We start from the raw sequence: 51,973 nt of genomic DNA, 5'->3' as shown, positions 1-51,973 counted from the left end.
GCAGAGTGCACTGTTTAACTTTCCACTGAGCACAGGAAGAACCCTGGCTTTCAGCTGGACCTTAACTGAGAGGCTACTCACTCACTGACGCTTATTATTATTAGTGGTGCTTTTTTATTTATTTATTCACTCGTTTTTGTTTTTTTTACTTCATGTGTTCAATTTCAAGTTGAGTTTTAATTAGGCTAGTTTTTAAAGCGTGCAAGCTTCCTTGTTTAATTTATTTTTTTGTGTGTGAAAATGCTCGGTAATAGTTTAGTTTTAGTTTTTAGTTTCTTTAGTTTTCCTTTTTTTGAAAGGTGCTAACCACTCCATTACGTGACTCTGTCTGTCTGTCTGTCTGTCTGTCTGTCTGTCTGTCTGTCTGTCTGTCTGTCTGTCTGTCTGTCTGTCTGTCTGTGTATTGCCCGAGGCACGCGGTGCAGCGCAGTGGTATATTAGTATCGCAACGTGAGGCTAGAGCAGAATGCCCTGCCCCTAATTCTCACATTTTTCGTTTTTGGCATTTTTGCCAGGAGCCCACCCAGAGCATGAAGCAACTTCCGCATTATTGGTGCCCAATTTGGGCGCACAGAGCAGGCGGCCGGGCAAGCACAATATAGGGTTTCAGAAGGATAGAAGCATGCGCACTCTCGCAGGATCGGTTTAAATGCAGAAGTCTTGCAATACCAGATTTGACCAGCAGGACACGGCAACTTCAATAATCCTCCGTGATCCAGCATAGCTCACTGTCCACCAGCACCTCAACATAATCTTAATGATGATGTTTTTTCTTGATGGGTTTGTTGTTGTTGAGAATGGTAACCAGAGAAATATGGCTCTGAAGATGATCTGTTTTGAGGGTATTGACTTACTTACTCACTTACTCACTCACTCACTCACTCATCTCTTCACCAAGTCCCTCCTCAACCTGTCCTTGTCCAATAGGCACGTTAGCAACAGTTACGAGAGGAGACGCGGCAAGCTGTGTTAAATGACAAGATTTCTCCATATAAATAACCGATCATTTCAGCAATGTCTTCTAAATCTAGTCAACCAGGCCTGCAGTGAGTATAGGCTGCAGTGAGTATAGCCCAGTTTAAACACTCTATTTCCGGCGGGCGCCGTGAAGAGCCCTTCACAATAAAGCGTCTCCCTTTACCTCCCAATGAACTACATTTTACACTGTTTATTGACAGGAAATGTAGTCTTAGTCGCGGTAACTTAACAGCGTGTGTTTGTGGGAGAGAGAGAGAGCGTTTACAATTTACTACCATGGTAGGAACGGCCACGGAAATGGAGTGGCATAATCCCTCGCGGCAGCTGCCTGATGCCGTTGCCGGAGAATGCACTCACTTCTTCTGCGTTTTGGACATATGAGGACATGAGGTTTCCACTCGTCGACAGAGACGATACAAGGTCACACAAACCTGTTGAACTGTGTTGTTGACACTGTCCAGGTGAGAGGTCAAGGGTCAACATCACCACTACACTGTCCAGGTGAAAGGTCAGCAAGCATCACCCCTGCAGCAGTAACAGCTCTACGTAGCAACCTGAGGTGAAAAAAAAGTACTCACATAGTCTTTTTACTTAAGTACCTGTAAAAGCACAATATGATACTTGAAAGGAGGTTTGGTGCTCGTCCAGCTATAGTCTACTAAGTGGTTAAACTGATAAAGTGATATGGATACATTCCAAATATTATCAAGGTATTCTGCAGCACGCCTGGACTGGCATTAGGGCCTCCTCTTTGAGAAACCCCCTTGTAGATCTGCTAGTTTGGAAAAAATTTCTCCCTCTACAGGCACGTCCAGAATTGCCGATATATATATATGATCTCTTCATTGATATTTCCATCCACTGCTGCTGGTCTCACTGGACTCGGAGATCCTTGGTGGCTGCTGCTATGGACTCGGAGAGCCTGTGGCTACTGCTATCGACTCGGAGAGCATTGGTGGCTACTGCTATCGACTCGGAGAGACTTGGTGGCTGCTGCTATCGACTCGGAGAGCCTGTGGCTGCTGCTATTGGTTTGGAGATCCTTGGTGGCTGCTGCTATTGGTTTGGAGATCCTTGGTGGCTGCTGCTATTGGTTTGGAGATCCTTGGTGGCTGCTGCTATATCGACTTGGAGAGCTATGGTGGCTGCTGCTATCGGCTCGGAGAGCCTTGGTGGCTGCTGCTATCGGCTCGGCCCGTTCTGTTTCTCATGTGGCATCGCAGACCAGTGACACGCCTAGTGTCATTATAGTGTAATTTGGCCGGCGGGCCGAAGCCAATTAAGTCTTGTCCAGTGTCACAGCGAGCTACTTGAAACTGTTTAGAAGCCATTTGGTTATTGATGAGAATGGGGCTTGAGGTTGGACCAATTATCATTAGGCCAAGGTGGTTATAGTTACATGTGTATAGTGTATAGTGATGATCATACAATCCCAAATCCACTTTATTCACTCCAGTGATCTGGGCAATGGCATATTTTATAGACCAGATCGATCTGTAGGTAGTGCACTTGAGAAAATGTATTCATCATGGGTAGTTTTCTGGCAAAAAAGTTGATTTCCCACAACAGGTGGGGGTCTGATAGTTTCCCCCATTAACGAATAGGGATCAATTGACTTCTAAATATCCACCATCTTTGCTACTGTATACCTCTCCTCTCTCATCAGGCCGACACACCTGCAGCTTGTTCCTCATTGCAGCTGTAAATGGTAAATGGTGCATTTATATAGCGGCGCTTTACATAGATTGTGCATTACATTCACCCATTCACATGTGCATTACATTCACCCATTCACACACACATTCATACACCGATGGCGGCAGAAACCATGCAAGGCACCAACCAGCACATCAGGAGCAATTTGGGGTTCAGTGTCTTGCTCAAGGACACTTCAACACTAACTCTGGGGGAGCACAGGTTCGAACTGGCAACCTTGCGGTTACCATCCAGCTACTCTACCCCTGAGCCACCGCTGTAGCCCCAACCTGCACCTATAACGCAGCTTTAAAAGCTAGCCTGCTGCAAATAAAATACAGAGACACACAGACCCAGTCAGTACTACAGCACATGATTGTTTAGGTTAAGATTAACACTCATTTCTTCTTTTTGCTTGTTCCATTTGACTTCGTTGTTTTCGTTCGGCCTGGAGATGACCGGTATAGAGTGTCGCAGTCCCGCCCCCTTTCATGACGAGCGGCCCGGAAGAGAATGTCCCTTTAATTTTTCCCTTAGACATTTCAGAAAGTATTTATTTAAAGACCTGTAAGCCTCGGACAAAGCCAACTCGGATGGTGACAAATCATGACAATAAACAAAAGAATTTGGGCTGAACAAATTAGAAAGAAGAAAAAATAAATAAATAAAAGTGTAATAGGCGTGGCTAGCGATTCGGGGCTGGAGCCAGGCTAGCAACCCGGTGCTGTGGGGTCCAATGTTTTGAGGTGATCTCCACTTCTGTAAATGGCACCGGCCAGCTGAAAATGTCCCCTCCCAAAACAGAGCGATGTCCATGAATTTCCTCTGTCTCTCCCAAGTCCTGCTCCTCTGACTCTGATTGCCCTGAGTTCCATCACCTGTGGAGACCAGCTGAGCCAGGTTGGGTGATGAGCTGCAGTGACTATTTAAACTCTGCCTTGTGTTTGTTCAGTGCTGATCTTAAGTTAGTGTCAGGTTTTATGTTCAGTGTATCATGTGTATGTACTTCTGTTATCCTATGTCATTAGTCAAGTTTATGTGATCTTCTTGTCCTGCCTTTGTTTGAGTTTCCTGCACTTGGGTCCTAAGACCTGCAAACCGTGACAAGCGCAGCAGGGAAGAGGATCTGTTTCAATGAGTCATTCGCTCAAATATTTCACAAGAGGAGTTAGATTGTGCGAGAATCAAGTTTCTCATAGCCTACCTGACGCTGACACCTGCAGTCATGGGTTCGTTGCAGGTTTGCATGTTAGTAGCCTAGTGATGCTGAAAATGACACTTGAAATCCTTTAACTGTATTATTTATTTCCTTTCAAATTATATTTTGTTTATGTGTCCATGCAGGTCAGTTCCAATTGTCCCACCGGTGGTCTTGTGGTTAGAGTCTCCGCCCTCCCGTCTGTATGCAAGGGCTGGTGAAAACTTCTATAGGAACTCAGATTAGGGAGGTTCGACCCCCAGCTGGGTCATACCAGAGACTCAGATGGGACCCAAGTGCCTCCCTGCTTGGCATTCAGCATCAAGGGCTGGATTGGGGTAAGTCCCTGTGTCCCTACTAGCGGCAGAATCCAGGTCAGCTCGCCATCGAACCAGAGGATCCAGCAAAAAAAAAAGGCCAGGTGAAATAAATTCAGTCTGTTGTACAACATAATTCAATTATCAAACAATAATCAATGGGCTCTATGCATGCGCCAATTTGTAAAGAACCAGTACCTACTTCCTTCACAGGTGTTACCGATGATACTAATGAAGGCTTGATCTGAATATTCTCAATTCATAACATGCATGCATTTAGGAAAATGAAATACAAAAATATCATAAATATGTCAGTACATTAATCATGTACCTCCTTATTCAGACTAAATTAAACCAAAAGCTTCATTAATTCAAAACATAAATCAAAAGTCATAAATGTAATACTTTCTTCAAACTCAAAATAGTATAAATAAATAATACTAATATTATTATACTAATCAACTCGAGGCAATTCCAGCATTGTAGATGTGCCCATTTTGTTATAGCTCCACTAGCATTTAATACAGCATGTTAGCATTGTCATGGCATGGCAGATGCATTTCAAACCATTGACAATAAATAAATCATTCTGTCTTTAACTCAGCGCTGAGTATGGTATAGAGCGCCGCAGTCCCTCCCCCTTTCAGAAAAACGAGTGGCCCAGGAAATGAAACCCCAATGCATTCTCCCATCGGCACTTCTTATTTAATTTATTTAAAGACTGTTACGCCGCGGACAAAGCCAACTCGGATCGTGACAAATCATGACAATGAACACAATGTTTTGGGCCGATCAAATAATTTATAAGACGAAAAACAAAACAAATAGTGTTGTCTCCTGACTTTCTTTTCTTCTTTCCAATGATTTGATCGGCCCAAAACATTGTGTTCATTGTCATGATTTGTCACGATCCGAGTTGGCTTTGTCCGCGGCGTAACCGTCTTTAAATAAATTAAATAAGAAGTGCCGATGGGAGAATGCATTGGGGTTTCATTTCCTGGGCCACTCGTTTTTCTGAAAGGGGGAGAGACTGCGGCGCTCTATTGAGCTGCTTAAGATGATCAGCAAACACAGAACACGCTGCTAGAGGAAGTGGATCAAGTCCAGGAAGTGACATCACTTTTTATAGTGATCTGATTCATGATTGACAGATGTTGGCAACCTCCTCTTCCTCCTCCTGATTTCACTTGCTTATGAAATCAGGGGTCACGAACATGTCTGTACAGGGGTCAGAGGTCACCAACATGTCTGTACTCTGACAAATGTGTCTGTGGCAAGACTTTGGCTCGTCCATGGCCATAGAGTTTGTTTTTACAGACCATGATCATTCAGTTCTTATTGATCATTCAGTTCTTATTGATCATTCAGTTCTAATTATTGATCATAAGACCCAATTACCGATTGTCTCCAGGTTTTCTTTTCCGGGTTTTCTTCACAATAATATTTATCAACAACCACCATAACTCGGAACCAAATGCACAATTAGCCAGTACTTGACCTCTCAGTATAGCCTACCTGCATATTTATTATGATATGTGTGTACTATGATATATTTTTGAGTTTCTTTTCTTTGACACGTTTCTAACCCTAACCTTTTATTCAATTTGTTCTCCCCCCTCTGCTCCCCCCCCCCCCCCCCCCTCTTTATTTCTGGAAACAACAAATAATGGAACTTGTACCAAAAAATGAAAAATAAATAAATACATAAATAAATAAATAAATAAATCACCCCCCCACCCCTGTGATGTCACGTCAGGGGTTTCATGTCGCCTCTGTCAGGTGGAAACCTCATATGTCCAAAACTGTTACTTTTCAGGACAATTCCAATAAAAAAAAGGTAGAAGATCTGATGTGCTACTGCTGTTACCAGAAAAACTCAAAAAGTTAACATTATGGATATAAGAGGTTTCTTTCTGAATGAGGGCTTTCCAGAAACAACCTGGGCAGAGGGAGAGAGAGCGGGGAGAAGCAGGCAGGGGAGGGGGTGGAGTGGAGAGACGGCTTGGGTTGGGGTGGGAGGTGTCGTTTGTCAGCGGTGGCAACAGGTATAACCCCCGCTGGAGGTGCACCTAAACTAGGACAAACGGCTCAGTCAGTCAGTACTGCCACTGTCACTTTGTGTGTCACAAACTCAGACCTGAAGGCAAGCACACAAACACACACAACAGGACTATCATCATCACACCAAAGGCCAAGGAGAGGAACATCTCTGAACGACACTGAACACATGCCGACAGTAAGTACATTTTGTTTTACATTTCCTTGCAGCTGTGGGCAGACACCTTGTATCTTTTTTGTTTATTTAAATATATATATATTGTATTTTTTTGTAAATGTAATGTCTTACTTACTTGACATACCGTGGTGTCACACAACAGTAGCAAAGTAGAGCAATCTTCTTTATTTTTGCTTTTTCTATATTACATTCAAGTGAAAGTGCTTTTTATTTCCCCCTTTTGTGCCAATTAAGGAAACAAATACATTGGTAGGCTGCAGATAACCAACACACCAACATAGAATATAGAGCTGGGTAGGCTGCAGATATAACAACACACCAACATGGAATATAGAGCTGGGTAGGCTGCAGATATAACAACACACCAACATAGAATATAGAGCTGGGTAGGCTGCAGATAACCAATACACCAACATAGAATATACAGCTGGGTAGGCTGCAGATAACCAACACACCAACATGGAATCTACAGCTTGGCTGCAGATATAACAATACACCAACATAGAATATAGAGCTGGGTAGGCTGCAGATATAACAACACACCAACATAGAATATAGAGCTGGGTAGGCTGCAGATATAACAATACACCAACATAGAATATACAACTGGGTAGGCTGCAGATATAACAACACACCAACATGGAATCTACAGCTGGGTAGGCTGCAGATATAACAATACACCAACATAGAATATACAGCTGGGTAGGCTGCAGATATAACAACACACCAACATAGAATATACAGCTGGGTAGGCTGCAGATATAACAATACACCAACATAGAATATACAACTGGGTAGGCTGCAGATATAACAACACACCAACATGGAATCTACAACTGGGTAGGCTGCAGATATAACAACACACCAACATAGAATATACAGCTGGGTAGGCTGCAGATATAACAACACACCAACATAGAATATACAGCTGGGTAGGCTGCAGATATAACAATACACCAACATAGAATATAGAGCTGGGTAGGCTGCAGATATAACAACACACCAACAGGGAATCTACAGCTTGGCTGCAGATAACCAATACACCAACATAGCCAGCTCAAAATGTATGCTTTTATATCAACAATAGATAAATATCCATCAGTTAATGTCAGTTCACCGATACCGATATGTGGCCGATACCTCGGTGCATCCCTGCTTGTGACTAATAACTACATTGGATCCTATACTTATTATTGCATAGCAGTTTCTACCCGACAACCACGATTTGACTCATTTATACACAGTGGTGGAAAGTAACCACATACATTTACTCAAGTAGACTACTACTGTACTTAAATACAACTTTGAGGTACTTACTGAGTTGGTACTTTTGCTTGAGTCAGTCTGTCAGTCTGTCTGTCTGTCTGTCTGTCTGTCTGTCTGTCTGTCTGTCTGTCTGTCTGTCTGTCTGTCTGTCTGTCTGTCTGTCTGTCTGTCTGTCTGTCTGTCTGTCTGTCTGTCTGTCTGTCTGTCTGTCTGTCTGTCTGTCTGTCTGTCTGTCTGTCTGTCTGTCGGTCGGTCGGTCGGTCGGTCGGTCATTCTTTAGTTGGTCAGGTAGTCAGTGAACCTTCCATCATCGAGCAACATCATCATCATCATCATCATTTTTCTTCATTGCCATCCCCAGTTCCTGCTTACTGATGCCTGATGTCATTGTCAGCTCTGTAGCAGTGGCCGGCAAACTGCATGTGTTCTTCTGAAACACAGGGTAGGTTGCCGTATATTAGATTAGTCGATGGGTGGCTCTTCCAAGACAGATTTTGCGCTCTCATTAGAAGGCGGGTGTAAGTGCCATCCAACCGTTTCTCTAGTTTCTTTGAAAGTGTCCATGTCTCGGAGCCATGGAGTAGAATCGGCTCAACGGTCGTCCTAAATATGTTTACTTTTAACATCTTACTAAGCTGGGATGACCAGATCGTATGCATGTCATTGCAGGCTGACCAGGCCATACCCTTCCTAGTTTGAAAGTCCTTTTGGGAAGAAGATATATGAACCCAAATACTTGTAGTCATCAACCTGTTTCAGAGGAGTGTTGTTAAGTGTTTTTATAATGTGGTTATTGTTGGATTTGCATAATATGTACGTATTCAGTTTTCGTCTCGTTGAGATAAAGACCAACACAGTTGGAGGCCTGCTCAAGAGACTAAAGGAGAGCCTGAGCGTATTCCAATCATTGACTGATAAGCGCGATGTCATCAGCGAAGTCAGTGTCGGTTACAGTCTTGATTGATGGATGGATGTGATTGTTTGATTGTTTGATTGATTGCATTTGACAATTTCATCATATCAGCACCATACATACATTCAGAACTAAACTAAACAGTCTGGATAAAACAAACAATACAGCCCAATAACGTTTTAGCCCAGTGGCTTTCATCCGTTTTCACATGACACCACATTATACATTATTTGCCAAAACTAAAGAATATTTTGTTGTTGTTGGATAATATTTTGTTCACAATTCCGTGCTGTATGTATTGATGTTGGTACCATTAGGAGAGATAAGGCAGATGTTGATCTGAAAAAAATAATAAGAATTATTTTACATGCTCTAATTGTGTAGACTTCTTGTAAATTTACTTAGTAATGCAGGTGTCTAACCAGGTTTTTAGATCGCTTTTAGCCCAAGGAGTGTTTTCTGTGCAAAACTAATGCTTGGAATGGATTCAGAATCATGAAAACCCCCTAGTTTTACATGTCACATGCTACTTAAAGCATAATGAAATTTAGAACATTTTGCCTTATATTGGGTGTTGATGGTACCTTAACTTTCAGCAGCTGTCAAAAATTCCCCTAGGGTGGTTGAATAGAAACCAATGCGGGATATGTTAGTAGACACCTTTACGAACACATTGGTGAAGAACATTCTTGGTAAGAAATGTATTCCCAGATATGACATTATTCGGATTATATTCCCTGACTAAGTGGTTCTGAAACTTTTTGAAACCTTCGTAAAAGAATTGTCAATCTACAAGTTCGTAGATCTGCTATTTTTGGCGAAGAAATTTGGTTTGGATAAAAAAGAATCGTAATGGCGTTGGCAAATAAACGTTGTTTCATGCTGAAATCTACAAGCTCACAAACGAACGTTTTTCGTCATAGTTTTAGCCGACGAAATGGACACCGTGCGGAAACCCCTGGACGCGCGTCACGGCACCCACTTTGCGAAGGCCATTGATTAGACACTTGACTGTCGTTACTCTATTCTTAGACACTCAGGACAGCGTTGTCTCCTCGACCTGCTGGCCTTCTACCAGGCAGCAGATCAGATGTCAGCCCTGTCCTCACTGGTCCATGACCAGGAAGATCGTTAGACATTAAGGAGTGTCCTTCTTAATGGTCTGTCGCCATGCAGAGAGCGACGAGAGTTCAAAACGTTTTAATCGCGCTGTGTGTAGGTCTGTCTGTCTGTTTGGAGACACACACACACACACACACACACACTGACACACACACACACACCACACCGCTCAGTTCACAAGTTGGTGAGAGTGAATTTATTGTTAAACATCTGCATTACTTAATGTACAAGAATTCTACTCAATTGAGAATGTAGAAGAATTGTTATTTTGACCAACATTTGCCTGTTATTTCTCGTATGGTACGGTACCACATCAATACAGCATGGCATTCGTTGTGGACACAATCTTATCCAACAATGACAAAATATATGCAATGCAATATACAGTATATCAAATGGTGGTCTGTGGCTTAAATGTTGAATCAATAATGGACCTTTATAATGAAAATCACTGCTGTAAATCGCTCTGGGTTAAGAGTGTCTGCATGCTAAATTAGAACCTGCGATATGTAAAATGTAAATTCTATCTGGTCAGGTGAGATGTCGAAAGTTTTGTGACGCCAGGATCACACAATCCAGACACATTTCGTCCTGGGATTTCAGGATATAATGATCACCCTGATTCAGACTTTCCAAGACGACCAGATCCTGAATATCAGTGCTGCTGTAATCCTACCGATGTCCACACAGTGTGACGAACAGCATAGAGACAGACTTTTGAGCTGTTCCATAACCATTTAAGCATTCTCAGGTTGGAACTGCTAGTGCTTGCTATGGAAGATGGGCTGATTTTCTTTTCCCCTGGTGCCCTGCATTGGGAGGTTAGGTTTCGTGTGGTTATGGATGATTCATGTTTCCCAAGTACACTCGCACTCGAGATGTGCAAATGGAATAATAATAATGATCATCATCATCATTTGTTTTTACATCTGGAGACTCCCGTCCAGCACTAAAATAATACATGGAATTTAAAAGGCTCAGCGTTATTTCGCATGCCATTTGAGTGGTCGTGCAATGTGAGATACTGGACTCATTAACCTTCACTGTCTTGTGTGGACAGTGAAAAACGGGTCGGATCAGCGCGAGGAGGTCCGCCATCCGTCTTCTAAGACAACATAGAATGGTAGTGAACGGTGGAGGTCGCAACTAACTATCGCAACTGCCCCCTGGCGGTGGTTGAGTTAAGCACTCACACTTGTTTACAACAGGGTCCACCATTTTAAATTCATCTGAACATTTCGAGACGTACAAATATACACTTATATAAATATAAATATACACACAAACAGGAAATCATAAAGAAAGTCACACACGTGTGAACCGAGTGGTGCAACTCCCCTCCCCCCCCCCCCCCCCTCCTCTCTCTCTCTCTCATTAGCAGGCAGCAGGCACAGCATACCCCTCTCTCTGTTTCTGGCGCCCCCTACTGGTATTAATCATTCTATATCACATCACATCAGATGCAGTACCTGACTGAGGAGATCCAGAGCTTCCCACGGACTCGCCTGAGGAAGCAGTGCACCAGAGTGACATCACTGAGTGGCCGGCGAATCATAGAGACCTGGAAGGGCGCCATGGTGACGGTGGTGGAAGACCCCGCCTCCTCGGAGGGACCCCTGGGTCCCGGGTACGTCCCCGACACCTCCTGGGACCTCCAAGTTGGACTCGTAAAGCCTTATTTATTAATAGGTAAGTGACCCAAAACTCTTATTTATCACTAGGTAAGTGATTATTTATTTACCATATATTTACTTTTGGAACATTTTGCCCCAAAGTTCTTAAATGTAGTTTACAAAATGAGAACATACAGTGCAATTTCAATTGACAAACTTTGCTAAATTGTTTATATTGAAACGTCTTTGTGAAATGTCCCTTGGAACGTTTAAACATGGGGGGGCAGAAGAGAGAGAGAGAGAGAGAGAGAGAGACCTCAGTGTCAGTGTTAATGTGTACCAGCGCAGTGGGGCATAATGAGGGTAAGGCGGTGATGGAGTGGGTTTGTGATGTCCCCTTCTATTGAGATGGAGCAATTTGTGTGATGGCTTTATTGTGGTCTTGTGAGAGAGGCTGGGTCGGTTGGGACAGATCCATTTTCCTGACTGGCAGCCGTGAGTGTCTGTTTATGGAGGTGAGTTTGCTTGGCCCGGGTCAGTAGGTGCAGGCGTGTGCAGAGGGGGTGACTTTTGGGTCTTGGGCCCTCGCCCTTTTGCCTCAAAGTGTTTGTCTATTGATGAGAAGAGGGAGGGGTTTGTTTGTTTATTGATGAGAAGAGGGAGGGGCTGCTGGGTTGAGGTCAGACCACTTATCATTTCCTTTGACTCGCTGACATGGAGGTGAAGATGGTTGACCTTACACCTGACAGTCTGACACAGATGACCTCGCACCTGACTGTCTGACACAGGTGACCTCACACCTGACAGTCTGACACAGATGACCTCACACCTGACAGTCTGACACAGATGACCTCACACCTGACAGTCTGACACAGATGACCTCACACCTGACAGTCTGACACAGATGACCTCACACCTGACAGTCTGACACAGATGACCTCACACCTGACAGTCTGACACAGATGACCTCACACCTGACAGTCTGACACAGGTGACCTCACACCTGACAGTCTGACACAGGTGACCTCATACCTGACAGTCTGACACAGATGACCTCACACCTACAGTCTGACACAGGTGACCTCACACCTGACAGTCTGACACAGGTGACCTCATACCTGACAGTCTGACACAGATGACCTCACACCTGACAGTCGGACACAGATGACCTCATACCTGACAGTCTTGACACAGGTGACCTCATACCTGACAGTCTGACACAGATGACCTCACACCTACAGTCTGACACAGGTGACCTCACACCTGACAGTCTGACACAGGTGACCTCATACCTGACAGTCTGACACAGATGACCTCACACCTGACAGTCGGACACAGGTGACCTCATACCTGACAGTCTGACACAGATGACCTCACACCTGACAGTCTGACACCGGTGTGTCCAGAACTAACTAACTGACTGACTGACTGACTGAATGACTGACTGACACACGGACTACTAGTGTGTGTGTGTGTGTGTGCGTGTGTGTGTGTGTGTGTGTGTGTGTGCGTGTGTGCAGGTTCCCAGGATGCTGCTCATGACTTTGCAACTCTTAGTAAAAACAAGGTAACACGCACACACACACACACACACACACACACACACACACACACACACACACACACACACACACACACACACACACACACACACACACACACACACACACACACACACACACACACACACACACACACACACACACAGATAATGTGTTACGTGAATCATATTTCAACTTTTTTTCATAAATATACTCTATGCATGACTAGTCTGTATGTTCATGTTCGGGGTCAGTTTCTCATAGCCATTTGAACAGGAAACAGACTTGACTACACCTTCTGAATTCCAATACCCAAAATCTCAGCCACTTCAATCTCACACTCGATCACTCCAGCATGGCGGTGTTACGATGAAATTAATGACCTTACGAAATATGTGACAATAAAATATACCAGTGTCTGTAAATCATTGCAGTGTGTTTATTAGCAGAGTTCAACCTAACGGTATTAGGGCACGTATTTAAAGACCTCCATGTAAGTTACTGTATGTGAAGTTATGTCATCGTAGCTTCGTCATAGTTTTAGTCGACTAAATCAACAATGGTGAGGTATAATGTTGTTTAATGATAACCGTTTCTGTCCTTGTCCGTCCAGGTGTCACATGTTCTGAACGTTGCGTACGGAGTAGAGAACGCCTTTCCGGAGCTATTCGTCTACAGAAGCCTCAGCATTCTGGATCAACCGGACATCGACATCACCTCCTACATGAACGACTGCAACGCCTTCATAAAGCAGGCTTACAACGAGGTACAACACAGTCCCATGCTGTTGGTTTATTGTTTCTGTGCTGTGAACTATAACCACAAGCTACTGTTGACCACTATGAGCTGACCAGTACAACCACAGTCTGGTACTGTTGTACTGGGAGTTGACCAGTACAACCACAGTCTGATACTGTTGTACTGGGAGTTGACCAGTACAACCACAGTCTGATACTGTTGTACTGGGAGTTGACCAGTAAAACCACAGTCTGATACTGTTGTATAGGATCTGACCAGTACAACCACAGTCTGATACTGTTGTACTGGGAGTTGACCAGTACAACCACAGTCTGATACTGTTGTACTGGGAGCTGACCAGTACAACCACAGTCTGGTACTGTTGTACTGGGAGCTGACCAGTACAACCACAGTCTGATACTGTTGTACTGGGAGCTGACCAGTACATCCACAGTCTGATACTGTTGTACTGGGAGCTGACCAGTACAACCACAGTCTGATACTGTTGTACTGGGAGCTGACCAGTACAACCACAGTCTGATACTGTTGTACTGGGAGCTGACCAGTACAACCACAGTCTGATACTGTTGTACTGGGAGCTGACCAGTACAACCACAGTCTGATACTGTTGTACTGGGAGCTGACCAGTACAACCACAGTCTGATACTGTTGTACTGGGAGCTGACCAGTACAACCACAGTCTGATACTTTTGTACTGGGAGCTGACCAGTACAACCACAGTCTGATACTGTTGTACTGGGAGCTGACCAGTACAACCACAGTCTGATACTGTTGTACTGGGAGCTGACCAGTACAACCACAGTCTGATACTGTTGTACTGGGAGCTGACCAACCACAGTCTGATACTGTTGTACTGGGAGCTGACCAGTACAACCACAGTCTGATACTGTTGTACTGGGAGCTGACCAGTACAACCACAGTCTGATACTGTTGTACTGGGAGCTGACCAGTACAACCACAGTCTGATACTGTTGTACTGGGAGCTGACCAGTACAACCACAGTCTGATACTGTTGTACTGGGAGCTGACCAGTACAACCACAGTCTGATACTGTTGTACTGGGATCTGACCAGTACAACCACAGTCTGATACTGTTTGTCACTGAAGGCATTTTGGGAATGTTTTGGTTATTTGTTTTCCTGTGTGTCTTGTCTCCTCTCTCCTCTCCTATCTTATCTATCTGTTTAATAAAACATGCAGAGTTTTGTTCATCTATAATTTATGTGTATGCGGAGATCAGATCTCACTGCCATACAACCTTTTAGTAGGCAGGCTAACATGACACCACACATGCACATGCACATGCACATGCACATGCACATGCACATGCACATGCACATGCACATGCACATGCACACACACACACACACACACACACACACACACTGCACACACACACACACACACACACACACACACACACACACACACACACACACACACACACACACACACACACACACACACACACACACACACACATTATGCATGCGCACATAAATACACATGTACGCTATATTATATGCAGCCTTGCAGGCTTTAGGGTCTATGATTACAGTGCTACACTGTGTGTGTGTGTGTGTGTGTGTGTGTGTGTGTGTGTGTGTGTGTGTGTGTGTGTGTGTGAGAGAGGGGGGGGGGAGAGAGAGAGAGAGGTCTCAGCTTACAGTCTGTTTTCTGTGGTCAGCTGGTAATGACTATGAATTACCGGAGGATGAGTTAGCCAGGTTGATTATTAATGCCGTTTATGGCTATAATTAGCATCGCCTCAGTGACTTAAGAGCACTCTGAATATGATTAGTAATGTCTTAACGAGTTCATTAGAATACCTTGTATTGTTTCTGCATTGTGTTATTGCTTCTTCTTCAGAACTGGACTTGGAACTTTACAGCTTTACTTTGACCACATGCGTCGCATCGCGATGCATTGTGACCTTGTAGATCGCCTCTTTTCAAATGGCCGAAATGTATAGTGCGCTGAAGTGGTTACTGTATGTTTTGTAATGATCTGCTGTTTTCAAAAGATTATGTATACATTAGAAAATACGAAATGGGACATTCTGCATAATGAGTATTATGCCAAAACTTTTGTACTTTTTACTTTTTACATTTTGAATTCCGGAAATTTTATTTCTGCAGTATTGATACTTTTACTTCCTCCCTCAACCACCAGAAAGGCGTGGTGCTCGTCCACTGCAACACGGGCGTGTCCCGGGCGGCAGCCGTGGTGATTGGCTACCTGATGTCGTGCGACGGCCAGCCGTTTGACGACGCCTTCTCATTGGTCAAGAAGGCGCGGCCCGCCTCCTGCCCCAACCCCGGCTTCCTGGAGCAGCTCCGTGACTACCGGCCGGCTGCCACACGCAACGGCAACAAGCACTGAAGGACGCATGCACACACACACACACACACACACACACACACACACACACAGTACACACATATACACGCACACATACACGCGCGCGCAAACACAAAACTACTATACCATAATACTAATATTACTGCTGCAGTATAGAGCATCAAAGTCTGACGTCAATATCTAGCAATATCTAGGTGCTAAGTGCACGGGTTCATGAATTTATTTATTTGTATTCTAATCCCCATAGGGGGGTTTAGATCGCCTCATATAAGAACTGTGTTTGAAAAATAAACAAATCATCTCAGCCCTTTCCACTCATATGAAGAATCAACTGACTGCGAGAAAACAGAGACACAATTCTTATATGAGACTATTTTAAGATGCGGACGTTGGGACCTGGTTCCAACGTCCGCGAAACCTTTGGAACCAGGGGATGAGCGAGTGACGTCAGGACTTTGGCGCTCTATATGGCGTCGGCTACCACACCAGTACTACCACCATCTCTACATTATAACTTGTCAAATTGGAGGTTGTGAGATTGTTCTTATTTTATTGTAACATTCACTCTGGGCTCAATCTCCTCAGCCTCCATGTTTGTTAGTTATAGCATCCCGTTTGTGACGTGCCGTAAAAGAATCGCTGCAATAACAGCATGGACTCTTACCCGTATGCTTTAGCGTTCACACTGACTGGTGGCTTACAAAAGCTATGGATTATACCGTTCATTCACTGTCAATGAAAGCCTAGCGACGTAAAGTTACGAAGCGACGCCCGACGTTTGTAGCTGCTATAGAAAATCTACAAAAGTTACAATCCAAAGTTGAGCCGGTTTCGACTGCAGCTACCAAAGCTATACAAAACCGACCGTGTGTTGTTTAACCATTTTGGAAATCTCTCTTTCTACTTCCGGGGCTCTTCTGACTTCCTTCACAGGTGTTACGGGGCTCAGTTCCATTCTGGTCAAACAGAGTCAGGGTGCTGCTATTGTGCTGCGTGTTGGCTCACTGGAAACACCAGTGGGTCTCAATAGTGTCCTTGAGTGGGTTCCATTTATGGGTGTGTATAACTCCCTTATGAGTTATGGGTCCATTTGGTCTTACATGTACACTCTCAGAGTTATGGGGGTCCTTGAAATATAAAAACAATTATGTTTGAGAACCACTATACACTAGATGGAACAGAGCCTTAATTAGTATCATCGGTAACACCAAGGATGTCTGAAGAGGCCCGTAAGCAGAGTGATCTATAGAGTGACCGTTTTGTGTTCTTTTTAAAGCCCAGGCTTCGTCGGACGCATGCTTGACGTCATCGAGCGCCATTGATCGTCCGTTCAACGGCGACTCGGTTCGACAGATTATGCCGCACCGCCTCGTAGCTTTTTGTGTATCTTTCGTATCCGCCGGTTTGAATGCATCAGCAATAATCGCACCGTCACCGCCATCATTGCCCATTTTGCACTGTACTACAGCCCTACTAGAAATAGGACCTCCCCCATAACTCTTGAGTGTACAAATGCAACCACTCTCGGTCTATACAGACCTGTATAATAGCAGGGGGGGTTTCTCAAAGTGGGTGCATGCCGTCGCACCCTAAGGATGCCATGACACACAAGTCCAGGGGTGCCTCAGCATTCGTTGACAATATTTGGAACTTCACTTCAGTTCCCCCCCATTTTGCCCCAAAGTATTCTAGGGTTCAAGGTTAAAAGGCAAGCTATTTTCTGTCCTTTAATGGAAACAGATATTCTCTTAAGTTTTCCTCGTGACGTGTATCTGACATTTAGCAGACGGTCTTAATCCAGAGCGACTTACATTAAAAAAGAACACTTGTAGCAAGAATGCAAGAATGACGTGTAGCATATTTACGTACCGTAATAATGACATAAGAGTCGGGGTGCTGTGGATGAAAAAATATATTTACTAGGGTGCACCGAGTAAAAAATAAAAAAGTTTGAGAACCACTTTAGTCACATACATTTGGGGTTTATTTGGAACCTCACTCTGAGGAACCACATACACTTCTATGAACGTATTCTATTCAACTAGACATTACTGTTTTTTGTTGTTTGCCAATGGTTGTTTTTTTGTTTGTTTGTGTCCATGTCTAAAGTATCAATGTCATGTGAAGTATACTTCTGGTTGGTGTGTGTGTGTGTGTGTGTGTACAAGTACAACAGTACAGTGGTTCCCAATGTGGGGTCCAGGGACCCCCAGGGGTCCTTGAGGGAGTTCCAGGGGGTCCCCAGATAAATGATAGTTTGGAACCAAATGGACTCTGTAACTCTGAGTGTACAAATGGAACCAAAACGGGTCCATTTAGTTCCATTTGTAAACTCTCAGAGTTAAATTAACATTGATTCTACAATTATAAATTGGGGTCCCAGAGATATAAAAAATGCTATTAAATGGGGGTGCGTAGAGTAATTCATGTCAAACTGGGGGCCTTGAAATTAAACGGGTTGAGAATCACTGCTAGAGCCGTAAAAATCTTCTCTTACTTTGGGAACCACTGCAACAGTACATTGTTTGCATGCTGTCAGGCAGAAACCAACTTTTTATGATTTTCTTGTTTGTTAGTTTTTTTGTGTTGTTTTCGTAAATGAATGCCCTAGCTACTTCGTTACAAAGCAACAGTAGCAAAAATAGATGATCTATGTACTGCAGATTGTGCTATTATTGCTATTTGTTTGTGTGGAACAGTGTTGAGTTTGACAGCAGATTTTGATATAGTTTAGTCATTATCTTTTGAATAAGATTCCATGTAGTTTTAGTTCATCATCAGAAATGTTTAGTCTAGCTTTAGTGGACTAAATATCGTGTGATTTTAGCCTTAGTTTTAGTCTTATTAAGTCATCATCATAGCTTAAGTTTTTATTTAGTTATCGTCAGTGAAAAGAGGTAGTCGACGAACATTGTTCGTAATATTTTTCAGTCGCCGAAATGACCATAGAGTGAGTTTTAAAGGTTTCCATTTTCATTTATTTTTGTTTTTCGTTTATCTTTTAGGTTTTATGACCTCAATTACACCCACACAACCTGAAATTTGAACATTCAGTGGATTTTCTGTGTTCTGTGGTTTTCTCTGTGTGTTCTGAAGCCTTTCGAGCTGCAATGAAAACAGGCAAATAGGCCTCAACAGTGACATCTGCTGGCAAATTCCTATGACATCGATGGGATACCTCACACTCTGCTATGCAGGCAAATCAGAGCACTTGTTTGGGCCAGAATACCCCAGAACACAGAAAATCTATAGGCCTACTGAATGTTAAAAGTTCATGTTTTTTGGGTGCAATTGAACTGAACAAAATAATAATAAGAAAAAAGGAAAAATTACACTTTTTTTTATGTCACAATCCCTTTAAAGTGAAATAACGGTTACCTAACCCCTTTCATTTCCTGGGTGGTTTCAAGACGGTCTGTTGTTGTTGTTGTTTATCATGTTGCTTGTCATTGTATTTGTTTTATATTAGTGTTGGTCTAATGGTGTATACCAGTGGTCAATTTGGTTACCAACTCTGTGTCATTTATCCACCTGCAGAACCCCCTCAAGGACCACCGGTGGTCCTCGGACCACTGGTTGAAAACCACTGGTATACACTGTAGTTGTGCTTGTATTGTCTTCACTGGGGTCTCAACTATATAATAAGGCATAAATAAACCATCGATGTGTGAGCATTAGTAGTGTGATTATTTGATGTGCCAGAATCTGCCATTGACCCCCATTACAAATTTGAAAGTATTATATTTCTAAAACTATGAAACATTTCAGACATTCCTTTTCCACCGTAAGATGAACCTAAATAGGTTTGAATGGGGTTTCTAGGTGTAAGTATGTAGGACTAGCAGATAAGTTTGTGCTATTGCCAATTTGCCATTGAGAATGCATTGGGCATTTAAGTTAAATAACTCAGAAACTACAAAACATTTCAAAGTAAAAAGTTCCAGCATGTGTCTCCACAGTAAGCTGAATTATAAAAAAGCCAAGGTCAAATTAGTATTTTCGTTTTTTCCTTTGGTCACAAAATGGGCTATATTTCCCACCATATTAAATTTAGAGACTTGCATTTAGCATTACAGTGTACCCAAAAGACTCCCTGATGTTGAAATATAACAATTATTAAACAACAAGTAGGTAAGTGTGGCATAGAATGATCCCCCACCCTTGGGAAATTACCCTGTAGAAAGTTACAAGTTACTGTTCACGTGTAAATATCATTAATATCTTTACAGTAATTTATGTTAGATGTTTGTTGAGCATCTCACATGTCTGACCTAGTTCTGGGAGTGTCTGGGCCTCCTGCCTGGCAGGTGGACACCACCTGGAGACAATCATCCTGCAATCAAGCCAGCCCTATTTAAGCCCCAGTTTGACTGAATCTCAGATTTGTTTCTCCACTCAGAGCAGTGAGCAAGCAAGCAAGCAAGCAAGCAAGCAAGCAAGCAAGCAAGCAAGCTAGCTAGCTTGGAACCAGATCAGAGACCAGTAATCAATAGGCAGGAGTCCACTGACTGTGTTGTACACAGTTCTTTGGAATCTCCAATGGCCCCATTAGTAGAACCGATGGACTTAAATTCATGGGCTACGTTATTACAAGCTGCCCAGATCCGTGAATTTCAGCCCCTCCTGGATATTGCACATAACTTGCCATTAAATGAAATCCCCAAAATAAAATATCATGCTAACCATTAACTAGGGGATTTGAACACTGATGCCTGCTCGTGCTGTCAGTCACAATGTGGGACAGGGTCTCAATTTGTGGGACGCCTGAATAGTCTTGGAAATGACACACAAAGGGGGACATCTTGTCACCCTAGCGCAATGTGAGCTTTTAGAAAGTAGCCTAACCTAAAGCGAGTATTTCTCCCTGTCCAGATCTCCCATTGGTTAAAAACTGAACTAGAAATAATTTTATGTTGTAGATTATTCAAGGTATTTTGGCGCCCCCTACTGCTCAATGTTGGCAGCTCCTCCTATCTACAGTAATAACTAATGTTATCAACCTTTACACACATCAGGAATGAATCAAACTGTGGAGTCTTTAAGAGAACATAGTCTATTTATCTTTTCTGTGATCATTTATATACAATTGACACATTTACGAGCATTTAAAAGCAGAGTTACAGTAAGCAAGAAACGCATGCTAATACATAAAATACATGGAAATAGTCATTTGTAGGATCATATAAGCTAAAGAACCTAACATCTGTCTAACAGTAGAATATCTGTACGATGAAATGCTTGAGAACCACTAGTTGGACAACTTGGACTCCTAATAAGGCTAATATCCCATAGTAGTGTCGTAGTAAATCAGTGTCACTCAAGAAAATCTGGAGACTTGACATTCAGTAATTGGGTTTTTTGATCAAAATATATAAGAACATTAAAAACAGGAAAAAAATGCAAAAATTACAAATTTGTCCATAAAATTATGCTAACTGTGAGGTTTCACATTTCTTTTTATTGCACTCATAACATTGTCCCTCACTACATAATATCACCTCAATCTGAGCCTCAATTCAGAGAAAAACTCTCCCTCTGCCACAGTTAACTATGAAATTGCGCATCTCCAATCAGTGTGTGCAGTGTGTGTGGTGTGTGTGTGTGTGTGTGTGTGTGTGTGTGTGTGTGCGTGTGTGTGTGTGTGTGTGTGTTTTATCACGCCATATATGGTGACGCCACGTGACATCACACCTCCATATGGTCACGGCTTGTGACATCACACCTTCAAATATGGTCACACCTCGTGACACGTCTCGCCACCATATATGGCCATCCCCATATGAAGATCATGACACTGACCTCATCTAACCCTGGATAACCATACACGGAGAAGACTGGATCATCACCTAGATCTAAATATGGATCCAGCCAGCAACTCTATATCTGACCTCAAACCCTTACCTGACCTGTTCTGACATTCCCTTCCCCACCTGTCCTTCCTGTTCTGACTTTCCAAGTTTCCATATGTTGATCTGACCTCATCAAACCCTGTAGGCCTACACTCAAGACACGCTCCATATGTGGCCAGTACATAATTCATTCCATATGTGGGGTCAGATATATATCTGACCCCGCGTACCAAAGTGCCAGCGCTCGCCCAGCAGTCTGCCGTCACTCAGGCGGATATGGCCGATGTCGCTTCTCGCCCTCAGAGTGTCTTACTGATTACCATTGGTACCAATGGATACCATTGATATGGTTGACTGTATGCCATTTTCTTTTCAGATGTTTTCCATGAGCTTTCTATCATCTTATTATATAGTATGCAGTGTCACTGAGCAGTATGGGTGGGACTGCAGAGCCGAAGAGTTCTGATGATCCTCATGGGGGCTCCCCGCAGCCCCACCTCCCCGCACCCCCCCCCCCCCCCCCCCCCCCCCGCAGCGGTGGAAAAAAAGAAGTTGATGTTTTCACTGGTAGCCTACTTTGGGTAGACAGAATTGCGTTGGGGGGGGACTGTCGCGGCCGAGCGGAGCAGAGACACAGATTTCAACAGCTCGCACGCAACGCACAAACAAGAAAGGAAAGAAAGAAAGAAAAGTATTTTTGTCTGGAGCCTGTTCTTGTTTTGTTTGCCCCGTTTATTTTGAAACCATTACACTCACACAACACAAACTCCTACCATAATATCAATGTAACTGCCAGTGACAGTTGGTTCTGCAATAATTTATGTAGTTTGAAGTCTGTTTATTCTTTATTTATTGTTTGTCTTATTTTGTTGTTTGTTTGGATACTTCCTGTAATTTGGCATACTTTTACTTTGACACCTCCTGTTACCTATCCATATATAGCTGAAGCCTGTTAGCTTCACTCACCTCAGACCAATAGACTAATTTCACACAGCCAGACTCCAGAGTGAGCAGAGGGAGAGAGCACCAGTGCAGAGCCGAAGAGTTATGATGATCGTCATGGGGGCTCCCCGCAGCCCCGCCTCCCCGACTGATGTCCGACTAGCTCCCAGGCTATCTAGATTCCGTCTATCGCGATTCGCTGTAATGGCAGCTCTGCCAACAGAAAGAAAAGTACTTTATTATTTGTTTATTGAACCCTGCGCTCGTCTGTTTTTTGAGACCTTTATTTAGTTTATGTCTGGAGCCTGTTCTTGTTTTGTTTGCCCCGTTTATTTTGAAACCATTACACTCACACGACACAAACTCCTACCATAATATCAACCTGTTGCAGTGTGACAGTGTGACCACACCCTGTCACTGTTTGCTGCTAGTGTACATGCCTTTCAGTAAGCGCGCACTGTTAGGACATGCAAAGACTACTAAGAAGCAGCAAACTGAACAACACACACACACACACACACACACACACACACACACACACACACACACACACACACACACACACACACACACACACACACTGCTCTCTAGATTCCTGTCTCTTTAAGCAGCTGAACTCTATATTGGGCCAAACCAACTCCCCTTCCAGGGAGGGGGAGGATTGCCTGTCACAGAAGGACATCAAAGGATTAAAGGACTTTTGGGAAACCTAAAAAGACTTTAAAATAGAGCTACAAGCTCAACTGAAATGTGAATATGAATATAATGTATATGAATGTGTTTTGTGCCAAGCCAGGCAGAGTTGACATGTTGTGGATCATGTTGACCCCTATTCAGTTGGTCCAGTCTAGTGGGAGGGGCCATGGGGGGTATAAAGCTCAGAGACTGAATATCCAAGTCAGTCTGTCTGCACACTCTGCTGCTGTTGGTCGGGGAAGGAGCTGTCTCTGAGGAGGTGATGTTATTTTGTTATTATTTAATACCATGGTTTACATAGATCTATTACTGTGATGTTTATTATGATATATATATATATATATATATATATAGATTATAATTATTTAATGTACATTTGAAAAGGCTGGATTTATAAATACTTATGCTTATATCATATGATAATGATTTATTTGGAAATGAGTTTGATTTATGTGGTTATATATGATATGCAGTACTTTGTTTTGAATATATCTTTTTATTTCTATTTTGCAGACGTTTGGTCTCCTTTGTTGTTATCACTTGTCTGTCACTTGGGGTTAATGAATCTTGCTTAAACTCTGCCCAACTGCGTAGCCGTGCCATCCGTTTGTTCATACTACCCTAGCCTCAGAGAGGGGTGTGACATGCAGTCATCATCAATCACCATCGACAAACGGCTACAAGTGAGTAAACTACAAGACGCCCAAGTCCCAAAGTGTGAGCACGTTGTTAAACCGTATATCTCTGGTGATAAAGAAAGAAAGGCATATTGGCCCTACATTCAAGTTGAAATCTTTACTCTGATATGGACACAAGTATTGAAATTGGATCGATTGGAAGGATCTAACCATAATGGATGTGTCACGCTATTGAAGCTAATGAAATGAGCGATACCATACGGATGAATGAACGCGCAGAGCGTGACATTTAATGTGGATTGGAATGAATTGATGTCGCTATTAAGCAAGCTTTGTGCAACGCTAAGTTTGGATCTGGAAAATAAGCGCTGCTGTTGTATTTTAAATACGGACATATACGGTCATGTCACGTTTTACTGATGTCTGTAAATGAAGCGGATGAATTACTCCAGTATGAAAGAGGCCTGTCCGTGTGTTTGCTAATACAAAAACAGCTTAATTGATATAAGCATCAAAGCAATATTTTAAGTACTTTTTATTAGCAAGTGCATTCCATAGCGCTGGACCACACATGGACCTGCGACGGGAACAGTTCCTATGTAGTAAAATATTTAACTGGTTTATATTTTAGTTATAGATGGCAAGTATAATGTTAAGGAATATTTGTCTTATTAGCCAGAGATCCTTTTAAAATGTTTCTATTACTGTGAGTGATATGGTCAGCTTCTGATGTCTTTCTTTCTTTCTAGATGTAGATGGAGATGACCGTAGATGCTGCTGGAACACTGAACCTGGTCTCCTGTGTGAACCACCCCATCATGGCTGCTATGTCCATGTGGACATTATGAGTGTTTGTATAGAGAGAAGCATGGCTGAAGAGCTTTGCATATCAGTCGTTTCTTGCTGCTGCCAAAGTCAAATTGTGATATCTGTAGTGTTTAGTTCATGGCCGCTTATGAGATGTAGATATAAGTACACCTGACTGGTGGAAATAGCCTTGTGATACATACTGGGTGTGCTCTTTGGTTGTTAACAAAAGTAAACAAAATGCCACAAAATCACACAAATCAAGGGATGTCCGACAGTCCGTGTTGGATATTGTCCAACTCCTAATTGCCGATATCAACAGATACATATATATATATATTATATGCAGGCTTTTTGCAGTGGTGGAAACATAACTCAAACTTTTTACTTAAAAAAAGTAGGCAATACTGCAATATAGAAATACTCCGTTACAATTCAACATGTACTCGAGTAAAGGTACAAAGGTTTTGGTAGAAAATGTACTTAAAATACCAAAAGTAATTATTAATAATTACTCATTATGCAAAATGTCTCATCTAAAATGATCTAATCTCTCATCTCAAGATTTAAAATGTATAAAAATCATTTGAAAATGGCAGATCTACAAGCTCTCATGTGTCTTATTGTATTGTGAGCTTGTAGATGTTTTTAATGTAAAATAATAAATAAAGTAAAATTAAGTTATTCATTTTTAATGCCTTTATCGGCCGATAATATCGGACATCCCTAACAAAAATATATATCAAACGTGTCAATACATTTCAAAGAATGCACTAAAACTTCACCAATAAATAAAGAAACATCCACATGTTCCATAAATTAAATGCCACAAAGGTTTGCCGAAAAAATGAAGAAATTACAAAAGTTTCTTAAACATCTTCTGCCGTATGTCCATAGAACTTCAGCTCTGTTGCAGCAAGCCAGTACAATGTGTCATTGTCTAGGTCACCTAAGCCACGATCACCATTCGGTGGCCGGTATTTGGGGCAAATGGTCATTACGTGTTCCACAGTCTGTAGTGGATCCTCGCATTCACAGTGGGCACTGTCCGAGATGTCCCACTTCTGCTTTGAGGGTTGTCCACTCCTTGCAGTGGAGGTGCTGGCAAAGAACATATTTGGGGTCCTCAATGTATTCCACTGGTCCCTCTGTCTTGCCTTCACCCAGGATGCCTTGGAGGTGTCGGCTGGTGTTGTGTGGAGCAGTTCCTGGGCCTGTGTGGCAAAGGGGCACAGTGACTTGAGGCACGTGTGCTGTGGCAAAGGTCGCCGTGACTTGGTGTGTGTGTGTGTTGTGGCAAACGGCACCGTGACTTGAGGCATGTGTGCTGTGGTGTCTCTGACTACCTTGTGGAGGAGATGGCTGGGATTCACTCAGCTGTGCCTTCTCAGTGAGGGCCAGCGTGGCTGCTTCTCGTCTGACCTCTGTTGGAGTGATTCCAGCGAGAACAGGCAGGCAGTTTGTTTGGGGTGGCCCATCCGGTGTTGAGGGCAGCATCCAGCTTCTTGACATGAGAGCTACGGCTCCAGACTGGGACACAGTAATCGGGTCGTCTGCATAGCCATACTTCACTGATGTTGTTGCAGGGAGGTCGTGGATGTAGCTGTTAGTGTTGAACAGCAGTTACTAGTTTATTTTCAAATAAATTTGTTTTTACTGTTTTGTGAAGCAACTTTGGGTACCTTGACAAGTGCTATATAAATTGTATGTATTATAAAAAAACAGACAGACCCAGCAATTGTCGCCACACAGACATCACAAATTCCTATTGGCAGCAGCAACGATGTGCAAAGCCATTCATAGACTATAACCACCATGTATTCATTCCAGATGCTGCGAGGCTCAACCGGAGCCCCTACAGGTGGACATCTGCAGTTCTCGCTGTCCATGGATGAATCTGCATGGGGGGGCTCTGAAGGCGGCTCAAAGTAAGAAACCACTTAGACTTTTCCATTACTGCGAGTGGTATGGTCGGCTTCTGTTTTAAATGTTCTCTATACATTTTGTGTATGATGTGAAAGGACACAATGTACCCATATCTGGCTCTTGGTCACTTAAATTAATCTTTCGTTCTTTCTTTCTTAGGGTGGATGGGTCGTGGTAGACGTCGTGGAAGGACAGATCCGTTCCAAAGCGTCCCTCCTGGAGGACTTCTGATGAGCTGTGAGTAGGAATATTTCTTGTTGGGATGGATATCTGTTGTACTGTTATGGTACGAAGTATAGCATGGCAGTATGATTCCTCCTAGTGGCACTATTTACTACAGTCATCCAAATGTTTTAAATATTTTATGATAAATCTAAATGACTCTGCACAATAGTTTGAGAGTCAATATCTCATCTGTTTTTAGAAGCACTTGAATAAAAAATGACAAAAGATGTTGAGGACTGTACATGTGTTGATGCCTCCTAGTGGCACTGTGGTTGAATGTCTGTCAGCCTTCCAAGCTAATCAAAGTCTTAAAACCCCAGCATCCCTATTCTGGGGGGAGCGTTCAGCAAAAAATAGCAGATCTACAAGCTCACACCGCGTTGCAACGTGTTGTGAGCTTGTAGAGCTAATGCTTTCTTCTTTCTCTCTCAGGATGGAAATGGCAGACGCAGCTGAAGCCTCTAGAGATCTGCAGGTCTGTCCATGGAGGGTGGGAGGACGGAGATCTGGGTAGACGTCGCTGGAACGCCACTGCTGGACAGGGTACACGCACACACACACACACACATGCACACACAGAGCAAAGCTAATTTGGTGTTTTTTTTCTTTTCTTTCTTTGTTAGAATGGAGATATCGATAGACGAGCTGATGTTCCCGGACAGAGATCCGTTCCAAAGCCCCCCCCCCCCGGGGCTTCCTCAGAGGACTCTGATGAGCTGTGAGTAGGAATAGTTATGGCTTGTTTCTGAGGATGGATAACTGCTTTTGTACTGTTATGGCACGAAGAATGGCATCATTTACTACAGTCATCCAAATGTTTTAAATATTTTATGATAAATCTAAATGACTCTGCACAATAGTTTGAGAGTCAATATCTCATCTGCTTTTAGAAGCACTTGAATAAAAAATGACAAAAGGTTGAGGACTGTACATGTGTTGATGCCTCCTAGTGGCACTGTGGTTGAATGTCTGTCAGCCTTCCAAGCTAATCAAAGTCTTAATGACACTACCACTTCAACCCCAGCATCCCTATTCTGAGGGAGCGTTCAGCAAAAATAGCAGATCTACAAGCTCACACCGCGTTGCAACGTGTTGTGAGCTTGTAGAGCTAATGCTTTCTTCTTTCTCTCTCAGGATGGAAATGGCAGACGCAGCTGGAGCCTCTAGAGATCTGCAGGTCTGTCCATGGATGGATGGGAGGACGGAGATCTGGGTAGACGCTGGAGGACTTCGGACCTGGGCCTGGATGGATGGGAGGACAGAGGACGGAGATCTGGGTAGACGCTGGAGGACTTCGGACCTGGGCCTGGATGGATGGGAGGACAGAGGACGGAGATCTGGGTAGACGCTGGAGGACTTCGGAGAGGAACTCAACATATACGAACCGCTTCGGTGAGGAACTCGACAGTACGAACCGCTTTAGGGTTGGGGCTTTTTTATAGGCTTTATAGTAAAAAGCCAATAATCGTCCGTTGCCGATAATCGGTCAATCCCTATTCTTAAACGTTACTGTAAGTGCATGTGTATGTTGTGACAGGACCCACACCCACACACACAGCAAAGCTAATTTGGGGTGCGTGTGTGTCTGTCTGTCTGTCTTTCGTTCTTTGTTAGAATGGAGATCTCAGCCGATGCCCGAGATCCGAAGCTTTCCTGTTTCCGCTGAGGACTTCTGGGAGGCTCGGATGGAGCTGGAAGGTTCGGTAGACATCACTGGAACCCGTTTAGGCCTGTCGGAATTTGAGGTTTTATAATGGCCGATTTAATTGTTTCTCAAATAAATTACTAGTAACAATTTAATTGCGTCATAACATTCTAAATAAAACTTTGGCTTTTGTAGGCTTTGTAAACAAAAAGCAGCACATGGCATAATTCAACAACTTTATACACTAAAAGAGAAGAAAATTACAAAGTGACACGTTTAGAGCTTGTAGATCGGTTGCTTCCATTATTTCTTTAAAATGTTTGACAATATATGAACATTTTCAACATGGAGACGATTATGACTAATCTCTAAAAAAGTATCTCAAATACTTGGCGATTAGGTAATTGTGACAGGCCTAAATCCTTCTAGTTGTGTTTTTTTATATCATGTTCTGTAATCAGTTAGGGTTGACTATAGACTTTTTTTAGGAACAAGATCATCATGCCGGTGAAGAGCACGTTTCTAGCAACTATTTCTGATCACCTTTGGAGTTACATCACAGCAAGGTAACTATACAACACACGCACACACTATGATCATGACATGACATCAGCTTGTGACTGCAACTTGTTCCTGTTCGCAGATGACTCGGCACTGCTAGTCTCGGACAGGAACAAACTGCAGGTTGAAAAGGCCCTCAGCTCTGAACTCGGTAGAATCTGCACATGGCTCGCTGATAACAAACTATCTTTACACCTGGGAAAAACTGAATCCATTCTCTTTGGATCTAATAGTAATCTCAGCAAGGCAAATGGCTTCTTGGTTAGAGTTGGTGACAATGTTATCACACGTAAAGATGAAATTACCTACCTAGGTTCCATCCTGGAGGCTAATCTTTCCGGTGATAAAATGGCCACCAACGTAATCAAAAAAGTCAACCAAAGAACAAGATTCCTTTACAGGATCTCCTCACTGGTCAACAAAAACACCTTGAAGACCTTAACAGGAGCCCTCGTACAAGGTTTCTTTGACTATGCATGTACCACAGCACCTCAAAGGCCCTTAAAACTAGGCTCCAGACCTCCCAAAACAAACTGGTCAGGCTCCTACTTGGCCTCACCCCCCGAACCTACCTCACTCCTGCCCACTTTGACAGGCTGGAATGGCTTAGGGTCGACGACAGAGTACAGCATCTTGCAATGGGTCTGGTCCACAAGATTCGATACACCACCAAGATACCCATGTACCTGTCTAGATACTTCCTTTATGTTAACGAAGTCCACACCCACAACACCAGAGGGAGTGCAACGAACCATGTACAACCCAGATTCGGCACAAACAAGGGACTAAATTATTTTCACTCCTATGCCACCAAAATGTGGAACGCCCTACCAACAGTCATTAAGACATGTGACTCCCTTTTTCCCCTCACTGTATACGTTTATTTTCCCTTTTTACCTCCTTTATGATGAATTCCTGTTCTGTTCTTTGACTATATAGAAGTGTCTTATTTGTACGTCTCTAAATGTTTTGAAGAATTGAACATGGTGGACCCTCTTGTAAACAAGTGTAATGCTTAATTGGGTCGTCCACTTGCAGTTAACAGTCTTTGTATTGAGTTTGTGCTTGACATGTACTGTAATTCTGCAAACTGTTAATAAATATTTCAATCAATATTGTTTTATGAACAAAGTAGTAATGAGCATTTCTTTCTTTTCTTTAGGACGTTGCTGGTCTCCTGTGTGGCTCCATCTGGAGGTCACCAGGGTTCTGAGTCACTCAGATCCTGACTGGTAGTGGTGATATGTAGATGTGATCAATCAGGGCTCTTTGAAAATAATAAACAATAAAATAATAAACCAATATAAATAACTAGATCATAATGTAAATAAATGGATAAAACGAACGATAAAAAAATAGATTATAGTAAATTAAAATGGTAAAATAAATGTAAATTAAAATAGTAAATAAAATTAGTAATACATAAAATAAAATTAGTAATAGCATAGTAATGGATAAAATAAATATAATTAGTAATATAGACAATAATACATAAAATAAATTAAATTATCAATATAGTAATGCATAAAATTAGTAATAACAGTAATACATAAAATAAATAAATGCATAAAAAATAAAATTAGTAATAACAGTAATACATAAAACAAATACAATTTGTAATGCATGAAGTAAAATTAGTAATAACATAGTAATACATCAAATAAATACAATTAGTAATATAGTTATACATAAAATTAGTAATAACATAGTAATATATAAAATACAATTAATACATAAAATAAATTCAATTACTTTGTGTTATAGAATGACTTAAAAAAACAAACAAACAAAAATATCAATCACATCTACATATCACAACCAGGCTATATTGCCAGCAGGCAGGTGGACTGTAGACTCACTACAGCTGTCACAATGTGATATACTTTGTTTTGACCCAACTGGCCTCCAAGGAGAGGCGAGCATGGAGCCGGACATCTGATGATACACGAGAGAAGACGCCATAGTCAAAAAAAATTGTAATAAAAGTAATATGTTTTATGTTGATTGTAATTTATGCATGATGCCATATATCTGTAAATATTCATTATTTTCTTGTTAATAAATGATTGCATTTATACCCGGGTGTCCGTTATGTGTCCATTACCCTTAGATCCCGCCGCCGCAGATTTATTTATTTCCCAAATGGTCTAAAAATGAGTTATTTAGCATACTTTTACCAATTAATTAGCCTATACACAGACAACGACTGATTAGCCTATTTTGGACGATATGGGTCTTTTCTCGAGTCAGTGTGTTTAGTCTCACTATAGTCTGTGTAGATTACCCGGCGGTGTTGCTGCCCCTCCCGGGAGTCGCGGCTCATGGCTCTTCACAGACGGCACAGAGACAGCAGTCACTCCGCTGAACGTGTCAGTGTTGCTGCAGTGGTGTGAACTGTGAACCGTGCGGGCACTGGTGGTGGTGCTGAGTTCTGACAGCCGAGTCACAGCTTCTTCTTCTGAATTACTTTATCTTTGCCTTGGAAAATACATTTTGGGTTTTGCTGTTTCCCACAACAAACCAGCGCGCGCTACTGTTTGCTACAAAGCGACTGGAAGCGGACGAGGTTTACAGACATACCAATAGTAGCCAATCATATGCTGATTAGGCCAGTTGCTGTATAGCCTACCTACCCGATCACCAGGGAGCAGCAACAACACACACACACACACACACTACACACACAATAGCCTTCTATATAATGCTGCGCACATATATTATATATATAAAAAAAAATACCCAGCATAATTTTTGGGAAGGCTAAGCCTTCCCTTAGCCTTACACACCCGCCGCCTATGGGCACTGTACTGTAGGCATATAATACCTGGCTAGGTGAAAACAAAAGAAACCTGATTAGCATTTGAGTACTTTTAACACCTCTGAACTGCCGGCGGAGAGGTTCACATTTTCGGAATTTTGTGACAGTCACAGAGGGTCAATAATTCCCAGAAAATCTGTAACGTTAATATAAAATGTCCACGAAAATCTTCATGGGGGCTAAAAGGGGCTATTTAATTCTTCATGGGGGCTACAGCCCCATAGCCCCCACAGACTCGACGTCGTTGGGTGGGAGGGTTAAGGGATTTCTTTCTCTTTTTTGTCTTATTTTTTCTTTCATTTTGTTTCATAAAAAAAAGTATTTCATATCATGTTAATAATAATTTATAATCTGTTCAATAAAAACATATTTGACAAAAAAGAGTGTCTTACTGACTTACTGGTATATAAGAGAGATTTGTGTTCTTGTTGGAGTAAGTTTATTGGTCCAACATACAGTAACGTCCTCATACACAAGGAGACAATGTCCGACTGATGGCACTAACAAAACAGCGTACTTTGTTTTACATACAGTATATACAACATAAAATCATTGTTTACACAGCATCATTTATCACCAGCTTCAGGAGCACACAGTGTGTGTGTGTGTGTGTGTATTACATGTGCTATTAAATAATCTCTTATGGCATTTTTATCAGTGGTTCTAAAACATTTGCATGTCAAGGACCCCCAAATGAATGTTGTGGGTGCAATATTAATTGTCATAATTTAACACCCTACGTGATCAAGTATCAAAATTAGTAGTATCAACATGCTAAAAACGTGAAGCGTCGCGTTCTGAGCTTGTAGATCTGCTACTGTTGATGCTTGTGCTTTTGTATTTCCTTCCCAAAAAGTAAGAAGTTTTGTGCATATGAGGCTTCCACTGGACAGACTATACATCTTTGTGCACGGACCCCCAACATGTTGTTCCAGGGAACCCCATACGACCACATTTGTGTTCAGACATATTCCTAGTGTTTCATTTTCTTCAACAATTATTTTTGAAAATGGCAGATCTGCAGGCTCACAACACAGTTGTGAGGTGCAATTTTCAAATAGCCGTTATTGGAGTGGTTAAACAGATTTTGATGCTATGTGAACACATTTTGCCTGGGGGCCCTCTACTTTGAAATGAAAACCACTGATTTTACGATTCTGAATCATTGTTTAATGATTTAAGATCCTAAAGTAGCGTGGAGTACAGATCTTTACCTCAGGTTGGACGACAGATAGCGGAACAACTTTAAATACTGGTCCATAATATCTAAACAACTATATTTTTTTGTCTTAGAATTTTATGGAAATGATCGTTATCCTCATAGCATAAGCATAGCTTAAGTCATGTTTTGGCCAAATTGACATTTCTACTCCCCTAACACCGTTGCTTCATTGTGCCTGGATTGCCTACGCCTACAATGTCTTCAGCCTATCAGAATGCTTGTTAGTAGCTGTTACATTATATGTCCTCAGCCTATCAGAATGCTTGTTACTGTACATTCCAAAATCTAAAAGATTTTTGATGATATTCCAAGCATTGGCAGTAAGTAAATAAAGGCAGGTAAACGTGATTAGGAATAATTATTTTTTTCCCCTTATGACTGCCCAAGTCAACTAGATGATAGGCAGATAGTGATTTGTTTTACTACTTATTTTCTGAACACCTTAAAAATATGACTTTGGCAATTATGCTATGAGGCTAATGTTACTTGAGAAAGTGTCCTTACAGGAGGCAGAATGAAACTACCCAGAGTGATGGCATCGGGCGGCAGTGGCTCAGGAGGTAGAGCTGTCTTGGAACCCAAAGGTTCCAGGTTCGAACCCCTCACAGCACCCGCACTGCATTTACCGTGACATCACCAGTGGAGGAAGTGATAAATGTCTAGCGTACAAAAGTAGATATACTTAACTTCACACGTTTGATGAATGCCCTCCACAGTGTATTTGCATTGAATACTTAAAGGACGACTTCAGCCATTTTCAACCTATCTTCGTGTAATTGGTCCTCATTAATACTCATTATAATATAGATTTTTGTCAACTGCGTCTGCAGGACAGTTCAGAAACCCACTTACCAGTGACATCATCGATGGGGAATCCAAGCTAATAGAAACGTCAGGCTTTCTATTCCTGGAAAGTGAGCATGATGTACTGTAATGCCATAGTTCTCGATCGTGTTAATAAAAATCACACTCGTGTGAAGTGACCCACTGAGCAATAAATAGTCGGCTATTATAACCCATTTTAGACTGTCATTTAGACGTATTTTAGACGTCTAATAGCCTGAAAAATGCTCAGTGGAGACTGGAGAGGGGCACTGACTGTATTTATATCGGCCATATGATGTCTCACATCGTCATTTAGTGCCCTAAACAAACATTTAAGTCCATAGACTTGGCTGACAAACACTTTATGTTCTCTAAACAAACATTGTAACCCCAAAGTCCACTTGGCTGCCATATATGGCATAATTTCAAAAGCCAGGCTAACACCCCTCAAAAACCCTGCGTAATAATGTGATGCCACTGGTATGCAGGTTTCTGGTATGAAGTGTCCACAGCCCTCCTACAGTACATGAGACACAGCGTAGAAGAAATATGGTATACCCTTTTACCATACGCAATAGTAGGAGCAATTATATGAAGACATAGGTTGAAAAGCTTTCCCCACGTAACAGACAACAGAAAAGACACCAGTATCAACCATATGGGTTAAAGGAGAATTCCGGACCAGCCCTTTTCTTAGCATGATCTGAATGATATTATTATATCCAACAACCAGTGGATTTTCAGCTCAGAGCATGCCTTCTGGGTCTTAGGTTCAATCACCTTGTTACGAAACACTGTGCAACAACTTGTCATTACTGGTCAATATGAAAGACAGATGAGTAGAAAAATAATAATAATAATTCAGAGCCATCAAAATAAGCAATTTAGCCTAAGACCCGGCGTGCACGGTCAGAGCTGCGTGCGCTCTGGATGTTATGTAATGTTTCACCTCTACCACTCATTATTGGATATAATGACAGATTAAGGCACTACTCCGGAATTATCCTGTAAACATTTTTGACTACAGACGAGGGCATGTTTGGTGCCCGCCCAAGGATAGGAGGTCCTGCCCCAGGCCCCCAGGTTGAGATCCACTGTGTAAGGCCCAAACCACAGCAATGGGTCGCCATGCAACTCGGAACTCCTTGCAACCAAACGGTTGCGAGTAACCATTGAATTGAACCAATTGATTCACATGGGTCGACTTGGCGACGACATGCGTCACCATGCGCCCACGTGCAACAGGACATACTGTTTCACACAGCAAGGAACGAACGCTAAAACCGCTTTGTTGTGTCTCTCGACCCATTGGTGTGGTTTGAGCAAGAGAAGGAAGTGGAACATTACTGTCCACTGGCAGCAGGTGATGTATTGATACAGTAGATACAGTTACAGTCTACTGGCAGCAGGTGATGTATTGATACAGTAGATACAGTTAGAGTCCACTGGCAGCAGGTGATGTATTGATAGATAGTTACAGTCCACTGGCAGCAGGTGATGTATTGATAGATAGTTACAGTCCACTGGCAGCAGGTGATGTATTGATAGATAGTTACAGTCCACTGGCAGCAGGTGATGTATTGATAGATACAGTTACAGTCCACTGGCAGCAGGTGTTGTATTGATAGAGTTACAGTCCACTGCGTGTTGTCGGCGTCACTGCAATGTCGTGGCGTTCTACATCACGTCCTCTTCTTCTTCCTCTCCTGCAATGATAGTAACCATGACAACAGGTGACATACGGTATGCAACAATTCAATATATTATTTAAACCAGTGATTCTTTCATTTCAAGGACTAGTCTTGTTTAAGTCGACTAAACATGATAAGATTTTACTCGTAAATGGTGCATTTATTTGGCGCTTGCCGCTTTGTGCATTACATGGATGAATGTTATTCACTCATTCATACACACATTCATACATCGATGGTGGAGGAAACCATGCAAGGCACCAACCTGCACATCTGGATCAAATAGGGGTTCAGCGTCTTGCTCAAGGACACTTCGATACTAACACTGGGGGAGCCCACAGGGATCGAACTGGGAACCTTGCTGTTACATTTTGTTTTGTAATACTATCGAATACTCATGGATATCCATTTATTTTATTAAAAGAAAATGCATTCATAAGCTATTTGATGACCAGCAGTGGTTCACTATGGAAGAGTATCCCTCGTGTCTCCATAGGGAACGACTGCTGGTCATCAAGTTATAAGATATAATTTAATCACTATTATAAAGTGTCGTGCTGTTGGTTAAAGTTCCCACCGTTCAAAGTCAGCTGATCAGGAGGGGCGGGTTCATCGGGGGAGGCACTCCGTGATTTGCTGGCTCCCTGTCTGTCAGCGCTGCTGAAGATGGGAGAGGCATTTGATTGGTCTTTGGAGTCCGCCTCCTCTGCTCTGTTTGGGGACGGTCCTCTCTCCTTATTGACGGTTTCTTCATGTGTGGACGCGTGCAGACACATGCACGCACACGCACACGCACACACACACACACACACACACACACACAATGTGTGTTATTGTATTGTGCCACTTGCTTTGGCAATTTAATCGTATGTTTTCTCATGCCAATAAAGCCCATTGGCTTGAATTTGTTTGTGTGTGTGTGTGTGTGTGTGTGCTCACACCTTGTTCAGCCAGTTCCCTCCAGGTGTCTTTGTTGCTGTTGATAACGGAGGTGAACTGCAGCCGCAGAGCTTCCAGGTCCACCGACGACAGAGCGAAGTTCGTCTGTCCGTCCTCGCCGTTCCCATGGCGACCACTGTGTCTCTGCACCGACTCCACGGTGACAGAACCACTTCCTGTCAGACTGGACCAATGGAGAGAGGCGGTACAAATACTACTAAGTACTTCCTGTCAGACTGGATCAATGGAGAGAAGCGGTATAGGCCTACAAATACTACTATAAGTTCTTATTCTTGCGTACTGTAAATCGCTCTGGATTAAGAGTGTCTGCTAAATGCGTAAATTGAAAATGATTATAAGTACTTCCTGTCAGATTGGACCAATGGAGAGAGGTGGTACAAATACTACTAAGTACTTCCTGTCAGACTGGACCAATGGATCAACACGAGTGCACGAGCCAAAGGCCGTCTGGAGCGAAGATCGGGTCAACAGTAGTGTAACTACAGTAGTATGTTACCAATTTACCTGGCTATCCTCTGTCTAGTCTCCAGTGATCCCCTGGTGGTACAGTGGTGTAACTACAGCTGTATTTACCTGGCTATCCAATGTCTAGTCTCCAGTGCTCCCCTGGTGGTACAGTGGTGTAACTACAGCTGTATTTACCTGGCAATCCTCTGTCTAGTCTCCAGTGATCCCCTGGTGGTACAGTGGTGTAACTACAGCAGTATTTACCTGGCTATCCTCTGGCCAGTCTCCCGTGCTCTCCTCTCCTCCTCTACCAGAGGTAAAATCACCTTCTCTGTCGTGTCCACCAAAACGCTGAAGGTTGGCTCCACTATGAAGTCTATGAACCCTGCAGATAGGCAGACAGAATTATGTAACATTGTTTCAATAAATAGTTTATAATTCGTCTCGACTAGGGTCGAGATACGGAACCAGTAGAATCCGAGGAAGCGGGTCCAACATCGAGGAACCAGATTTTTTTTTCCATCACACTGTCAGAGCTGGCATGTTGTGGACTTCACGTCTGCTATAGTATACAATTGCAATAATGCTGATGGTTCTCAAACTACTTCAAGGACCACCATAACTCTGAGAGTGTACAAACGGAACCAAATGGACCCTTACAATTGTACACTCGCAGAGTTACAGACCTCTAAAGACACCCCACTGTCTCACTCACACTTAGGGCTGTCCCGATCAGATCGGGTGATCTGAAATCGGGCCAAAAGACAATTTATATCCATATCATATTAGACTGGATATATTCCGTGATTTGGGATATTGTACTATTGTGATATGGCATCGGTGAAAATCGGTATCAGAGATGCTCAAAATCTAATCAGACCGGGAGCATCCCTACTGTCACTCCAGCATGACGTTATTATGGTGATTCGGTGAAATTGCTGACCATCTTGTGGACTTGCCCTAAAATACAGCTAGGTTGAACCCTGCTAATAAACAAACCACAATGATTTACGTTCGGACAGTACACTGACGTTAATGTGATGTCTATACGATTGTCACATATTTCAGCAGATCACCAATTTCGCCGTAACACCGCCATGCTGGAGTGACAGAGAGTGAGTGAGCGAGTGGCCGAGATTTTGGGGTATTTGGAATTCAGCTAAAGGGTCCATTTGGAACCATTTGGAGTCATTGAAGGGAACCGGAATTGTTAAAATCCTAAAGGATCCTCGACTACATTTGTGGAATACTTCCGCCCTCCTTTACGTTCAGGTCCTGTGATCTTTCAGTTACGATTAAGTGGTAGTCAAAAACCAGTACGGTGAAAACGGACATCTCATCTGACTTCCTGACCCCTCAACACAGGAGCCTCTGAGCCCTCTCCTCTTACTCCCTGCACACACGCACAGTGCACGGCTATAGCCGCTCGCAGCTCCAATGTCAGCATCAAGTATGCCTAAAACTGAAGACTATACCCTTTTTTTACTGACGAAAACTAAATACAAAAATGAAAATAGCAGATCTACAAGCTCACAACACATCGCAGCTTGTAGATCGGCTATTTACAGCCTTCATCAACCCCAAAATCAACCGTAATTGGTTTTCGATGGTGACATAATGACAATATATTTTTGTGTCGGGAGGATTAAAGGTAATGCCCCTATGTATACATGTATGTAATCTGACACCACTGCCATATCAAGCACAAGTAGTCATACGCTGGCACGGCGCATACACATCAAACGGCGACATACGCATCGAAGCACTGGACGAAAACTATTACTTGCACGCTCTGCTTGCGCAAGTAACAAGTAACTAGAACTGCACTCTGTCGAGTGCCAACTTACGCGTTGCACACAAGTAGGCTGTGTTGTGATTGGTCGAAATACATCTGACGGATGTTCCGGCCCGACACTTCCGGCTAGGCACTTTCTGCCTTAGGTTGTGACCAGGCTTTTCTCTCTGCCTTAGGTCGTGACCAGGCTTTTCTCTCTGCCTCAGGTCGACTCGTGACCAGGCGTTTCTCTTCACAGATGAGTAAGGCTGGGAACGAGGCTGATGTGCGACTGGCCGATGGAAGTTCTTACATATCTTTGATTGGCCGATGGTGGTTCTTACCTATCTGTGATTGGGCAATCATGGTGGCTTTGCGGTCGCAGAGCGGAGAGAATGGAAGTCCAAGCTCCACCTCCTTATCGCCCTGGAAAACAACACAATCATCGGTTTATAAAACGCTTCACTCAGTCACACAACTGATTGATTGATTGATTTTTCTTTTGATGAGAAATATTGTTTATGGAATCATAAACTATTTCTCATCAAAATTATATTGAAGTACAGCAATACATGGCAACTTCATGTACTCTTCTTTAATATATCATCATGACTTTTCACGAGGAAAAAAGAAAAGAGGAACAAAGACTGCAGAGGCAGACAACCCGCAACACTACAAATTAGAAGAGTATATTCTTTTAGGTGCAAGGCTCAAAAATACAGTTACAATACAAGTTGAAAGAAGGAAGTGCCGGAACACAACAAATATCCTTTTCACATGTTTTATTATACCTCTGACGAGACACAAACCGAAAAATAAATATCATGGGGGGCAAATGATAGGGTGGCAAAATCTGTGAAAAATGTCCATATTATGTTTGAAATATTCCTAAAAAACGAAAGAAAATAAATGGAGCTGCGAACTTCTCCAGGCATGTGAGAATGATCCAGTGGAAAAAAAGTCCATTGTGGGCGTATGGGATTTTTCTCTATCACTAAACATAAACACGAGGGGCGCTCTTATCATCATCCTGACATAACACGTCTATTTGCTCAGACACATGACGTACATTTTTGCTCGTCCACTTATATAGACAAAAAAAAATACAGATTGGGATGTGGTGTCAGTCAGTTGTAGGTGTTTCAAGGCAGTGCCGGTTCTAGGCCTTTTGAGGCCCTAGGCAACATATTATACAGAGCCCCCCCCCCCTCCTGCTTTGCCACGCCGGATAAAAATTGTAAATTTGCCATGAAAATGCTTCAATCTGGTGCACTTTGAGATCAAAATTAAGAAGCTAGGTGGGGGCCTCATGTGGCCAGTAGTAGTGGTCCTACCCCCCCCCATGAGACTTACAAATCCCAAATGTTTGTAAACAAATCCCAAATGTTTATAAACAAATCCCAAAATGTTTATAAACAAATCACAAATGTTTATAAACAAATCCCAAATGTTTATAAACAAATACCAAAATGTTTATAAACAAATCCCAAAACCCATGAGACTTGGTCCTACCCCCCCGACCATGAGACTTACTGCAGGTCAACTGGTAGTGGTCCTACCCCCCCCATGAGACTTACAAATCCCAAATGTTTATAAACAAATCCCAAATGTTTGTAAACAAATCCCAAATGTTTATAAACAAATCGCAAAATGTTTATAAACAAATCACAAATGTTTATAAACAAATCACAAATGTTTATAAACAAATCACAAATGTTTATAAACAAATACCAAAATGTTTATAAACAAATCCCTTGGTCCTACCCCCCCCCGACCATGAGACTTACTACAGGCCAACTGGTAGTGGTCCTACCCCCCCATGAGACTTACTACAGGCCAACTGGTAGTGGTCCTACCCCCCCCATGAGACTTACAAATCCCAAATGTTTATAAACAAATCACAAAATGTTTATAAACAAATCACAAATGTTTATAAACAAATCACAAATGTTTATAAACAAATCACAAATGTTTATAAACAAATACCAAAATGTTTATAAACAAATCCCAAAACCCATGAGACTTGGTCCTACCCCCCGACCATGAGACTTACTACAGGTCAACTGGTAGTGGTCCTACGGTAGTGCCGGTTCTAGGCCTTTTGAGGCCCTAGGCAACATATTATACAGAGGCCCACCCCCCCTCCTGCTTTGCCACGCCGGATAAAAATTGTAAATTTGCCATGAAAATGCTGATGTACGATGATAAGAGTGCTCCTCACTTCACATGGGTGTGATTATTTATAATGTATACAATTATTTCACATTGAAAAAGAATAATCCGTGTATATGAAAAGAAAATGGGATTTTTCGTGACCTCTAAAAATTTGTCTGTGACCCACAAATGGGTCATAATCAATCAATCAATCAATCAATCAATCAATGTGTGGCACCTGTCTAAAGAACTCCTCCATCAGGCTGTGGGTCCAGCGGTAGTGGAGTGTCCAGGACTTGGCGGGGTGGCTGATGTCCGCCGCATGCAGCAGCAACGACAGCACCTTGGCTTTATCAACCCTGGTAGAAAGACAGACAGACGTCATTTATTTTAGATTTCATTTTAGCTATAGCACATTTGATTGGCTATTCAAAAACAGAACATCTATTATTACATTTGGGAGAATTCCACGCCCACCTATTTGGAAAGCCCAACTCTGTGCGCCAGTTCAGGTGGGCAACTCATAGACCGGATGGAGTATACGGAGTACGTGGAAGCGCCGGTCACGCCTGCATGTGCTTTGTGGCCGTGATACGTCGCTGTCTTGACCTCTGCATCTTCAACCCAGCGTTGTGGGGTCTGCGGAGTCCCCGGAACAAAATACTTTTGGTGGTGGGTTGGCGGCTATTATTATTATTATTTAAAAAAAAAACCTAACCCCTGACCCATGACTCTGTGCCAGAGTGTTAGGGGTTAATGACCCATGGCTCTGTGCCAGAGTGTTAGGGGTTAACACTGACCCATGGCTCTGTGCCAGAGTGTTAGGGGTTAACACTGACCCATGACTCTGTGCCAGAGTGTTAGGGGTTAACACTGACCCATGACTCTGTGCCAGAGTGTTAGGGGTTAACACTGACCCATGGCTCTGTGCCAGAGTGTTAGGGGTTAACACTGACCCATGGCTCTGTGCCAGAGTGTTAGGGGTTAATGACCCATGGCTCTGTGCCAGAGTGTTAGGGGTTAACACTGACCCATGGCTCTGTGCCAGAGTGTTAGGGTTTCGTTTTACCCTGAAGAAGGTAACTAGCTTGTCGAAACGTTGGCATCTGCACTACGAGTTGTGCGACCTCTCCTTTCTGTTATAAAGTTTGTCTCCCGTGGTCAGCACCTCCCTACTCTTGGTGTGCACTGTCTCCTACCATTTTGTTTGCTGAGAGTGTTAGGGTGCACACTGACCCGCTCTGTGCCAGAGTGCTCTTCATGGACTTGATCTGCTGGAAGTGACAGGACATGTCTGTGGACATCACCATCTCTATGACCAGAGCCCTCAGCTCCCTGAGAACAACGCACACGCACACATCGCACACATCACACAAATGTTAGCATCCATCCATATGGAGGAAAAAGTATAGGCCTAGTTATCGTATCGTGGCCATGTTAACGTAACAGGGATGTGTGTGTGCGTGCGTTACCTCCAATCATCCTTGTTGAGGTTGATCAGAATATTCATGTCCTCTTCTGCCATCAGCCTGTAGGCGGCACTAACATGGTGGTTCTCCAGAACTGACCTATCGTTGTAGAGAATGGCCACCTCTGACCTGACAGACAGGAGAACCAACCAATCACACACACTAGTAGTATTGAGTCATTTAGTGTTTTGGTGTTGTAATGCTGTTAGTGTGTTCGCCCCAGTATGCAAATATGGGGCAGGACATTGCGAGAAAAGAAATCTAATTCTGAGAGGGACGAGACTAATATCCACGCAGTGATATTAGTATCGCTACGTGAGGCTATATCAGTGGTCCATTGTGTGACCTGCTAAGTAGCCTGCTGTACAGTAGCTCGAACCATTCTTTGACACACACATACTTCAGTATTTCGGGGCTTGGCCTAAAGTTACGTCAAAATATTTGTGTGCCTGTATATGCATTCCTTGTATGTGGACATACATAAATTGTGTCCTGAGCATGACGTTAAACTGCTCCGTTGTAACTACCACCGTTAATATAGTGGGTGCACTGCAGATTTAAGATGCATTTGCAACCCAACTGTGTGCTTCAACACCATCGCAAGCTTGCATACAACAAGGCACTGCAGTGCTCACCAATGGAGTATACCGACAGCCGGTGCTGCCTGGTGACCCTTCCCATGAGCAGCTACCGGGAAGAGAGGCGTTGGACCTGGCCTTCTAGCAGTGTCTGTCCGCTGTCGGGAAAAACACTGGGTGGACTTTGGGCCGATGGGACTATACACGATTGGACTGGGAAATTGTTTCCTCTGGTGGTCTACCCTGGGAGATACCCATACATAGACTGGTTGTTGGAGGGGGTTTCGAATTTAGGATGCCTACACTACTTGTGCCCATGGAATGCTGGGTGACATGACATGCTTGTTGTATCGTGACTGAGGAGTGAGTATGCCTTGATTTTGTTGATGTTACTTTGCTGCACCTGAACTATTTGTCCTTGTATGCAATTTCCTCTGTGTGGACATAGATAAAGTGTTAAAGTGTCTGTGTGTGTGCGTGTGTGCGTGCGTGCGTGGTGTATGTGTATCTGTGCGTGCGCGTCACCTGGTCTGAATGTGGAAGTTATTGGTGGTTCCAGTGTGTTCAAAGTCATGGATGGCTGCTGCTAACACCATGGCCAGGATCTCCAGCTCACTGAACCAATGCTGAACACACACACAAACACACACACACACACACACACACACACACACACACACAAACAAACTTTTACTTAGAGTATTAACACCAGCAAGACACCCGCCTCCGCCTGGGTGACGGCAGACTGCTGGGCGAGTGCTAGCACTTTGGCATGGGGGATCAGATCAACATATGGAATTAATTCTGTACTGGCCATATATGGAGCGTGTCTTGAGTGTACAGGGTTGTACAAGGCGTGACCATATATTATGGAGGCATGATGACACGAGGCGTGACCATATATGGAGGTGTGTGTGTGTGTGTGTGTGTTTGCGCGTGTGTATGCGAGAGTGAGGGAGAGAGAGACAGATCCCTGCAGTCATCACTCAAGCAGGCCAGGAATGTTACGACAGCCAATCTCTGCCTGTCAGTTGATGCTGCCGTCCAGAATGTAGAACATTATCAGTTGGTAATAATAATACAACACAGCTTGCATGTTATTTTAAAACATTTTATTTATGTTTTTCCTCTCTCCTCATTCTCCATCCCAGATGTCTTTCCTGTCCAACTCAAACATATCTACAGCAGAAATAGCAGAGCATGAGCAGTCATCTCAAAGGTCACCAGATAACTCACACAGGACAGAAGCCCTATGCCTGTGAACAATGTGTGATAAGCTTCAGTCAGAGCAGTCATCTCAAATATCACCAGAGACAGGAATATCACCATACAGGAGAGAAGCCCTACACAGGTGACAACTGTAACCAGTGTGAGAAACGGTTCAGCACGAGCAGTAATCTCAAACGTCACCAGAGAACTCATACAGGACTCTCTAAAGATGTCATGTAGTCAGAGAGTGGGTAACAAACACTGGTGTAGTTGGTGTTACAAGCGCCCTCCCTCGTGCAATAAGTATAATTTCTTAATCGCAATATGTAACGAATCGTCAAGTAAAATGGTGATGGTGACAACGGCACTTAAAGCCTATAATATGCATCCATTACAAAGAAACAGCGGATGTGTGAGCTTGTAGATCGGCTAACATAACTTATATAGTCTTTTAGGCGGATTTTAGGTTCTTATCTTACTTATGATTCTTTGCTTTTATGTATTTTTTGTATTACCATGTGTTGTTCTTGCTTACTGTACGTCGCTCTGGATTAAGTGCGTCTGCTAAATGCCTGTATTGTACATTGTAAAGAAACAGCCGATGTGTGAGCTTGTAGATCGGTTACATACAGTATGGGTCTCCTCATGCCGAACAATTTTATGTTCTGACTTTTGCGCTCCTCTGCTGCACATTGACAGAAAATGCCACTGCCGTGTGTGGGCTCCTGACTTCAGTAAAAATAAACAAAACTACTACCCTGTTTTGTGTTGTTGAAAGTCTATTCTCCAGGGTGGGAATCCTCTCAGGACCCCACCTTCTCTGTACAATATACTTTTTTACGGCTTTTTTGGGTTAATGAGGGAGGTTAGTGGTCAGCTATTTCAAATGATCATATTGTTGATATTTCTCTCAACCGTGTATGGTTCCCTTCCTGACACCTACCATAAGGCCCGTGCTTCCTGACACCTACCATAAGGCCCGTGCTTCCTGACACCTACCATAAGGCATGTGCGTCCTGACACCTACCATAAGGCCCGTGCTTCCTGACACCTACCATAAGGCCCGTGCTTCCTGACACCTACCATAAGGCCTGTGCTTCCTGACACCTACCATAAGGCCTGTGCTTCCTGACACCTACCATAAGGCCTGTGCTTCCTGACACCTACCATAAGGCCTGTGCTTCCTGACACCTACCATAAGGCCTGTGCTTCCTGACACCTACCATAAGGCCTGTGCTTCCTGACACCTACCATAAGGCCTGTGCTTCCTGACACCTACCATAAGGCCCGTGCTTCCTGACACCTACCATAAGGCCTGTGCTTCCTGACACCTACCATAAGGCCCGTGCTTCCTGACACCTACCATAAGGCCTGTGCTTCCTGACACCTACCATAAGGCCTGTGCTTCCTGACACCTACCATAAGGCCTGTGCTCAGCATTAAACAGTGCACGGTCTGCGTGACGTCCGCAGCATGGATCACGTTGTGGTAGGGGTTCCCGTGTTTGCTGTAGCCACACTCCAGCTGTTCCACCCACAGAACCAGAGCCTGGACCGGGATCTACGCATGCACGCACAGACACACACACACACACAAACAAGGTATACCTTATGAACTGGTGGGTGGTGGGTGTGGCCACATAAAAACATAATTTTAACACTTTCTGTAGCCTACAGTCTTTTGAAAAAAGTCTTCCTCTATGTTTTAGGGGGGAAACTCCATCTTTAATTGCACCAAATACATCCACCTACCCTGAAGCGGTTGATGAGGTCATATCGGGTCAGGAGGTCGTGCAGCACAAACTTGAGGGCGTGTTCTCCGCTGGCTTCATGGAAGCTGAACACGTCAAAGGACCACTGGTCCACCTCCTGAGGACGCAGACAAGCAACCAATCACACATCATGAGGACGCAGATAAGCAACCAATCACACAACATGAGGACGCAGACAAACAACCAATTCCACACATCAATGTATCACAATGCTTCACCCAGGGGTCATCAATAAGTCAATACAGGGGTCAGGGGTCATCAATGCTGATTGCAATGGGAAGTGCATTCCATAGTTTTGGAGCCAGAAGGGAGAAGAGTTTGAGACGTGCGGAGCGTTGGTCCCAGTGTTTTTAGGGAGGCTACTTCCAGCTTCCCTGCGTCGGCTCTCGGGAGGGTTTCTAGGCTATGATTCAGGATGCTTAATATCTGCTTCATGTTATTTTTTATATAAAAGCATACAAGTATGCTTCCAATTCGGTTGGAAATTGAGCAAGTTATGGTTATTTAAAAACTACATGCCCCATAGAATGTTATGCTGCACCCCAGTAAGATGGCCGCCACGTAGCGACGTCGCTCTCCATTGGCCAGCAGTGCGGGTGAGCAATCTAACCTTTCTTATGGTTGAGGTACATTCGGAAACCTACCTTCAGTGCTGTGAGAGCAGCGGGGGGGTACGCCAGGCCAGCCATGTTGGATGTCCTTCTGTACATTCTACACACAACACGCAAGCACACACACACACGCACAGGCACGCACAAGCACATGCATGCACAAACGCAGACACGCGCACACACACAGTACATTAGCGGACAGAGAAATATCAAATAGATTTGCACCTAAAGAACATAGCTTGTCCTCTCCTCTCTCTCTGTCTCTCTCTTTCGTTCCCAGGGAGACTGTCAGTTGATTTCATGTATCATTACCTCCAGCAGAAAAACTGAGGCCATTCTATTAACAACTATTAACGCATGCACACACACACACACACACACACACACACACACACACACACACACACACACACACACACACACACACACACACACACACACACACACACACACACACACACACCTCGAGCGTCGATATGATTGGTTGGCTCCTATGTGTGTACCCCTCGCACTGCTCTTGTGGCATCTGTCATGTCACCTCACACGTTCACAAAGCAAAGACCCAGCGGCTCTCTCCCTCTCTCTCTAACCCAACGTAATCCTGGGCTCTACACTCCCTCTGCCAACCTGGGGAGAGCAACGGACTGACCTCATGCTTCCTTCAATGCATGAGGAGTCCAAGCTGCTTCTTTTCACCTGTGGGGAGTTTCCTCGGTTGGACATGGAAGGACCACGTTATTCCAACCAGTTCCTTTCCCCTCCATCAGGCGCCTCGGCTGGCCAGGGAGAGGCAGTTTTAGAGACCAGGATTACTGCATGCTCTCTTGCTCGTGCATGTATTTCATCCGCCTGCAGTACCAGCTTTGACCAGTATGGCTTCAACATTGGCCAGCCGCTCTGGGGGCGTGGTTCCATACCTCTCCACAAATATCCCAGCCTGCACTGCGTGGACGATACTGCGGAACCTGGGCTTCTCCTCTGGCTGACTCGTGACCACGCCCATCTTCCTGGTGAAGGTCGAGGCCAGCCAATCGCGTACTTCGCCCGGAACAGACTCCACCTCCAGGTCGCTGAGTTCATCCTCTGTGTCCAATAGACGCCTGGTGGGGGCGGGACGGAAACCAACCCAGACAACCAATCAACAAACAAACAAACAAGATGGATGGATGGATGGATATATGGGGCTTTCCCCATGTATGGGGATTTTGAGTGATACACTCACTGACTGACGGGAAATGCATGATTCCATAGTTAACTGTGACCTTTGCGTGAAACTGTCACAATATGATCATATATTGGCATTCCATTGGCTTAATATTGATCACAGTCAAGGATCTCCATATATGGGCATAACAGGGATTGGGGATGCCCATGTATGGAACTTTCATAGTTATCTGCGACCTTCGGTCACAATGAACTCTGGATGGATGGTCGATGGATGTACAGTATGATCAAAATAAACGTATAACTCTGGATGGATGGTCGATGGATGTATGATCAAAATAAATACCCACTTGGTTTCTTCAGTGTAAACTTCGTCCAGGACACTGACAGCCTGTCTCATGATTGTCCTCAGCTCTGATTGGTCGATCTGTGCTCCCTGCTCCATCTGATGCAGCAGACATCTCAAACTGTGTGCACAACAAACAACGTGAATACATGTCACGAGACATGGGCAGTTGGGCACCATACAGTATATGGTGCCCGACCAATACAGGAAATGCACGATTCCATAATTAACTGCGACCTTTGTACACTCTCAGTTAAATTAACATTTGTTGTACAATATAAATTGGGGTCCCAAAGTTTAAAATGGCATTAAATGTGGGGTCCATAGACTAATGCATGTCAAACTTGAAATTAATACGGGTTGAGAATCACTGCTAGAGCCTTAAAAATCTTCTCTTATGGGGGCATATCTCTTCAAATGGGGTCCGCGGGCTAATTAGTGTCAATTTGGGGGTCCTTGACATGAAAAGGTCCACTGCTCTATCAGGTTGGAATGATGCCACCTGTGTGCTGCAGGCCGCACCCACACACTGCCGTGGCAAATCAAGCAATCCAAATGCGTCAAAAGGGACACCGTTGGCTCATGTTCATCACTGTGTTGTAGCCACGAGGAAGGATAGATATGCGCTTCACCGGGCGGTAGTTATGATATTTCACCATCTTCCCTGGTGAACTTTAATGATCGGCAATGTGTTAAAACTCAGTGACTGAGGGATATTCTGTCTCTACCGTTGGCAATCTAGGTCAGAGAGCCCTGGAACCTTAAATGCATGATGATGACGAGGAAAACAATTGTCAGAGGGCTGTCAGAGTTAAATACAAACCCCATTATCGATATCTCTACTACGAAAGAGATCACCACTCTGCACACGTAGATTCCATGCAATTCCCTGCTGCATCTGTATGTGTTCAACTTGGCAACCTGTGTCCGTGTGTGTGTGTGTGTGTGTGTGTGTGTGTGTGTGTGTGTGTGTGTGTGTGTGTTTGTGTGTGTCTTACCTCTGTGATGTACATTTGTACTTCTGCCTGTAAGAGTACAGACACCAGATCAAAAGACATAAATACAATATGTAAATTTGGAATAGAGGAATGTGTCAAAACTAAAAGGTTATACATCCAACATTTGTTTTTCAAATGATTCAATAGTAGTCAATGGTAGTTCTGTTTAGTATCTGTGTGTACTGACATCACAATGACCAGTAGTCTCTCTCTCTCTCTCTCTGTGTCTGTCTGTCTGTCTGTCTGTCCCCATCCCTTCTCTCTCTCTCTCGTTGCTGATGTTACTATGGCAACTGCTGCCAGTGCCGGAGAAACTTTGAGGAGCCACCTACACTCACACACTCTCTGGTGGACAGCTGTGGTTTAGCCCTATACAGTACGTAAAGACGGACAGAGTGAAATAGAATTGTAATAGATTAGACGCATGCAGCCACGTTCCTGTGCGCACACACACACACACACACACACACACACACACACACACACACACACACACACACACACACACACACACACACACACACACACAGCGCAACCTTAGCTCACAGACGCGGACAGACAAAGCTGACGCCCGACGTCATTCCGGCTTTATAGACAGCTGGTGGATGGAAAAGAAGCTCCACCTCCGCGGCTGACTGACGCGACGGACAGATTCCCGGAAACGCTCTCCTCCGCGTCAGTCAGCCGCAAGGGTGGAGCTTCTTTTCCATCCACCAGCTGTCTAAAAAGCCAGAATGACGTCGGGCGTCAGCTTCGTCTGTCCGCGGCTGTGCGCTAAGCAAGGGAGTTGGATTAGAACAAATTGATTATGTATTACCTTTATGAACACATCTGTGAAAAAAGCTAGTCAATGGTAAGCATTTGTGTGTGTGTGTGTGTGTACACTCACATTCCCCTGAGTCGGACCCAGACTCTGTCTTGGTTGTGGTGTTGTTGCTGGAAGCCCAGTGCATCCGCCTCCATGCTGGCCTGGATCACCAGCATCAAGTGTTTTCATTTAGATTATTTATTATTACACAGAAATTGACACAATTGCATGATTGTTATTATGTTTTTAAGGCATTGCACATTGGAACATGTGGATGAAAAATACATTTATGTTTTAGGTTAAGTGAACACAAACTTGCAAAGATCAGATTATGACACAGATAAGAATAAGATAAAACGTATATATACTAGGAAATGTCACCACCACAGACAATCACATACTGTGTAGGCTACTATGGACAATGACACAGCATACTGATTTAAACAATAGACGATGGACAAGCTTGTGGATCGAGTATTCCTGCTATGTTATAACGGATTAAATCATGATTTTTCTTTCTAAAAACGATTGTGACAATCCTTCGAAAAATTATTGCGATTACGTTGGCTATTCCTAAAAAAATGGCAGATCTACAAGTTCACAGTGTGTCACTTTGTGCTGTGCTGAGAGCGTGTACATCTGCTCTATTTTCTTTTAGTTTTCGTGTCATAATTGAAGCTTTACCTCCTCCATGCTGTTGATTTGAGCAGACATCTGATTGAAGAGGGTTCCGTTCAGCTGAGGCCCATGTGGCGTGTCGCTGCACTCACTGATATACAGTATATATACCCACAATGCTTTGCTGTGGAGTCAAACGTGTTGAAGTATAAAGTCCTGCTCGGTTGGTTTTAGAGGAAGAAGCAAGATGCACAGTGTACCTGGCTTGTCCAAACACAGCAGCACAGACAGACCTGTCTCTGCTTGGCTCCAAACACAGCAGAACAGACCTCTCTCTAGCTGCTTGGGCTCCAAACACAGCAGCACAGACGTCTCTCTAGCTGCTTGGGCTCCAAACACAGCAGCACAGACCTCTCTCTAGCTGCTTGGGCTCCAAACACAGCAGCACAGACCTCTCTCTAGCTGCTTGGGCTCCAAACACAGCAGCACAGACCTCTCTCTAGCTGCTTGGGCTCCAAACACAGCAGAACAGACCTCTCTCTAGCTGCTTGGGCTCCAAATAAATGAACAACAATAAATAAGAACAAAAACTGCAAGTTTGATACTTGCAGGTGGGATGGTGTGAACAAAAGAATCTCCGTCAGATTGATTCCAAAAACCTGCAGTTGAAGACAGAAGCAGTCAAATGTCCTCTTGCCCTGCTGATGTGATGTGAAGACATCACACAAACATGCTGCTCCACTACACACTCTCTCTCTCTCTCTCTGACCGCCCCCCCCCCCCCCCCCCCCCCTTCTCCTTGTCTCTTCTCTCTCTCCTCTCTCTTGCAGTAGAATATCCTCAAATGGTCTCCCTGGTTACTGGTCAGGAATGCAGTGTGTTGTCAATGCGACAGACAGACAGAGGCAGACAGACAGACAGAGGCAGGCAGACAGACAGGCAGACAGACAGACAGACAGACAGACAGACAGACAGACAGACAGACAGACAGACAGGCAGGCAGGCAGGCAGGCAGACACACAGGCAGGCAGGCAGGCAGGCAGACAGATGGTGTGCAGCAGCAGCATCATAGAATGGAAGTATATAAATGAGACCAATGGAGAGATGCAGAGAAATGGTCCTAAACGGTTGCCGTGGTAACTCACCGCTGAAGGAATTCAAATGGAGGAAACTTTATCCTTCAGAATAATCTGAACACGTGCACCAGCGTGCACTTCAAGCC

At 43.5% G+C, this 51,973-nt stretch overlaps 2 protein-coding genes and 2 long non-coding RNA genes across 4 annotated transcripts; 3 read left to right on the top strand and 1 right to left on the bottom strand.

The window, feature by feature from the left end:
* Nucleotides 1-11,185: 11,185 nt before the first annotated feature.
* Nucleotides 11,186-16,109, top strand: dusp19a (dual specificity phosphatase 19a; the record flags this gene model as incomplete). The annotated part of the gene is made up of 4 exons (XM_080784994.1): nucleotides 11,186-11,414; nucleotides 12,859-12,905; nucleotides 13,493-13,645; nucleotides 15,811-16,109. 4 exons carry the CDS (start codon nucleotides 11,186-11,188, stop codon nucleotides 16,018-16,020), a joined length of 639 nt encoding a protein of 212 aa, XP_080641120.1. The 3' UTR covers nucleotides 16,021-16,109.
* Nucleotides 16,110-23,463: 7,354 nt separating this feature from the next.
* LOC308331223 lies at nucleotides 23,464-25,340 on the top strand. Its single transcript, XR_013965557.1, has 3 exons — nucleotides 23,464-23,745; nucleotides 24,081-24,169; nucleotides 24,874-25,340. It is a non-coding gene; the product is annotated as an uncharacterized lncRNA (long non-coding RNA).
* A 2,887-nt stretch (nucleotides 25,341-28,227) lies between these two features.
* Nucleotides 28,228-29,246, top strand: LOC308331122. Its single transcript, XR_013965551.1, has 3 exons — nucleotides 28,228-28,474; nucleotides 28,697-28,780; nucleotides 29,216-29,246. It is a non-coding gene; the product is annotated as an uncharacterized lncRNA (long non-coding RNA).
* Nucleotides 29,247-35,830: 6,584 nt separating this feature from the next.
* On the bottom strand, nucleotides 35,831-50,309 carry pde1a (phosphodiesterase 1A, calmodulin-dependent; the record flags this gene model as incomplete). Its single annotated transcript, XM_080785944.1, has 16 exons — nucleotides 35,831-35,859; nucleotides 36,422-36,592; nucleotides 36,786-36,967; nucleotides 37,516-37,636; nucleotides 39,370-39,451; nucleotides 41,418-41,538; nucleotides 42,410-42,514; nucleotides 42,652-42,777; nucleotides 43,752-43,852; nucleotides 45,855-45,995; nucleotides 46,187-46,303; nucleotides 46,851-46,917; nucleotides 47,735-47,917; nucleotides 48,332-48,448; nucleotides 49,326-49,352; nucleotides 50,215-50,309. The coding sequence occupies 16 exons, from the start codon at nucleotides 50,307-50,309 to the stop codon at nucleotides 35,831-35,833; spliced, it is 1,785 nt and encodes a 594-aa protein (XP_080642070.1).
* Nucleotides 50,310-51,973: the final 1,664 nt, after the last annotated feature.

This window comes from Protomyctophum bolini, assembly GCF_963924005.1.
Source record: "Protomyctophum bolini genome assembly, chromosome: 16".
NCBI classification, from domain to species: domain Eukaryota; kingdom Metazoa; phylum Chordata; class Actinopteri; order Myctophiformes; family Myctophidae; genus Protomyctophum; species Protomyctophum bolini.
The sequence above is the reverse complement of the archived record's forward strand: the minus strand, read 5'-3'. Positions and strand labels throughout refer to the sequence as shown.